Source organism: Gymnogyps californianus, chromosome 4, assembly GCF_018139145.2.
Source record: "Gymnogyps californianus isolate 813 chromosome 4, ASM1813914v2, whole genome shotgun sequence".
NCBI classification, from domain to species: domain Eukaryota; kingdom Metazoa; phylum Chordata; class Aves; order Accipitriformes; family Cathartidae; genus Gymnogyps; species Gymnogyps californianus.
The window spans coordinates 58,701,187-58,773,275 of record NC_059474.1 but is presented as its reverse complement, the minus strand read 5'-3'; positions in this window follow the sequence as shown (position 1 = coordinate 58,773,275).

The window sequence follows — 72,089 nt, the reverse complement described above, 5'->3', positions numbered from 1 at the left end:
TTTCATAATTTGGAATAAAACCTTCTAATCCAGACAGACATATTTAAATAATTCTGACTCATCTGGCAGCCAATACACCTCCATGGCAACTCCCTAAACCTAGCTAATGTAGAGAAACACCCAAGGAATATGTTTGGAAATGTTGTTAATTTAGCGGCATCCTGCTCAGTTCTTAATACACTGGAGCCCACTTAAACAAGGAAAGAGCTCTTGAAAAAAGCAACTTGTTCAAAGAATTGATTTTTTTTTGCTCTAGAAGATACATAGAAAATACAGTGGAACTGTGGAAAAAATAAAATCCCTTTTGAAGAAATAAACCAATTAATAGAAAGAGAAGACTGAAGTGATTCTGCTAGTATGATCTGATCAAGCAGGGGCTTTTATAAAAATAATGAGGGCCAGTTGTTCACTGCTTTATGTGAATCTACCACAAACAGCCGCTGGAGAAAAATATAATCATATAACAGCAAGACAGCACGCTTCTCACCCCTCATCCAGAGAATCCCAGTGAAACTCCTGCGCTCTGGGAAGTCATGCAAGGAGCAGCAGCATCTGCCACCCCCTAGAGCTCAACAGGCTAGGATGATCCTGAAGTGGGAGGGAAGGAGGCCACCATAAAAATCTTTCTACCATCAGCCTCTTTTAAACACTTTGAAAATGAAGTAGATCCTGCCCAAGTCTACTGCTGATCGACCCTGTGGCCATGCAACACGCCGCCGCTCTTAGCGTTCCCGCTGGGGTGGGATCTCCCCATCTCACTCACATTCAGCGGGACGTGGACACAGATCCTGTGGAGCGAACTGGCGATGTGCTTTCATCTCACAACCCCTGCTTTTTTTGTTATGCCTTTGCCCTGCTCGGTGCCTTGCCTGTTCAGGCTTCACAGGTGAAGGGTCCCTCTACGCTCCATGCTAGGGCAGAGCCTCGCCCAAGCCTGCCCTCCCCACCGACTGCAGGCACGAGCACGGCGTGCGTGCGCGATTAAGGTGCATTAACCTCTGCCTGCTGGGTGAGCTCCTGCTGCAGCCGCCACAAAACAAACACACAAACAAATGGGCACAACGGGTCGGAGAGACGCCTCCATATCACTGTGCTGCACTGACCAAAACCAGCTAAGTTTCAGAAAGAACATTTTAAGCAAATAAATCCTCCCTTTCAGACAGACGTGGCTAGGATATGACACAACATGGTGGGTTTTCTCATCACCCTCTGGTCTGTACTCTAACAGCCCAGAAAAAACTAGCCCTGTAAAACCAAAGCAGCTTCACTAAGAGTCAGTGGGTTTGGGTTGGGTTTGTAGTGCTATAATTCAAAGCAGTTGAAGTTTGTCTAGGTATTCGATACATCTTCACTCTCTAAACACTTACTCCCTGTATCTCATTGCATATCACATATAAATAGTGTCTTTCCCAAAAAGGCATGAAAAAAGCAAAGAAGCTCCTATCTCTTATACTTTTTTCCTGCAAAGCTAAATTGATAATGAGAATGAATTATGAATGCCTTTCAGTTCAGCTTCAAAAATACGAGGACCAAATTCCCTTCAGTGAGCGTCAATTAATATGGACATGCATGTGTTCATTAGAAAACATAGTTCATCAAGATAGAGAGATAATATTGTGATTTATGCATTTAAGTAATAAAATATCTTTTCCTTTGAAAACAGAATGGACCTCTACCAGGGTAGCTAACATGGGAGAGAATATGAAATATTGCGCAAAAGAAGAGAGGCACAAATATTGCACAACCCTTCTAGTTGTTTTTGGGCATGGTGATGGGTTGATGGGGTTTTTTAGTGGATTACACAGCTCATTGAATTTTTACATTGTCTGGAGCATGCTAAACATAGTAACACCATTTTTAATGCCAGCACCTTTGCCTATAAAGCTAATAAAACAGGGCCAGGGACCTTTTATGGCCTAACCACACGGGGTAGCACTTGCCAGAGTCTTTCATAGGCTCCACAGATGCCCTGCAGTCTAATACATAATTACTATTTTTCATGTGTTTATTTCAGTTCAAAGTGTGTGCAATAATGTGTTGCAACTTACCAGATTTCATAGCAAGATGCTGAGGTTATACCTTGCATGCCCTGGGGTAGGTAGGCATGAGGGGGCCTCCTGAGGGTGCAAAGCCTGGGAGGATGGTGTCGTGGATGGAGGTAAGCAAACCACAGAAGCTGGAAGGAGCCAAACGGCGCGGCGTTCCCCATACTTACAGTTGGGAATAGTCCTCGTGTACACTTTTCCTTGGCTTGTGTTAGGAGTGTGCTAATAATTAGGCAGCAAAGGCCTAATCTGTGGTCCAGCTTGCTCCCTGGCCCTATTTTATTTAGCCACCTAGATGTACATATGATTTCATTGATACAGCACTCACAGAGACAAGAATCAGACCCTGCCTGGGAAGATCCTGCTGATAAAGGCTGGAGACACATTCCCTCCTGGATCAAGATTAAAGAGACCCTTAGGGAGCTGGTTATAAATTCCTGACTCTTGGATTGCTGCTATTTCCTGAATTAAGCTAGAGGAGCACTATACTAGCTGGCTGTGGGTTATGGGATATTTAGCATCACATATGGATTGGTGAAACTGGTGATGAGCCTACCTTCTCACCACTCCCATGCATTCCTTGATCCCCTTATTTTGATGCTGGGTGAAATGGAGCTGAAATAGTTGTACTGGCCAAGGAGCTCCACCTTCCTCCAGAGTGTAAATATCAACTAAGGAGGTGTTGTTCCAGTTTCCATCTATTGTATTACGAAGGGGCGCAGAGCTGGGGCAAGGAAATACGATGTTTCTCTAGATATGGAGTATTTGATTCTTAATATAGTTTTTAGAATAGTCATAATCATGCAGTCTTCTGTGATTTTAGTGCTTTTGGGTATTAACATTTCTGAGGTCTCAGTGTGATTCTCAATTATTGAAATGGCCAAGATTCTGGCAAGAAACCACAGGGAGGAAATCAGTTCTGTGCGGAAGATGCCAGGAGGCAAATATTATTTACATAGAGTGCAGAACTACAGAAATATAACAGTATGTAAATTTCTTGACAGATGCCCTGTTTGGCGGCTGCTCAGATGCAAATTTCACCCTCAGCCAGATCTGCAAAAACACAGATCAGTAATCCAGGGTAGATGTGATTTGGTAGAAATTCTGGATGACAACTTACAACTCCCCAAACTACTACTGAATTTACAAAGAAATAACAGATCAGGGAACGGATAATGTCTGTGGGCCTGAATCAGGCAAGGTCCCTAAACATATGAGAAACCTCAGTGAAGTCAAGAGAGACTGCTGCCTCCATAATCTATCAAAAGATTATTTGCCTGACTCTCTAATCTAACACAAGACTATGCTGAAGAAGGTGTTGCCTACTGGGGTGCCCTGTTAAACCAGGGCACAAATCTGAGAGCTACTTGAGACCTAATCCAGTAGTGAAACTAAGATCAAACAACATTAATTTCTCACATCTGCTTGGTGCCCTCCAAAGCATGAATTTGGATAGGTGTGCATCTCACGTGGCAGCTGATGCCACCAGGTATGGTCACTGCCAACGCAGCAGACACCCAGCATGAAGCCTGCCTCAGATAGCAGGTGAGAGCTAAGGCATGTCTATGGGGAAGTTTGACTTGTTCACAACCGTATCTGTTCAGTGGTTAAACTTAAGCCCTTGTTTCTAGTAATACACACTGAAAACTGAAGTTTTATGAGACTTGGAAGAAAATTCTGAATTGTTGTTCCTTTCTTTAGGAGATGCAGGACAGAAAAGTGACAGAATTGCAGCTTAAGATGGTGGGTTTTTACAAGTTTTTAATCATATCCTGAGGGCTTTTGAGTATATTTTATATTTTTAATGCAGGACCCAGTTATGACCAGTCTATTAGAAGACATCTTCATGTTGTTCACAGGCTGACATGGTTCACTGGGAAGGTCTCTTTGAGGTATGACTAAAAATTCAACACACTAGTTGATTAGCAAGTGCTGCTTGCATTTAGGGGAAGGACATTTCTACTTTTGCTCGCCAGAAGGTCTCTGAGCTCTGCAAATAAACAGTGACTATGATTTTTCTTTGAAACCAGAAGCTTCCTGCAGTGGAACATCGGCGTGAATATTTTGTGCACTCCTATCATGGGATACTGGGCACACGGCCCATGTCAAACGTCCCCATGGAGGCTACAAGGCAGTCTTGCCTCCTGCCCAGAACAAGAAAAGCTAAAGCAACTTCAGCGTAAATCTGTCAGCTAGGTTTTATTCTACGAAGAATTTCAGGCATTATTGCACTTCAGTTTATGTAGGAGGAAATCCTGCTTCAGTTTTGAGATGATAGCTTCTGCTTTGAAGCACCTCTACTTCTGGAGTCATAGCCCTGGGCGTATTCCTAGCACCGCTGTCCTGTCCTGTCACAAGCCAGGTGAGCTGCTCCCTTGCATCTTTAAGCAACCTATCTACTCTGCTACAGAAGCATCCTGCCCCAATCTGTTTCCCTCATCTCCCCTTCCCACCCGCCAAATGTTACTTTTTAACTCTAAATAAACACGCTCTGCTCTGGCCAGGGCACATGCAGCACAGCTCCCGTGGGACGCAGGCACAGCCTTCTGCTTGGTGTGTGGTGAGCAGGCCAGTAAAGCCACACCAAAAGCTGAGAGCAATTCAGACGTTAAGTAGCAAAACTTTATCAGAAGATCTGAGTTCAGGATTTCTTGGTCATTTGCCTTTATTTAGGGATTATTTATGTCTCCTATTAACCTTACTCAACCATGGCACGTGTTACACAGATGGGAAAGCCAAAGCAAAAAATAAGCTCAGCGGTTTTCCCAGCTCGTGCAGAACAGCATTAAAAGCCGAGAGGAAGCGCTCGTGGGCCCCGGTACCTGGTGATATCCGCGATCAAGCAGAGCAGATACCAACGCAGACTGGAAAAATTACGACCGACGAGGAGGAACATATCCATGCTTCTCGGTAAGACGGCCGGTGCGTCCCCCGAAACCCCAAGCCCCCCCTGGGGCCGGCGGGGGGTCCCGCTAGGTGGTGCTGGAGAGACGGAGACACCGCGGCCGCGGAGCCGGCGGCGGGTGGGTGGGAGCCAGCGTCCCCCGCTCCCCCTCCGCTCCCCTCCCTTGGCTGCGGCTCTGAAAGTGTTTCCTCCGGAATGCCTGCCTGATGATAACAGAATCCCTTTCATATATGTTAGGCAAACACGAGCCCAAGGTGGGTAAACATCATGAGCAGACTCATCTTTCTGCTCGATGCCGAGACGGTAAAAGCCCGGTTGCGCGAAACACAAGCTGCTGAGCTTTTTTCCTGGCCATCTCTTCAACAACAAAGCAGCTTTTGAAACACATGGATTACACGTTTAAAAAAAAAAAAAAAAATTACGAACCAGGCATCTGACTTGCCCTTCTGCAATAAATGTACGACTTGGTATCACCCATAAAATCAATGTCCTCTGTGCGCTAACCTGAATATTTATAGATGCAAAAAAGCATGTCGCTTATGTAAGGCTAAGAAATCATGCACACACATGAATAGTCCGTTGTAAAAATAAATAATAAAAAAGGCTGTGCCAAGATACTAAATCAGTTTTCCTTTTCAGTTAAGATCCTTGTATTTAGTTCTGTAAAAGTCCTCTTGGCAGCCTGAAATGTATCCTGTTTAAACAGGAGCTTGTACTCAATCACACTTCTTTTTTTCTTCTTTTTTTTGGAATACTATTCCCACTTAAGCCCTGGACAAAAAATATTGAGAAAGCAGAAGACAGGAATAAAGTCATCTTTGTTTCAACTTTTCCTGTCCCTTTTTACTAGAAGGAAAAAATAGTATCTGATGAATGAGCAATCCTTATGTGTCAGGGGAGAAGAGCTAAGCGACCTACGGACTCGGGGACTATCGCCTGCTTTAGCACTCTTCTAAAGGCTGGGTGATGAAGTGATATAGAGTTACTGATATAGTTAGTGATATAGAGTAATTTTGTTGAAAAGGAAAATATTTTATATGCTTTCAGTAAAGATAATTATTTTGTTAAACCACTAATTTACGCAGAGGTTCACAACACTAAGCTCAAGTCCATTGGAAAAGTGTTTCTTTCTGAAAGCCCAAAACAATTTAGCGTTCAAGGGATGCTCTTCTTACCAATCCAGCCAGGAGAAGAACCCAGACACTGAGAAGTAAGTGCTGTGCTCTTTTTCCCGCAGTGGTAGTCACAGTGTCAGGACCTCAGTGTCAGGACACCAGTGCAGGAGGCATTAGGGAGAGGAGGGGTAAGAAGAGAGAATACACGGAGCAATTGTGAAGAAAAAGGAGCAAGCTGGAGATGGAGAAGATAGCTGGACATGCGGTGGGGGTTGTACGGCATCTCTCTGCATGGAAGTCTTGGGACTGAATTTATTTACGGGGGGCAAGAAAAGTGGACACGTATGCATAGCACATGGGAGAGTGGTGGGGTGAGAAGAGTGTAGAAGGGAGCATGCTGAGCTGTGTCTGGACTGTGAGCATTTCATCCAAACTGCTATATTGTTGAGACTCTTGAGCAATAAAGCAAATTTTCATTCTAATTAAAGATTCAAGGGTTTTAGAACAATCACCAGAAGAAAGAGAGGAAAAAAAGGCAAATCCTCAGAGGACTTGGTAATGAATAACAAAAATCGTTCTTGTGCATTGTCCAAAATGAATGCCATTCAGTATAATTGCAGAGAGAGGATTTAATGCTACAGTCCACTGTGGTTCTCTGTGAGTAGATGTGGGATGGCCCATGACCGACAACAATACCAGGACAACGTCTTCGGGCCAATGTGTACCATAGATCATGCTTAGTATGCCTTATTGCAGTCGCTGGGGTGGCAAACATTGGAAGGGGCAGAGCCTGAGGGCAATTACGAACTGCTTGAAGCTGTTAGAGTGGGTTCACTTGCGCAACGTGCATCATATCGGCCATATGCAGGATGCTTCTCTGCGGACATTTGTAGCAGTGTATCAGCCAAGCCTGCAAACCCACTGCAACAGTGCAAGGGAACTAAACCCTGGGGAGCAAAAGAGGATCAGGTTGGAAGCTCAATGATGAAGCACACATTGGAGGAGGAGGAGAAGAAGGTATGTACACTTTGTAACTTCACTGTAGTCATAGATGGGGTAAATCTGCCCAACATTCATGCGTAAGCTAAGTACAGGATGGAAAAAACGGTTCAGAGCAGTGTGGCAAAACTTACTGTGTTTACTAACTGCACACTAAACTCTTTTAGGGGCAGAGCTACAAGACACAAAGACTGTACCTAAACTCACCCCCAGCTCCTTTCTGGCCCACGGTCCTATGTCTCCTTTCTGTGGGTATCGCAGTTACCTTTCGCTGCGACCTGAGGTGAGAACACAGCTGGGGCACTAACCATGTCCCGGGTCCGTGGTTGAGACGATGCCATTCAACAGGGCAGCGGATGGGAAACCCTGGGCAAACTCTAAAGGCCAAATATGACGGCTCTGCACTTTCCACCACTTTACTACCGGGGGTGCAAAGAGGGCCGCCCCGGCGCTAGCTCACCTCACCCCACAGCTGGGAGCCGGCTCTGGCCAGCCTGTGCCAGCAGTGTGCTGCTGCCTTCACGTGCCAGCCCTGCTGAAAGCGCTCTCGTGCTGCATACAGTTCAAGAGCTCAGATGAGTTATCTTTGCTCTAGTAGAAAGGGCTCTGGATTAGGACTCAGGAGGCTTAAATTCATTTGTCAGGTTAAGTGCACATTCTGTGTGCAACCTTGAGAAAGGTCTTTAATCTGCCTGAGTGTCGGTATCCTTTGGAAAGGGCCAGTAATTCTTCCCTAATCCCTGAGGGTTTGGGGAATAAAATTGGTAAATAACAGAGCAGTGCTCCGCTACTGACAGGATGGCTGGCACAGCTCTCCTGGCTGTACCGAGTTCCCTTTCTGACTACCCGGCATACGTGTTGCAGATCTGGGGCACTTGCAGTCAGTATCTTCATGAAACAGAATATAAAATCAGAAGGAAGCAGCAGCTACAGGGGAATTTTATGTCCCCTAACTAACACACCTTTAAGCACCCTTCAGTGTTTTGAAGCATTCACTGGGGAACCATGGTCCCAAATTATATTAAAAGTCTAAACTCAGTCAGATAGCTTAGGCGCTGCCAGTGCTTGGGTACTATCGTTCACTCCACAGGCACATGTGGAAACTCTAATAACAATGTAGAAAATACCAATACCAGAGCAAGGCTGCTTTAGTGGCACTTCGCAGAAACAAAATAAAAACTGAAGAAGGCAGCGGGTCCCTCTTGCACCTAATCACATTTAGGTTGCCTTTTCCTTCTCTTTAACCTTTGCCTGCCCCCTTTTTAATATTTCCCTCTCACACGTTTTCTGCACACAGGTCTGCAGTTTTCCTTCCTGCTGAGCCACAAACCCGCTGCTGCTTTATTCCTCTGCTCAGCGCTTCCCTGCCCCGGCTCGGAGCACGTAGCCTTCATCCCCTTGATGATCAGCTGAGGAGCAGATGGAGGATCAGAGGAGCGGGATGGCTGCTTTACGAGGCACACCCGCAGCAGCGCTGATGGAGACAACCAAAGAATGACCACAAGCCGGGATTTCAAATGCTGCAATATTCAAATCTGGGATACAGGGGAAGGTCAAAGCCATAGGTCCCGGGGATCATTTAATTTTGGATTATTCTCAGCTTTCGTTTAAAGCAAAGTTTCTAGTGTTCATATTCTCAGACAAAAGCTTGGAAATGGGAACCACCAAGGGCTTGAACATCAAAGGGCAAATAAAAGAATCCAGAACTGATTTATTTTTTTTTTTAAATCTCATGATCTTGCCATCAACCTCACATTATGTTGGAGGGTAGCTCAGGATTTTTGAGCATGAAAGTCTGGCAGGACTACAGATGCCTCAAAATCATAACGAATTGAGGCCACAGTCGGCTTTTGAGAAGGCTGCTCCCTTGCAGCTAAGACAATACCAGGGTTTTGTAGAATGGTTTGGTCCTCCCCATGCAACCTCTCACTGGTGAGCAATGCTATCACTGGCAATCGCAGGCACAGATATTTTCCTTTTTTATCCCAATTAAAGAGGAAAGGCATATTTTAAGTCCAAAGTGGGTGCTGCATCACCACTCAAGGTGGTGAAGACTGTAGGCTCATGAAGATGCCCAGAGGAGATCTCCCAGGCTTGCCTTCAGGGCCAGCACAGCTTCTTAAAGGGACAGGAGTCCCTCATAGTTGCAACCATATGTTGAATGCAGTGAAGGCATATGGAGCTAATTATGTAAATAAACAACTCAGCCCATGATGATTCTAAATAATGCAAAACATAAAGAGGCAAAACACTAATGTTCTAACTAATGAAAATAGATTCTTAGGGTGATTAATTTACAATAAAGAGAAGCTGCATATGTCAAAAATGGTACGTCATCATACGATTTAATATAATCAGGCGCAGCTGCATTGCTCTTGATGTTCATGAACAATGATCTTGTTCACCTCCTCATGCATCTGTACCACAATATTAAAAGAGAAGAAAACTGCACAGCAGAGCCAGCAAACACTTGCAAGAAAAATATTTTTAAAGCACCTCAATAAATATTTACCAACCTTTGGGATTTTTGAATGCTTGAGGTTGTGTCAGGAAAGAAGCATATGCTGATATCCTCAAAAACAACACAAGTGGTCAACAGTATCAGTACAAAAGGGAATAGCTTAATACAATAGGCCACTGTTGCTGTGACTCTCAGCATTGTTTACCTCTCACAGAGCTTCCAAGTACAAACCACTTCAAACAAACTACGGTAAGACTTTAAACTGAATCCACCCAACAGGTTAATAAAACAAATATTGATTGGGTTTGAGAGTCATTGCAGTAAACAAACCCTTTTGGATTAAAAGAGTTCCTTTGTTCGAGCAATATTGTCCATAGCCTTCAAGCAACATATTACAAGCTCAGCCTAAATCCTCTGGCAGTATTTTACAGCATTTGCCCTCAAATCTGCTTTTATTTGTAGCATATGTATAAATACAGATACATGAAGAGATATGAGCAAGTATTTCATGCACACAAAGGAAAGAAATCATGCCAAACTCAAAAATATGCTGGCAATTCTAACAATTAAGAGCAAAAGTAAAATTTTTCAAGTGCATATAATGATTTATACACCTAAACCCTATTCCAAAAACTGCAACTTGTAGACACTTTTAGCTTCGCTTCTCTAGAATCACAACCTCCGCAATGCAGACAAAAATCACATGAACATGCCAATGCCCTTTCACAAGGTCTTCCACAATGGATCCGATGGACTAGGAAAGCATCTTGACACAGTCCAGCACAGAGACACAACCCAGACGCTTCAGAGCAAGGGCAAAAACAGCTAGGATGCAGTAAGAGAGGAAAGGTTTGCAGAGAATTATTGCCCCAGGTGCAGACTGATCTGGACCGCTCAGACCTTGTTGCCTGGTTACTTGGCAGGGAGTGAAGACATCTAAATGGCTTCAGATCCTCACCCCACTTTCAAAAGCAGCTTGGGTGCCTGGAAACCTTTGTCAAGAGATGACCTAGAATGAAAGGAGTGACCAGGAGCTCCAACTCTGCCACCTTTTGCAAATGCTTCAAGATGCGGATTGAGAACATCAAGCCAGTTGCACAGATTTAGGCATGTATCTTCCAAAAGTAATAGATCCACCACATAGTTTTGAAACTTTCACCCACAATTATACCAGATTTATTCCCGCAAGTAATGGAGCAGGCTACAAATTCAAACGTAACCACTGTATGCATTTTCTTTTTCTCCTGCAAACTTTACTTCCCTCTCTAAACACAAAACACACATCAGAAACATAAACACACAAAGAGTGACCAGTCAACAGGTTTCAGTAACATTATCCTAGCCTAGTAATGCCAAATTAAGGAATGGTTCATACTTGTCCCAGAAGTGTGGAAGTCCAGGGAACAGTAAAGAGTGAAAATACTGTCAGAAGTTAACAAAGATATTCAATATTCACATACAAATGGATAAGCTCAGTAGTGCTGACAATTCCTGCAAACCCGATTCAACCAGTGGACCAGGCTCACGGTATGTTTGGGTTAATAAGATACTGCAGAGAGAAACAGCAAAAAAGCAGGTAAATATCAGGAGAGGGTGATTCTCCAGACGTTTGAGCAAACCACGGTGCAAGAGCTTTAAGTGACATTCACTGCTTCTCATTATCTCCATACACACGTCACTTAAATAATCATTTATTCTCTGTTCCTGGCTATGTAAAGCAAGTTGTGCTAAGTACATCCGCCCAGAGCAGACAGCTGGCCACTGCATGACTGCAAGGTGGGTACAAACCTTTTTGCACCTTGGATTTCTTCTTGGACATCCAAACAGACCCTGTCTGGCTTTTTCTCACTAGTTCACAACATTCAGGTAATTCTTGACAGAGAATTCTCAACAGAGCCCAGTCAGCAGTGGAGACTGGTGTGGCACTACAGTGAGTCCCTCTAACACAAGGCACGGTTTCTAAGTGACAGTGTAAGGTATTAAGAAATTACACCATCACTGAATGAAAGTGCAACGCATACCCAGTGCTCAGCATCTGCCTTAGCTTAAGGGCATAGCATTCTGCAAATCTTGTAAAATCAGGTGGTTGATCTGATAAGGAACTCCGCATTGCTGGGGCTCTCCCTATCTGAGGACAGAATCAAACCCTGTGAGCTTTGCTCAGAGTATCTCACTCGCAGCTAGACTTCTTTGCTGGAAGAGTTGTGCAATCTTAGCTTACATCTTATCACCAGCAGCGCAACAGTCAGACTTCAGGGTTTGTTGTCTCGCAGGCACCCACTTTATTCTCATTACTGGGTAGCAGCATTAGACACACAGCTTCAGAGTGAAAGAACAACAGGGAGGGAATGAGTGATAAGGAGCAGAAAGAGCTTGCAGAGTTAGCACCTGCACAGCAGACTTATGCTGAAGCTCACTTCATTGATGTGGGGCATTTCTTGCATCTGTAGCGTAATGATTAAGAGAACAAAATACATGTTCTACCACACTGAATGCCAGAAGTAACTGTCGTGTTCACTCACGCTGCACTACCGAGAAGATAATCTAGACTATTATTTAGGTTTGGGTAGAACAAAACATATTTGAAGACATCACTCAAAGGACCAACGAAAGGCAGAGAGCAAACTTCTAAAATGGAGAATGATATTATATATCCTTACTGAGGATATATATCCTTAATGAGTGAGAGAATCAATTAAGTGCTCCATCTTTTTGCAGTCGAGACAGGAGCTTCTTTAACAAGTCTACATCTATGTCCAAACACTAACACATACACTGAGGCTTCTGCAGACTTTGGCACTCAAACTCCCTCATGTTGTGTTTTTTCTGTTTTTAACCTTCTCTGTCCTTCATCACAGTGCTGAACAAACTACTTTGAGCTTCTGAACCATTCACTGCATTCCTTGATGACCAGCAATAGCTGAAATGCCCTTAGGTGAGGAGAGGGACCCCCCTTGCCTTGCCCTGCACCGCTCCCACGTACCATTCCCAGATATGCGATCTGTCAAAGGTGGATCCTCAGCAATGCAGCGTTCTCCCCTGCTCTTACTCTAAATACTGCAAGTCCTTCATGCTGTCTCTGACTGCCTGTAGCTGAAACTGTGGGTGCAGCTATACCACAACTCATCTCCAAATTTTTAGAAAACATTAAGGTATTTTGAAAACAGAAATATATTTGCATAACCAGAAAATACTATGGGATCAGTTCTGTCTGCTGCTGTGCATATGCTTGTCCTTTGAGTTTCCAGGCACTGGTTTCAGTGGGGATTGCCAAGGGGCAATCTAAAACAGGGGTTCTCTAATAGAATTGAGCTTTATGGTCCCAATTTTTCCAAACCATGTCAAACCATCAAAAAACAATGCTAAATAAACACAAATCTAGACCCATGCATAGCCACAAGAAACTGATAGCCAGAGGAACCGAAAAGCTTCAGAATAAAATATGAGGTTGCATGTCAATAACAGAGAACAGTGCATTGCACATAAATTTGGGATTTTTTCTTTCCTTAGACGTAGGAAAGAAATAAATCTTTATTTTGATCAGATATGGAAGTAAAGGGATTAAAAGAATCAGACGAGTGATTTGTAATTGGTCTCCAGACTGTACCTCTTCCTTTAGTAAAGTGCATGCAAGTGAATAAAACTGCATGGATGGACTTTATTAGCTGCAGCTTTCCTTCCTGACTCCAGGATTAGAGGAATACTTTAACCTTGACACATTCATCTTATACTCACAAAGCTCCACTTTTAACAGTCCCTTCTCCTTTCCTCTTCACTTGTCTGGTTCTGGCACATAATTTTCTAAATTAGAAGAGGGTACTGTTCTGTCTTAAAAAGCAAAGGAATTCTCGCTTATCTTTGTTAGCAAAAGCATGGAGAAATTGAAGATGGTTTATTACTAATACATCCTAAAAGTCTATTGCAGATCGCAGAACTACAGCAAAAGCAGAGGTCTGTATAAATAAGGCTCTTGAAAGGATGCATTAGGCTGCCCTTTAAATATATTAAAGGAAAAACAGAAGGAGCGTGATTTTATTTATCAGATAGTAATGTAAAGCCAAGTATACAAATACATGTTACTCATATATTAGTGAGAAATTGTATTTCTTTGAAGCTTCCTTTATGCTAAAGAAGTTTGCGATGAGATTTTCAAAAGCACTCAGCACTGCTCCAGCTCTGCGCCAAGTGGCATGTACGAATACTGCTCCTGCTACCGCTCCGGAAGGCAGAACTGGGCCATTACAGCGTATCTGTGAGAAATCCATAGCTAGGGGGAAAACTGCCATGCACAGCTACTGGCACACCTATCATCCACAGACAGGAGGAAAAGTGTCTGTGGAAATAAATACTTATTCAGAGGGCTGGGGAAAATGAGAATGCAAGGAAGTTTTTGTGTGTGTGTGTGGAAGGGGGTGGTATTTAGCAAAACACTTGAAAGTTAATTGCAGAATAAAAGAATATACCTCAAAGGTACACACTTCCTCAGTACACCGATTTATTATAATTACAGAGCTTACCCTTACCTTTTTTCTTTATCCAGCCACATATTTGAGTTGCTTTAGATTAAAGTATACGTCTTGTTAATTATGGCATTTAGTTCTCAAATCGTAATTGGTGTCTGGTGCTAAGCTCCTATAACTCTTCTTGTCACTGTTTCAAGGGGGCCTGTTTAATTTGCCTGAGGTAAACTAAAATGGAAAGTACCGTCTTATTTGAGTAATGTGAGATATTTCTTGTGGCTTTAATGATCAAATATTGTACTTTTTATGGGGGGTACGACTGGGGGGTGGTGGGCGGTGACAATGGGCAGTCCTACCTGCCAAGAGCTAATCAAGGTAGATACTCCCATAATAATTTTAAGGGGGTTTATTACATCCTTTAAGCAGATGAGAGTAATACTGCTTAGAATAAACAAACACCACTAGACATTGGATAAAAATCATTACAGTGAGCTACTGGGAACTTTCCTGCCACATCTTCCTTTAAAAAAAAATCTTGCAGGAGTGTGGGAGATAGAAACTTTTACCCCACCTAATCACAATTTTCTCCTACCATTTGGGAAATACGTCAGGGACAAAAGCTGAAGAAACAACTTGGTGGGTATTTGGGAGCAGAGCATCTGACGGCTGTCAGGTGCAGACCAGAACTGGCTGTCGCATCCTGTTGTAAAACGGCACTACCCAAAACTAATGCACACAAGCTTCCCCAAGGCTTTTCTTCAGGTGCTTTAGGTATTGTCTGGTAACTCTTTTTTCAGGTCAAGATAAATGAGTATCTTCAAATTAGACTCCGAAGCTGTATTTCAGCATCAGCCAGATTTGCAAGGCACTTAAGTAAAGAAATTTCTAAATTTGTTCTCCCAGTGGCAATTTACCTCAGTAAGCATTTTCTCCCACAATTTCCCATTAAATTAAACAATTAGCCTGTTTTGTAGCTTTGAGGGCCTACTTTTTCTGCATAAATAGTGTGCTTTTTCTGCTCCTATTTCCTCTGTTGGCATCATCCCCCACATTTTTTCTGTACACCAGCTTATCAGTATGGAGAGAAGGTTAGACAGTATACATAGTCAGTAAGTAAAGTCACTCCTGTGCTTTTCCCTAAGAAACGCATACCCAGAAGTGGTTGTTGCACACCACCTGTGTTTTCACAGTAGTTCTTTCTTCTGTTTAATGGATTTTCTTTCACAGTTTGAAGACAACTAGATTGCTGGCCATATGTTTGCTGGATTGTTGTCCTGTGCCAGGCAGGAACCAAACCACTTCACCTCACATTTACATGCAGAGGTTTTCCTGCTTTTGCTCCATCCCAGTTTTGTGGCTGAAAGAAGGTGACAGAAGCCCACAGCTCTTTCATTCATGGAAATGCTGAACCTGGCAGTTCCCTCCTCTCCTTTGGGCTTCCCTTTGGAAGGTGAGAGGTTAAAATCTCTCTTTCTCTCCTTTGGCTCTTGATGGCAAAGATCAACATGACAAATTATCTCTAAATGTTTCTAGTCAGAAAGAGGTTTCCAACAGGCATTTCAAACAGGCTCACACTTGAATTGCTCTAGTTTGAAAAAGGCAATAATCAATTCTTTGGTGCACAGACTTTCCACATTCCCCTCAGGTGAAGATATATGCTTTGTATGCATTATAAGAGCACCTCAGTTTTATGTGGCATTAATGCCTATCTAAGGTGCTCTGTTTCTTGTTCATACCAAAGGAAAAAAAATAATCACATTGTATCCTGTTCCTTCCCTTCTTTCTTCATCCAGCAACAGCCAGGGGAATGCAGGACAGCCATTCATTCACTGCTGTAACTCATAGTACTGACAATGAAAAAGTTATGTTTGCTTGCTACTTCAAGTCTGTGCAATCTTTTCCATAAATATGCCATCAAATTTCTGATCATCAGGACTGGATCCTGCTGAGGAATAGGGACAAGCAGCAAGATTTCTGGAGCCACTGAGAGGTGAACCGAGCCTTCAACCAGCAAGCACTTCCAATAAAAGTTCTGCCACTGCAGGATACAAATGAACGTGCCCTCCTGCAATTTGAGATGACAACTCCAGGACAGACCGAGGAATTCAAGCTGTATCATGGGATTCTTATGCATGACTTTTATATCATCTTGAAGCCAACTAGATAGACAGTCCCAATCAGAAACAGACTATTCCCTTTGTAGTTCTGTGGGACTAAGACATTTGTCATCGTAACATTGCTCATAGTTCTCGCTTTGCCTCACATGGAGAAATATAGTGAAATTGTAGTCTTGCTGAAGGCACATTTCTTGAGTACTACATCATTAGTCATTGGCCACAGATTTCAATTTCACAAGCAAAATCAGCAAGCTAATGAGGCCGTTGTCACCTGTGTTGCCTATCGGACTGCATCATATATCTGAACAATGAAACTTCAGCAGGTTGTTGAGAAATTGCCTCCTCTGGAGCTGGCAAGATGAGAGAGAGATGGAGGGAGATTTTTGTATCTCCTTCCTTAGTGCAATTTACTTCGCAGTCACCCAGGAAAAGGCCTTTTGTGCTGAATGAACACAAATATGTATAAAGGAAATTCGTATTTTGGAAACCCCTACAAGCACATTTTGTCATCACAGTTGTCATTGAGAAACTCACTGGAACTTTGGGAGCTCAGTCACATCAGTATCATCAGCCAAGACCAATCACGTAAGTCTCTGTTGAGGCTGGGGAGGACATCAGTGATAGTCTTTATTTAGCAAGACACTCATTCCAAGACTGTGAGAATAATTTCTGGAAAGAAAAAGAACCATGGGAAACACAGAAGTTTGCTGATCCAAGGGCAACAATTATTCTTATTTTCTTCAGCAAGAAAATGAGGAGACTTTTACTACATGTCCATAGCAGCGACATGTACTGGCTGATGAAAAGAGCTGCAAAATGGAAGTCAGATCCAGCTGCGGGGTGATGATTGCCAGTGGAGACACCTTAAATCCTTCCTTTTTGCATCATCCTGTATAGTAGGGTCAATACCACCCTGTCCTATCTCTGAGACTAAGGGGTCATGACAGCGATATCTTTGGAAGTTGCAGGCTGAAGTTTTCACTATGGCTCTGTTCAAAGAGGAATTCCTCCAACAAGAACCTCCTTGCAGTCACGAGCCGCTAAGCAAGAACTTTAATTCGCTCAAGTACTTTCTGAAAATGGGGACTTTATCAAGGAGGACTAGCACTGTTCCACTACAGTATCTTGCCTGTGCTGGTCCCCACAGAACACATCTTCCCCTTCACCCAAAGACTGACAAAGAACTTGAACATCTCGTTGGCAAAGAAACCCCAGAGCAAGCCTCACAAAGAAACATGCTGCATCAGTTGTACCAAGTTATAAGCCAAATGGTGTCATGCAATGTGTGGTAATCATAAGTGCACTAATACCAATCTTAAGCGTACTTCATATCAGCATCTGTTGTAAATTGGCCATGCAGTGTTATTGCTGAGGGAAAATTTTTCATGAAATTAGACCTAACTTAAACATGTAAATAGCTGATCATTGGTAAGGACACCACAGGGCATCAAGTGATGCTATTGTCCTGGTTTCAGCTGGGATAGAGTTAATTTTCTTCTTAGTAGCTGCTACAGTGCTGTGTTTTGGATTTAGTGTGAAAATAATGTTGACAACACACTGATGTTTTAGTTGTTGCTAAGTAGCGCTTATCCTAAGTTAAGGATTTTTCAGTTTCCCATGCTCTGCCAGCAAGCAGGTGTGCAAGAAGCTGGGAGGGAGCAGAGCTGGGGCAGCTGACCTGAACTAGCCAAAGGGGTATTCCATACCATAGAACGTTATGCTTAGTATATAACCTGGGGGGAGATGGCCATGAGGGGCGGATCGCCGCTGGGGCATCAGTGAGCGGGTGGTGAGCAATTGCATTGTGCATCACTTGTCTTTTCTTGGGTTTTATTTCTCTCTTTTTTTTGTTATATTCCTCTTCATTACAATTATTATTATTATATTTTTATTATTATTAGTTAGTATTATATTTTATTTTACTTTAGTTACTAAACTGTTCTTATCTCAACCCACGAGTTTTACTTTTTTTTTTCCCTGATCTTCCTCCCCATCCCACTGGGAGGGGGAAGGGGTGAGCGTCTGCGTGGTGCTTAGTTGCTGGCTGGGGTTAAACCACAACAGCTATTTAGGGAGAGCAGGTAATGCTAACCACTTTCTGTGGTCCCTTTCCCTCTTACCCCTTCAGGAACTGCAGTGGTGTTAGTGCTAGAGGGTATATCCTTGCCTGTTCCTTTCAATATCTGTTTATAGACTTCTTGTCTGTGAATCTGTCTAATCACTTTTGAACCTGCTGACAATGTGCCTCCAAAACATCCTGGGTAAGAAAGTCCAAAAGTTCATTACCTGCCTCATCAAGGATTACTTTATGTCTTTTAAATGATCTCCTACTAGTTTCACAAAGTGCTTCTTAGTTCTAGTATTAGAGGATTTGCTGAGTAACAATTCATCATTTAGTTTATACATCACCTTCATGTGATACAGACCTCAATCATATCCCCCTTCAGCCTTTTTGTTTCCAAACGGAAGAGTGTCAGCATTTTTAATCTCTCCTTGTAAGATAATTGCTCCCTTGCCTCGATCATTTCAGTTATCCTTTTCTGGGCATTCTCTAACTCCACTATATGCTTCTTCAGATGCAGAGACCAGAACTGTGCCCAGCGCTCAAGATGTGGACACACCAATTTTACACAGGAGCAAAATGCATCTTCAGTCTTGTTCACAATATCGTTCCTGCTGATGCCCATGATTTTGTTGGCTTTTTATCTGCTTCAGGACATTAAGCCAAGAATTTCAGGGAATCACTGGTAATGACTTCAAGATTTCTTTTTGAAAGTGATAACTTACAGTTCAGAGTCCAGCACAGTGTAGGCCTGGTTAAGATCACTTTTTCCTAGACGAATTACCTCACATTTACCTAAAGTGAAGTGTATCCACCAAGTTTTTGTTCATTCAGTTTTATGAGGTTCTTTGGATGTTCTTCACCATTGGTGTAGCATTTGATTTCCCAAAACTGCTTATCCAAAAATTAGAGATTTCACTCGTCACTCCCTGTTCTGTCACTGATTAAGATTCAGAATCAAACTGGTCCCAGTAGTGATCCCAAAAGGATGCTACTGCTGACTTTTCTCCATCACGAAAAGTGGCCACTAAGTGACTCTTAGCTTCCTAACCCTTACTCAGCTTTCAGTTTGAAAATGAACCTTTCCTCTAACCCCACAGCAATTTTATGTCTTTAAAATGTTCTGGTGTGGAATGTCATCAAGGACCTTCTGAAAATCCTAGCATAACATGTCCGCTGGATCCCCTTTATCTACACGCTTACTGGCACTCTCACAGAATGCTATCAGACTTCTCTTTACAGAGGGCACACTGGTTCTTTTTCAGTGGACCATATTTATCCATGCACTCTTATCAATGTGACCTTATTCTTTAAGACTGACTCTACCATTTTGGTGGGGAGTCAGGCATCTCCAATTTGGAATTTCTGCTGCATGGATAATTTTGCAATGAATTCTGAAAATTCTGCTTTCCAGATATTCTTCAGCAATGCCTCTGTCCTGGGGGGGTGGAGGGTGGGGGTGGGGGTGTGTCTGTCTATCTGTTGTATATTTTCTGAACTTCAAGAAATTTGGAGATTATTAAGAAACCAAGTATCTAAGTTATAAAGGAAAAATGTAAAATTGGTGGGGCTAGTGCCATCCTTCTCGGACTGCTGCATCATTGCAGCATCTGGCATCAGATACTGATAGGGACAATCCATTAAGCCCCTGTGCCAAAACCCAGACAGGCATTCCTTGGATAGCTCAGCTTCCACCACAGCTTTCTACCACAGAAAAAGGAAACAAGTGCTGAACTTCACCACCTTTGCATCATGGGAGTTTCACGGCAATAGACTTGCCAGGACATAGAGGCCTCCAAAACTATTTGACAAGTTACACTCAACTCTGTGGTAGTTCACAGCAACAGACACCACTTCTGGTTATTTGTGAAAAGCTTACTGCCTTGATGTAATTCTATCATGCACAGGAATGAAGCCCCTAATGCCTCATTCAAGGGATTTAATAGCAACAGATAAAGGATGCATGAATTACAGAGAAGAGTTTCCTACTGTTGCAGGAATCGAAATTTTCCACTGTTAACATATACAGTTGTCCATTTGAGGTTTGTGTAGGCCACAAGTCACTCCTGTGATTCTCTTAAAATACTCCTTGTTAAATCTATGTGAACACAGAACTGAAATATTATCCTAAACCTTATCATTTTTGCAAGCCAGTAAGAACTCCTAACACAAGTGTTCTGAGCAAACTGCTGCTGCAGATGTAGTCCCAGTCTGTCCTACTTCATTGTCATTGTCATTGCCAGCTTTGCTGCTGGAATATTTCCTTGGTTTGTCTGTTCATGCTGACCAGGTCACAAGACTAACTGCCAAGGAGTCAACACTGCCCTGTGTTTCCAACTGACATTAGAGGACAGCCAGCCAAGAAATTGTCCAAGAAGTTCAATCCATTTTTAATGTGACAAAATGAGCTGCCTGCTCATAATGCATGGGGACAAAATCCCATTATTCTCAAGAAAACTGGCTGACACTTTTGCTATCTTAATATACCATGTCCAAGAAAACAATGGGCATGAAAGTGCTGGCCTGATGTTATATCTGATGGCCCTGAACAGACACCACCTGAGAAGGTCCTAAAGGAGTTAACCACTTGCCAAGATCCTTGACATAACCAAAAGCTACAATATTATTACTTTTAAAAATGTCCAAGAAATCCTGATCCAAATCCCACAGTGACTACACTGATCAATTTCTTGGAAATCACCTTTAAACTTTAACTAGACAAGGCTTGAAGGTGATTTTGCTCTCCTCACAAACAGCTAGCGCAACCGTCTCTGCTCTTTCTCAACTATGAAACTTAGCAGACTCTTGGATACTGCCACATCTGACCCTAGGATCTCCTTTTAACTCTGGTGATTTTAAGAGCTTCACCAAAAGCACACTAATTTGAGCTGTCACTATCACGCTGTGCTGTCTCCAAGCACATGGTCTGGTTAAACGTAAGGTGCAACCAGCCAAAGATTTAATCCTTTCAAGCCATTATTAAGGGAGACTGGCTGATGAGGCTTGCGGGGTTCCTCATTGTTCTGCGTGTCACTCCTCATCTGACTATTGCACACAGCTCCCTGAAGCTGTCCCATTGGACAAGTTATCAAACCATGCCTCACTCGTTGCAACCCCAATCTATCTGATGGATTGCAATACAAGCAGGAACAGGTTTTGGATTCATCTCTGACATCATCTACCTGGCATTCCTTTGCACTATGAGAGCGTATTTGCTCAAAGCTACGGAGCTGTGCCAAAGGCAGCCCCTGCTGTTATCAAGGCCACTGCACTTGACTCATTGAAAGTGCAGATTGCCAAAGGATAAGTTCCAACTGCTGTGCCAACAGGTTGACAAGACACTTGTCTTTCAGTTCTTCAGGGGCCTCTCTCCAGAGCCTGGGAGTGTTATTGCATTCACAACCAGATAGTCCAAGCTCAGCAAAGTCTTTACTCAAGCGTGTAATACTTCTTTCTTGCTCAGGGTTCATAATGAGTCACAGACCTCACCACACCTAAGAGGCCAGAGTGCAAACTGCAGAGGAGTTAAATTTGTTTCCTTCAGATGGATAATTATATCACCTTATGCACGCACAGAGGGCTTCATGGTTTCATGCAGCCTGAACACCTACTAGAGGTTGTTGTGTTATATGTGAGGGATGCTGTTCCTTGTTTGTGCAACCAGAATTCATGCCATGACCTGTTTCTCTACTTCTCCATTCAAGCAGAACACAGAAAGAGGCAGGGGGGGCTGTTTGTGGTGATGTTTTGCTCATATCGCTGAGAAGTTACATTCACATACCCCAGGCTGCTCCTAGCCTGTGTGTTCTGCTCCACAAACACAACAGTGTACATGCAGGAATCCACTGGCTCAAACACATGCAGAAAGCTGTTTTAGGGACAGCTTCTCTTTGCTTTACCCATGAATGACTTCTTAGCGGGATTATTCCACATGAATAAAGAAGGGTTATCTGGTCTGTAAGACCTGCTTTCTTTTGAGTCTTGCAAGGGAAACAGTGGAAACTCTATTGTTGGGTCACATAAAACTAGAACAGACAAGTTGCTATGGACAAGGCTGTGCCACTTAGACCCAACCTTCTGGTGGGAGTCATGTAGAAGGCCCTCTTGCTAGGGGCATTTTCCCTTCCAAGGCCTCACAGTTACTAATCCTGGTAAAGGATTGTCTCTGTCTCCCCGTGCAGCTGGCCAGCCTGGGAGAAGATAGCCTGCTGGCTGCTTCTCATACCCCTTAGAGTGCTGAGCTCACCGTGAGGAGCGGGCAGGGAATAGCCCCCCCACATAAGGAACGAGTAGCATTGCAAGGGGAAGAAGTTTTTGTTCGTTCATCCCTATCCCTTCCAGATAACCATGTATAGGAGAGGGAGAAGTGAACCCTAAGAAGACCATGGAAAAAAGCCCTGGGCTCCTGCAGAAGGGACGGAGGCTAAGTGACGTACAGGGCAATTGTTTTCCCAACTCTAATTCAAACAACATCGGCTTCAGTCGGCTGTCTAGCACTCTAACCCTCTCAGCTTTAGTTCTGCCTCCTTGCTCCTATCACAGGCCTTTGCGGTTTCAAAGAACAGCTTATCAGGCAGTATCTATTTTCTTTCTGAATGTGTCACAATCTCCTTCAACTAACCACCTCAGTTTCAAGGATCAGTCATACATTCACCACATATACAGGCTTTGCTTTTTTGATGACTAATCGCAGGCAGCATGCCCCCTAAATGCTGACACGGGTATAATTTATATAATAGACATACGCAGAATTGTGCGCTATACTTGTCCATACACCGCTGCAAACACTTTTCCCTGGGCTTACAGTAATTTGTGCTATGATGGTTTCAATGCCAATAAACAGGCCAGTTGTCCTCAGCAGCTTGGTGGGCCTGACAGCCAGCCTGGTGGGAATAGTTTAAAGCAGCAGCTACAGCAAGGAGTTAAAAATCATTAAGCTCATTCTAAAACCCTAGCTGAAGGGCTGGTGCACTGTTTGGGTTTGAATTAGTCACTTGACCTCTGTTTGTTTTATTCATCCCAGCTGGACAACTGGGCATAAAAACAGACCCTTGCCACAAATCTATAGCAGATTAAAGGAGGGAAAACAGAGCACTCTAAGAGGAGGAACAAAATCCATCCCACAATATTTTCATCAGTATAACAGCTGTGGGCTTCAGGTAGTTTTAAAAGTGTCTCTCTGACTTAGCATGCGGTTTCTCAAGCAACAGGGTTACTGCAGATACCTGAGCAGCATACACAAGGCAATGACATGCAGAGGTACTAAATATTTCACCCTAGCCTCCTGCCTTATGCTGCATTCAAACATGAATCCCAACCATGTTAATGCAGGTCCAGATGTACCATAGCCCAAGAAGTTGGAACAAGTGTAGCTCTGCTGGATACATCCACTTTTTTGATCCTGGAAATCTTGTCAAGGTAGAATTTGAGAACTTTGGAGATTTGCCTAGGATTTCTAGATCTACAGCCCCCTCAGAGCAACACACCTCCTCCAACACCTTTTAGATGCAGGTATTGTCACCACAGAGCCATTGTTGGAGCATACCAGCTGTTTCTGGACCTAACTGTGCCTACTGTGAATAAGCTGGACCCATGGCTTGCTTAGTAAATTCAGCTAAATCTGATTTACTGTGTGCGCGCTCCTCCACATACTTCAGCTGTGATATACATGGGCCACAGCCAGAGACTCCTCTCATGAGATCTCGAGGATCATTAGCTCAGGCTCAGTAGACATAACTGTGGTAAAATATGACCTACAGAGCCAGATGTGGTCTCACTCTACTGTGCACTGTCCTGCTTCCAGTTAGCTCATATCAAGTCAGCTGGTGTATTTCTGCACCTAAGATGCACGTGTATTCCTAAGGACAAATGGGCATTTGCAAAAGTTACTTCAAAGTTGTAGAAATTTCTCTCCTCTGCCTGTTGACCTTTGGATAACTAAAGTAAGATCCTGAATCCTTTCTAGACAGTCAGCTTCCTCTACAGCATGGTTTTAAGAGATTTGTTTTGAAATCTGGAAAGCTTTATCAGTTGATGAACGTGAACAGTGTAAGATCACAAGTGATATACAAATGTACTGAAGGACAGCTGGAAAAACTCCATTCAGAAGCAAGAATCAGTGATATAATGGAGGATTAATTTGTGCAATATAGTTTATATTCACTTTTCATCTTTTCAAGGAGGTGAGTTTACCCTTGGGTTTTTTGTTTTATTGCCATCTTCCAGTTTGCGAGCACATGCACCCACCTGTCTCTCTGCATATAGTATTGCTGTAGTACCCGGGCAGAGTTTGAAAGCTCCAGAAGCCCTATAGCCTTTTCAAGGTTTCCAAGTCCAGTCCTTCCAGAGCAAGGACATGCACGTCCCAACAGTCTGTTCTGGGGTTTTACTTTTGTTCAAAGAGGTGAGATGAATTCAAATAAATTAAAAAAAATTATTAAACAAATATTCTGTGCAACTGCTATTGGGACATACCATTATGCATAACTCTAAATAAACTTAGTTCTGACTGACCTCAGGATCTCTTTGAAGGCGATGACACACGGGCACTGCTTACAACTGAACACTTGTTAATGCCCAAGAAGTAAAATCTGTCTCCATGCAGTGGATCAGTGCATGGACCAAGTGTCATTCAGAGTCCTCCTGAAGCCTACCCAGAAGGCTGACGTGGAATTCAGCCGAAGCTGACCCCCTGCACAAGGGACAGTGCATCAACAACACTGCCTGTAACAAAGACAGATAAAAACAAACTGGCAGGCAGACATAAAGTAAGGCTGCAAATGGATTTTTCTACCTGTTTCTTTTGCACCAACGTACAATGCCCTGGTCCTGGCAAGCATCACATGGTGCTATGGCACTATAATACACATTACTAACAACATCAAAATCCTTTGTCTAAGAAAAAACAAGGATGGAATTCTTACACGCACGCAATAAAATTTTAAAGTTATAGCATAATAAAGTTATAGCAAGTCCTAACTGTTGAAAACCACCTTTTATATTTAATACAAAATAATTTTCTTGTTACGTATGATGAAATTCAGGTAATCTGAGAAACCCAGAAAGGGATTCTTGAATTTTTCTCCCTCAGGCTACTCATAAACAAAATGATGTACAACTTGGAAACTTTATTTCAGAATCATTATAGACCTTCATTTTTAAGAGCTGTTCAGAGGCAAATTCCAGCTGAAAACTTAGAAGCCTTCTTTTTGGCAAACTTTGTTTCAGAAGCTCTTTTCCTTCTACCGCAGCTTTACCTATCCAGATACATAGCAATCTGCCAGGAGTTGCCTTTACCTGGTTTATTCACTCCTTTTGACAACTTAACCTATGACAGGACAGAAATAGAGCAAGACTATTTTGGGTAGTATAAGAAGGACATGTCTTTCAAGGGATTTGCAGTTCTTGCACACAGGGGGCGATGACCACAGAGCAGCACACCAGTGCATGCAATTTGGGTGATTCTGCATTCAAGTATGTGCACTCTGTTACTGGGTTTACATGTGCAGAAGTAAGACATTTTCATAGATACACCCACTGAGCCCACATCAGAAAATTTAGCCTCAAAATGGCTAGGGAGGAAAACAAAAATCAACATTTTTCCAACTTTTGTTTTTAAAATTGTATGTTCTGAATAATGGATGATAATGCAACTCAAACATGGAAGCGACCTATTCCGCGATGCTTAACTGCACGTGAATTCTGTCAAATTACAATGGTATCATTAACCAGAGGTTAAACATGGCTACTTATTCAGAGCCACTGTTGCTTTGCCTTTGGAGACCCCATATTCAGCAAAGAAAGACTCCAGCGTGTATGCAAGTCTAGTCTTGAATCTCTCTGCTGAGTCAACCATGAAGGACCAATAAATGTTCATTGGGAGGCAGACTCCAGACCACTATAGCTGAGTTACAACTCAAAACAATAATTCTTTCTTCTCTTTCTCCCTTTATTACAGGTTCACTGACAAGTTAGCCTGGAGTGCCCATCCAGGTTACTACCCCCAGCTGCTGGCCCCATCCTGTCCACACAGGTAACTCAGCAGCTCAGGAACCAGTTTCCAAAATCCTACATCACAAGGGAACCAACATGATCTGAACAGGGTGATCACTGGGAATCCCTCATCAGAGCTCTTAATTTTAACAGTTCTTGGGCTGATTCAGGAGCAGCCCAAGACTGAGAAGGACCGATAGCTGGGGCCAGTAGCAACACCTACTCCCCAGTCTGAATTGTCCCCATCAGTCTATCACTCCCCTGGGATTTGTAAGCCATCCGTCTTTCCCTCAAGCCTACATACGTCTAATGCGATCCTGTTCTCACATCAGCTAAACTTCAAACAAGATCCATTGAGGCCACATAAAAACAAGACCTGATGACTAAGGGAACAAAACGCATTGCGTCTGTGTTGGTGTACATGACAGGAACCTCTTCCACCTCTTCTTCCATGGCAGCTTTACCAAAGTGCAACTCCTTAAAGCCAAGGCACAGAGCCTAACACATCTATTTCCAAAGCCGTGGCATTTTAAACATAATGATTTCCCTAAACTTCAATCAATCATGAAAAATTACAAGCAAATATAAACAAGATAAATATGGCCCTGGATTGCCTCCAGAGGCCTGTGGTACACTGCAGGCAGAGGATAATGTAATTAAATATGGGCAGCCTGCCGAATACTCACTGTCGGTTTTGTCCGGATGTGAGCTGAAGAAGTTTGCCCTATTGCAAACATTTGTTTTACAGTGGTACAACTTAATTGAGCTTGGAAAGCTTCCGCAGGCATTAACAATGGCTTACCTCGCTAATGAGTAGGGATAATACAACCATTTTGACTCGGTGGGCAAAATCCACCCTCGTATCCGTTTTGTACTCTTACAAGTGAAGTAGGCACTTATGGATATGTGTGCTCGGGGAAAACAGAGAGTGATAAAATAGGCTTAAAATGGTTCCTTGTGTTGAAAACATACTGCTATAAAGAAGAACTCAGCTGCATGTGAATTGCTACATGATACGTGAAATACACTGGCATAATTTTCCCCAAAATCAGTGGGGAACTTCCTCTACACTGCTGACACTCACCTCCTTTCTGAAGTTGCTTAGTCACCTATATCAGAGGACATTTAGCCCAGGGAATCACAAAAGGGCTACTGAAGTATCCTTTTGCAATAGGCCAGTTCGCACTCAGTGAAAGAAGCCGCCTCTCATTTCCTGACGTTTTTCTGGTTGCCATATTGACTTAGGCAAGCCAAGCACTCTGGCACCAACATATTCAATCAACTTCCGAAAGCAGAGCAGGAACATTTTCAGCAAAGGTTATTTGCTGGGTGGTGCTGTTTCTTTCTTTGATTGGGTTATGAGGCAGCATTTTGATTTGAATGGGAAAACAAATTAGTACATTGCCCAAGCCCCTCCTTCTCCCTGGGAATACAGACGCTCTGCCCACAAGGTTTATCCCAGACTAAGTCTGGAAGTCTCTTTTGAGGAAGGGCCTTGTTAAAAGTATTGGCAGTTACGGCAAAACCAGAATGATGGTACTCTGTCTTCCTGCATTTCATGTTGCAAGATCTAGTTTAAAATAAGCTGCATAGAACGGCTGCAAAATACAGGGCAGATATGAGCGGTCTGTGTGGCGCTGTAAGCCAAATCGGATGGAATAGTTGCTTATCTGCTCTACAAAATGGAATCAAAAGGCCTTCCTTAAAAAATCCCATGAAGGGTGGCAATTCTGGGTAGTGGCTCAAGCTCCCTGAAGTATGACATTTTGCAAGACTACGGCTGGGTTTTGAAAAAAAAAAAAACATGTTTGCCTCTCAGAAGGTCTTTTAACAATGCTCAGTCTTATACTCGAACACACACAATGAAGGCAGGCACAGGAAGGAGACTTGGCTTGAGCTCAAGATTCCCTAGCGGCTGGGACTTTGGGGTTATTTTCATTCTGTCTGACTTGTACACTGTAATTGCACTGGGACTGCAGATGACAAATTAACTTTTTTTTTGCCGCTGTTTACAGGTATTTGTTTGGATTTAGGGGGTGATTTTTTCGCACACAGGGATGTGTCAAGCATGTGTGAACATTGCATTTCATAAGATTAGCATTAAGCAATGCACCTGGGAGATGACATAGCCTGCAGCCCATTGCCTGTAAGAAGAGGCTTCTGGAAAGTCATGTCTGTGTTATGTACAGAATATGGCATAAGGTTCACACATAAAATGCATCCTTAACAATACTGCCAAGACATATTTGGAATGAACAGTCATGTTTTCTCCCAAATGGACAGGCAGTTCAAAGCTAATTTGCTCGCCAGCATCACTCAAGGAGAACCTCCTTCTGTTTATATTTGTACATAAGAGATATCAAGAACAGATAATGTCAGCACCTGGTTTGCTCCTGACTCTCCCAAGTGACTTCCCACATGACTCATTTGGGTGGAGGATGGCAAGCAAACCATCAGTAAGATCCCTATAGGTAGATGCAAAAACAAACAGCAGTCTTTCTACTCTTATGCGTAAAAGGCAACCCACGTACAACTTTTACCTTGAATAACTGAAACAGGAAGACGTCTGACTTTGTTTAACCTCTCACAGGCAAGGAAGCTTTGCCCCCAGCTAAGGCCAGGGCTGGGGCCCTCTTGAGACCTCCTTGAGGCAGTAGCATCATGGGCAAGTACCAAGGTAAGCCTATACATTGGGTCCCAGAGTAAAAACTGTACCTGGCAGAGGGCCTTGGAGCGTTTGTAGCAGGCAGCTCCAGGTCAGAATCCAGACACCATTCCTGGTTCTGTATCGGGTTTTAGAAAGAGCCTTTAGCAAGTTACCCTACCTGCATCTGCTAGTTACGCGCCTATATACACATAAGAACAGCCGTACCACATCTGACTAGTGGCCTGACTTTGACAGTAGCCAACATCATCAGATATTTAAAAAGACTATACCAGCATGGGCAGCTGACACTTTTCTGGAGTACTTACCTAACCTCTGACGTCTAGGATACACCCACGTTGCTGGCTAAACGCTGACTTCAGGAGCCTATCATACATTTCATTTGACACATTTCTTGGTCGCTCTCCCAGCGACATGTGACACAGAAGACCCAAAAGTTGCAGCAACCAGGAATACACAGACTACAAGCAAAAGGCATCCTTGGGGTTGCTGCAGCTAGGCACAAAGTAGCTTTGAGATTAGAAAGGGAAAAGAAGATGTGGCATAAGGCTCACTGTTTTCCATTGCCTTCCCAAACACACACGTCCTGCATTAAGTGTAACTGACTGAAATGAACATTGGTCTCTATTAAGTACCTCTTTCCCTATACTTCGAATACGAATTTAATTCAGTAGCTTAGGTACTCTTAGTAAATGAATGCTGCTGAGCTCCAGGACACCTGTATCTATCTAAGCAAACAAGAGTAGAGAGAGGAAAGAGAGAGACAAGGAAAAAAATGTTGTTTTCCAAATTGTCAAGAAACATTCTGTTCAAATTTTGGCAAAGGCTCAGTTCGGCTTTGTTGTTTGAACATGCTGGTGATAATGGACACTTCCTGCAACAGTGGGAACAACATTTCTTGTGAATTTAGACATGTATTTTTCCTTGTAAAGATGACTTCTTTCAAGTCCCACAAAACCAGGGACTGCCATGTTTACTGTCTTAGCAGGTGATGACAGTTCTGTATTACATACTCATGCTACAGCAGCATATTCTGACCTCAGCTGGGCCCTTTGAGCTCAATACCATAGAGAAAAAGAGTAAATGATAGTTCCTGTCTGCCACAAACATCTTAGTAAGATTCAGCCTCTCCAGTCATGCCTACTCCAGAGACAAGGAAAGGACACATATCATGGGGTCTCCTCTGCACATGCTTCTCACAAGTTGTTTTACATGCAATTTTCACAGATAAGTTGCAGTAACTCTTCCTGCAGGAGAGAGAGACCAGAGCGGGTTGCTAGAACGAGAACAGCTCCTGCAGTTTGTCCCTGGTGCTCCATTTCACAAGAGTCCCAGTATACAGTTGTGGTTGAATGAATTTTCATGGTCCGTTTCTCATGGCCCAAAGGCTGTAATTTGGGCACCCTAGTCTAAGGCATCAGGAGTGACAAGAACAAAAAGATTTGTGCCATGGCAGAGGGATGGAAGAACAATAAGCCACTTCAGTATAAACTGGCAGGATGCTTAGTCTACATGGATGAGTACAAATCCAGATAAGAGCAGCAGGGATCTTAACTCATCACCAAACCATTATGAAAGGGCAATCTCATTTCCTCTCGCCATCTTGTCTAATATTTCATTATTTGCTCACTTCAGGGATACTCACATGGTTTTCCAGGTTAGTAGACTAGGAGGAAAACAAAAGCTTCCCACATAATATTGTTGTTGTTGATAAATGAAGAAAGAGAAAAAACTAAGCACAGAAACAAAGTTATGAGTCACCTGAATACACTTAAGCCAGATGTAGAATTAAGGAACAGGCACTGACATGCACTCATGAGAAAATACAAAGTTGCTTTAGCCCCTTTCAAAAAGGAATGCTGCAGGGCAGTAGGACTACGGGGAGTTTAAAAAATAAAAAGAGAATGGGAGAGGGGGGAGGCTTCTTAACATATAAATCACAGTGTCAAAATCCTTTTATCTTTTGGCGCCCAAATCTCTCATCTGCCTTAGCGAATGCTAAACAAGTCACTAGCAATTCTTTGTGAATTTTTAATTGGTGTTTTCACAACCTTATTCTTGATATTTCTAAGAGAAATTAGCAGATGTTCACAAGAAGAGTTTTACAGAGAGAAATCTCTCAGATAGGGCAGGGGTGAGTCTGAGAAGGAGCTGGATGTCCTCTACCTTAGCACTGACTGCAACAAAAACTCCTAGCTTTTGTCAGCTTCAGAATATACTCTCCAGGACTGGAAAAGGTAGGCTGAAATTGCCTACATTTGTGCGAGCATTAGGTTTTACGTACAAAGTGTGCAAGACTGGATTAGCAGCATCTGGTCTCTAGTTTGCACACGGCAAGGTCACAGCAAGACAGAAGTTTAACCCTTTTCCCCGGTGACAACACAAAACTGTTTTATATTGCTACAATATGAAGGAAGAAGTGAAAACTTTAAGATGTGTAGTAAATAGTCTGTAACATGGTTCCAAAGACTACATTTTCTGATCTCGCCTAGTGATCTGCCAGAAAGCTCCTTGAAGAGGGAAGTGCTTAGGTCTGGTGTTGGAAATGGTTTATCAGATGGCTTATGAATAGATAGGCAACACTTCTGTTAGTAAGTCCTTCAAAAATTGGGTTTTGTTCAAAAGCCAGGGAATAAAACTTGACAAGTTTCACACTTTCATTTCAAAGATGCCACAAGTGTTTTTTTCAACATTTTTAAAATAAAATTTTCAAATGTCATTGTGCAATGCCATTTTCATTTAAAGGTTGCTCTATGTAAGACTAGGAAAGAAAGCTAAATAGTCCATAACTGAAATAAATCCTTTTGTTTGCAGCTGAATGAAATTGTCCAGGTTGACTCTAACACGAATTTTCTCATTTTGCTGTTTCACCAGAAGAAGGAAAATATATGGTTTTGTTTGACCTAACCCAATTTTAAATCAGCCACTGAAACAAAATATCCATTATTGACCCAACTCGGCTAATGACTAAACCTCCTGCTGCTTGAATATGTTGGGTGCAAGAGAAAGTTTTAAGAAAAAGGGATAGTGTGCAGTCAGTACATTTCTGAGGTTGATGCTTTTTCCAAATACCGTATGGCTCAGCAGAAGTGTGAAAGGAGCCATTAAGCCGTTCACCATGCTTGAGCCAGGGCTGGATTACAGCAGCTAGAAACTCGGCTCATCATCTTACTGTTTCTTCTTCCCTGTTTCCCACTTCTACATCACAGACTCAAACAGTAAATTCCTCAGGACGGCAAGCAACATTTAATTTTGTGTCTGGGCAGTATCTACCTGGTCCATAGCAAAGGTGCTTCAGTACAAATCCGTACCACCACAGGAAGAACGATCATTCTCAAATGCAATACTTGCTTTCTTGTTTTCCCAGAATAAATACCACAAGCTGGTTGAAACAATTTTATCCCCCTTCCCCCAATGAAAAGACAACTTTAAACAAAAGCAAAATCCTCATTTTCTACAAGCTGCAGCTTCTAGCTCTCTAAAATGGAAGAGGAAGCCCAAGTCTGCACTACTGAAGGGAGACACTATTGACCTGAAGCCTGGGCTTTTGCTGGACACACCTACTAGGTCTTAATGTGGACTCTGGTCTTACGAGAGGTGGAACTGTAGGTCGTCAGAAAAATAAGCTGTGGGGTTGAACAGGTATAAATCAGCTATACAATTGGACCTATCTCATTTGGATTTCTTAGTCCTAGCTGGAATCTCTGAAACCATCGATATTTGCAGAGACATTTTGGGCATGGTCAATGAAAATCTAACCAGATAGGCTGTGATTTTCAACAAGTACCTATCACAGCTGCACCATCAAACCTAACTGAGAAAAATCTGATTCTGAACAGTTTGTAATCCCTAAGTCAATCAGCTTTCCCTCTCCTCACCCCTTACTCTTATCCAAGCTGTGCCTTAAATGGGCTCAAGAGAATCAAAAATAAATGCATTTGTAAAGTTTTTCTTCATGCCAGATTGAGAGGAGGGGAAAAAATCATCCTGAAATATGAAAGAGGCTTTCTGTTTCTCACACATCTGTAGCTTATTAAGGAGACTATCATAACTGAAGACACTCTGACCAAGCAACTCCAGGTTTCCTCTGGTGGGGCATGAGTAGCCCATGGTATCAGAGGCTGACAGGATGCCAGGGATCACCAGCAAACTGGCAGCAAGGCTAGTAGTCAGCATGGTGTCAAGCGTGTTCTTTGGTGCAAACACTCCTGGAGGACTGAGAAATTGCCTAAGCAGTCTAAGTCATTTGAAGAGATTGTGGCATGTTAGAACCCACAGAAAAATGTTTCTCCTATGTATTATTTATTGCTTTTCTGTATTTATATAATATCCAGCTTCCTGAGAGTAATTTGTTTTGGATTGTGTAACACTGGGCAGAACATCAAACGTATGTTAATCAGTGGTAATAAAACACTAAGTTTTATGGTCACTGAGGTATTAAATATTGCTAATAAATTATAGGGCTAGCATTTTAAATGAGCTGTAGTTTGGAGAAGAGCAGTAACACCATGTCTGAAAGCATTAATTGCCATTGCCCGACTTCCTAATTATCAAGAGTTTCAAATATGTTTTTAAACCAATATATCACTCTCTGTTATGCATGCAATGAAATACAGCTGCATTTGAAAAGCTTCAATAGCACGAAGTATTTTACCCCTTCAAAGCACTCTACGGACATGAAAACACAGTACCTCTGTGAAACAGTTAATTATTACTATCCCCATTTTATACATGGGGGAAGCAGAAGTGCAGAGAGGTTAAAAGTCTCCACTGAGACCACCCAGCTTGTTAGAGTCAGGGTTTGCATCAACGGGGGACACATACTCTCCAGTCTTACAGCACAAGGAACAGGCAGTGCTCCCTTTCCACAGACGTAGCCCAACTGTGCAGCGACAGCAATCCAGTCATCACAATGGCATCCCGTCCTCACATTGTGTTTCTTCTTCTTGTGGACTGGCAGGAACTGGAAGAAGCAAGAGGCACTAATCTTCTCCTGGGATAACTCACAGAGAGGGAAACTGTGCTGTATATGACAGGCTCTCCTGCTTTCCGTGCACTAGGACACATTTTAAAAGCAACATTTTTGTGAACTGCTGTCCTATCCGTTTGCCATGGGATTGCATCGTCCCAACCTCCAGGGCAAGTCATGCCTGTCGCTTGAAATGACATCGCTGGTGCAGCACACAACGCATACGGTGCACGTGAACACCACAGCGTTTTCCGGTGCGCTGGTATAAGCATAAAGGCCAGATGGATCTGACAACTGTTCTGCTGCGGGCTTTTCTTAACTGAGGAGTGAGCACACACCATGAGTCATGCTGGCAGGTGTGCTGCTAGTGAAGTGATCCAGGTGCTCTGGAATGGGACTTTTACAGGGATCATAGGACATTACCCTTAAACCAGGTAAGAGCCTCACTAGTGGGATGGTCCTTACTGAGAATTGCACAAGGGTCAGGTTGCAAAGCAAGGGGCTTTAGGAAAGCAAGAGCTGGGGAAGCCTGCCACAAAAAACGGGGCTTACCCTCATCTTCAGAGGTCTGCTAGCCAAAACAGCCACAGACGGGCCACACACAGTAAGTTTGAGGAGCCTGGCAGCACTCAAGGATGAACATTGTTTGGCCTCTGCCTTCCATTCACCTTGTTTGAGCCCAGCTCCCACACAGTATGAAAAATATGAGCCATCTTTGTTCTATTACTGTCCACTACTTTCTCCCCAAGCACAGTCCCAACAAACAAGCCTCGTGCTTAAGTGCCCTCATCTGCACCCATGCCTCAAGCCTGCAGGGCATTTTCAGACAGCTCCAGGTGCTTCGTTGCTGCTCACCAGACCACATGTTTTGGTACAAGACAGAAGAACAGCTAGCCCTGACTCACCTGTAAGACACAGGGGCTACAAACAAACATGCAACATGACAGCAAGTCTGCAGGTGGGCTATGACTCAGATAATCCAGGAGGGGCTGTGGCTCGTCCAGCACGGCCACGTCTGGGTGAGGGTGGGAGGACAGCTCGTGCTTGCCAACGCAGCCCCCTGGGAGCCGCAGGAGGGGTTTGCTCTGCCGAGCTGCCTGCTGCACCCCTTCTGGCTGCTCTGCCAGCCGTGCTGCTCCTGCAGCTCTGCTACCTCCCTCCAAAACATGGAGGGGCACACAGCCTGGCTGTACATCCAGGTAGCTCCCTGCTCACCGCAGAGGGGGAGAGAAAGCCCTCACCTCACCCGGCGTTGGGCGTTGGGTCCCGGTGTGGCGTAGGAGGCTACCGGCCCTGGCAGAAAACCTCCTGCTGATGTGGCAGGGCAATGAAAAGGCTGAATGCCGAGCCTGTGCTGCAGGGTTTCCGACGAGGCACGCAGAGCATAAGGACATGATATTTGGCAGCGGGAGCCTGCTCCTCTGCTTTGTGGGCTCTTTGCTGGCTGCCTTGTGTCTCCTGACGCAGGCACTCTGCGTGTGGTGTGGCCCAGACTGCCTCGGGGGCGCCGAGGGGGCCCGCTGGCCCTGGCGTCCCCTCCCTGGCACTGCCATTAATAACAGCGCACCCGCTGCTCCCGAGCGGGCCCCGGTGCCATCACAGGGTGACCTGTCAGGGAGTCTGGCCTGGGGGAGGCAGCAAGAGGACACAGCTGAAAAAGACATCTTTACTCCAACAAGGCAGTCGCTCTCCTGCCAAAAAAGAAAATTATTTAATTTCTCAGGACAAAAGGGAGCTGAAAATTGGGATGCGAAGAAAGACGGAAAAGAAATAATGCAAATCAAAGCACATTCAGACATTTCACAATCTTATAGTAAGAAAGCATAAAGAGCATTCACAAACATGCAGGCACAGCCATCAGACGTGTCCCGGCCTCAAAATCAGAGATGACACAAAAATTGCATTTAAGGAAGAAACATTTATCAAATAAGGAGTTATGTGGAAACTTCTGTGAGGGAAGTTCCCTAAGATTCCTTCAGAAAATATATGCGAGCTCCTAAGATGTTTCCAATTTTTTTTTCCTAGCCCTTTTGTCTCCTGTTCCTTGCACGGACTTATTAAAGAAAATACAGCCTAGTACATTGGTTTGTAGTACACTGAGCACTTCTGACACTAATGATCAATGGGGCCATGTGTTGAAAGATCATATTTTTGCTTTTAAAACCCACTTAAAGTTACGAAGAAGTTGCAGTCCATCCTGCTCCATGTCTCCTTGATCTTTTAACTGCTGATGACCATTGCATACTCTGTTAAAACGCTGGCACCCACTTGGAAAAGCCATGCAGGTGTTTCTTGCAAAGTCCTGCTTGGATTGCTTGTGCAGTCAGGGCAGCGAACAGGATACAGCTTCAGGTCGTAGTAACTGGGCTGGGATTTATAATAACAACGGATTTGAATGCTTTCCCAGAAGGCTGCAGCCTCAGCTGCACTATGCAGCCAAACAGCGCTAGAGCACATCTGGTCACAAACAACTTAAAGCAGCGCATGAGCAATGCTTTGCTATCCATATATCCTGCCAGCATGGGCAAGACCTAAAATCTTTGGATAGCTTCTTCTGTCTGGTGGTCTGCTGCTTGCTCACTTGTGGCTGGATCTGCCGCTACTGAACTCAAAGAGACTTCAGAGGAACAGGGTCAGAGTGTGGTAGAGTAACAAGATAAAACCCGTGAATGCTCTGCCTGGATTTCTGCCCGCTGCCGTATTAACAGTGAGCCTAGTCACAGGCACAGAAACTACTCTAGCAACCCAAGTGCATTTGAAGAGTCCTCACAGGCATGTCTCTCCTTGAATGTTAAAATCCTGAAGATATTTTTCTCCGTAGGCCACCCCAAAACATATATTTATTAAAGCTGATTTTGGAAACTACAAAACACGTCAGTCCCACTACAGACCAGAACCACTTCCACATCAAAGCAACCTGATTCTTTCACCAGATTTATAAAGTCTCAATTCTTATCCCTCCTGAAAACCAAAACACCACAAATATTTACTTTTCTGTCCAACACACACCTCATTTCCTGCTCTAGCATTGCAGGCAATACCACTTCAGTCATGCAGCAAACAGACACGACTTCCTTTTTTCTCCCTCCTTCTTGCTCTCCCTTTGGTCCCTCTGGCTCCAGATTCAAGCACATCCAGCCATTCCACTTGCTCTCCTGCTGCCAAAAACTGCACATAAAATTCCTCTCTCATTCAGTCCAACCTGTTTCTCCTGAGTGGAACAGAAAGAGCCGAAGGGCCACTGATGCCAGGACTATAGTACCACTGCCGTTAGTCACCTTGCTTCTGATGTTAACTGTAGTGAACAGAAGAAAAGACATGTAAGTAGTAAAATCATTTTGTCATGCTACTATGCAAGTCCCCTACCAAAAACTGGCACTGCTGTTTTATAGCAAGCTCCATCACCATCCTACATCCCTCCCCAGCAGTTGGGGAACTGACATTGGGATCAAAATTTGAACTGTCCCATAATTCAAAATGTACTTCAAAATGTTCAAGTCCAGCTCCCTACTCTTCTGATATTGAAAGAAGAGGAGATGGATTTGGGCTTCTCTTCTCATAGCATTGTCTCTTGGCTTTGCACAGGTTCTTTCATTCATTTCTGGAATATTTATCTGGTCCCATTCTGGAAATACTTAAGACAGACTTTCTGTCCATCCATTTTGCTCTCTTCACTAGGTCTCCTCACTAGATAACTGAGTGTCCTCTGCTGGCTCAAACCCTCCTGAAGAACCACACGTGGAACTGCTTGAACCTTTCACTGTATAATCAAAGGAGATGTATACACCTGTATATTCCTGTAATACGCCTGTATTTCTTGCAGCCTAAGATGAGGCTTGCAACTAGAAAGGATTCAACCAGCAATGCTTAAAAGTGTACATGCATACTGCCAAATGGTGGCTATTAGAGATTTAATTGGAAGTAATTTGGGAAGGGGAATCCCACATTTGGATTACTTATCACAAGTTGGGAGTTGGACTCAATGATCCTTATGGGTCCCTTCCAAATCTAGATATTCTATGAAGTCATAAGAAAAGCAGACTGTCAAATGTAAGAAGAGAAAGTTCTGGGAGTTTTCCAATGATTATTGTTGCGAGGAAACCTTGTTGGTATCCACATGTTCAGCTTTTCTGTCGCATTTTATCCACAATTCTCAGACAGAGCTACTCTGTGCCACGCCCTAAAGGAGAAAAGTGCCAACACCAGCACTGTAAAGCACGTCAATGCCTGAATAAAAATACTATAAGGATAAGAAAGCTATATTAGATTAATTTTAGTCTAATTTGAAATGTAGAGAGGTGCAAGGAGGAAAGAGAAACAGCTTTATCTAAAGTATTTATATGATCCCCATTACTGGAGCGTCTTAATTCTTTACAATCTCTAACGTATTTATGCTAACAGTGCACTTGCGATGGAGGGAAGTATTATCTTCTACATTTTACAGATGAGGAACAGGGATTCAGATTCTTAAAAAGTATTTTGGAGTCAAACTCTCACTGATTTCAGCTGAAGTTGGGTCCCTAACTACTTCTGAGAATACAGCCCAAAGCAGGTACAATATGCACAAGTAACCATGAGGTTAGAGACCTAACACCCTTTGCACTCAGCTGCCCAGAGGCCATGCAAAGCATGAAGTGTGAGTCCCTCAGCACACTGCTCCCTACCCAGTTCTGCACTCCCTGTTCTTGCAGCCGATTATTCCTGGCGCTGTGCTCTTCTTCTTCCTTGCCCCTGCTGAAAAGCATCCTGCTTCCTCCAGACCATGTCGTCAGTTCGTCAAGATCGTTTGGACTCCAAAGCTCATCTCTGAAGTGCTTGCTCTCCCTCTCTGGCTTGCTGTCATTGCAGTAAGGACTCTCTCTACTCCATCGCCTTAACTGCCTGCTGTTAGTAATGAAAGCCATCAAGCAGAATGAGACTCATCTCAAATCTCAGCTATGCTTTACATATTCTTCCATTTGATGGGGGACTGATCTTCATTCCCTGAGAACAGTTTTGCCCCCATTAGTTCATAACATCATCATAAGGCAATGAAATTTATGCCCTCGAGAATGTCAAACACCTTACTAAAGTCAAAGTAAGGTCAAATGGTTGTTCCTGTTATGAGGTGTGTTATCCGGACTTAAGAGGAAATCAGATCAATTTGACACAATTTCGAGAGAGAGCGTGAGTAAACCTATGCTGTGCAGCCACTTATGGACCAGAAGAAGATAATATTGGAAGTCTACAGTAATAAGAACAGGAGTCAATGTCTGGGGACCCTAGATAGTCTCTGTCCTCTCCTAGAAATAAAAAAAATTTTCTGAAGAACATTCATGTTGCTGCTTTCACCCATAATTTGTTGAGCAATGGCCAAATATATATAGTTTCTCTTGTAATTCAGCCACAGACAAATAATTTATTTCTCCCAATACAGCTAATACCTACCTTTCAGGATTGCTATGTAAGGCTTTGTTATTCTCCATTTAGTGTTTACAATAACTTCATGAAAGAGATGCTGTGAAACTACTGGTTTTTTAATATCTGGGAGCAAAGTCACTCAAGTATAGATGCACCAATATCACTAAAACTACTCTTAAGAGAAGATTGGTAATCTGCCTACTAAGTTACTCTGTCTTCCTTCAGTAAGTGCCATTCCATTCAGTCTTTGGCATGCTCAATGCACATAGTGCAGACATGCTTGTGGAAATGGAATCTTTCCATTTTCAGTTCATTAGACCTAGGCAAACTGTTTTCTGCTTTGGTCTTAGATTTTTCCTTTCCTCCACTGTTTCTGATTGCTCTCACACAGACTGCAGTGGCAAAACTGTCAGCAGTTCATAAGGGGGCCAAATCCTTTCAGATGTTGCGTACAAGTTTCAGAGCTGTTTTCAGATTTACTTCCTTTCTTGTTTCCTTGCAGATATCCCTTTGATGCCACTGAGTAGATTTGGACATCAGATATACGATCAGCATGTGGGACAATTTCCCTACAAACTGGCCACATTCACAGTCATGACTAGTCTGTTGGATCTCCAGAGATCAAAATGAAATGCATCCAAAGTCTGTATTGTTCTTCTATGCCCTAGACTGTTACAGCAAAGTAGTCTTGGAGCCAAAATTCCTTAAAGTTGACAGGACACCAGAGTTAAGTCATCTGGGCACCAGACTGGATCCAACTCCAGTAGCTGGAGATGAAGACAACAAATCTTTTTAATTTATCATAGGAGAGATTAAAAGGTGCTGAGCAAAGTGTAAGCACTATCATCATTGTCTGGACTACGATGACTATTTCAGTTAAGCTGCCACTCACTGGCACCTGAATATAACTCCTTTTTTTTTTCTCTCTCCAAACATGCCTGCTCTATGCAATACACAAAAAGCAGAACTTCTACCAGGCCACAGGGTCTTTTGGTTTATTTCGTGTTTCCATTTTTTTGCAAGCATACTAATTCAGAGAGTGGAGAGTTACAGTCTGTGTTTCTTACAGCCAATGCACAGGGGCTTCCTCTTTGCTCCAGTGCACTTTTTGGTCTGTGCTTTTGCTTGTTGGTCTGTCCCAGGAGGGACTGGGAGGTGCTCTGCTTGCAGGGCAGTGAGGAGGCTTGGCTCACTCAAAGAGAAACCGCTACCGTCTGGGCCAGGACACATCCTACAGGAGGCTCTCACTGCCCTCCTGGCTGGAGGCAGTGGTGGCAGAGAGAAGGTCTACAGGGAGGAAAGGGAGGGGGAACCCTTTAATCACCCAAGCAAGAAGCAGCAAGGGCTACCGGGAATGGGATATCACATCTTTACTGACTGTAGCTCTTTTTCTTTAGTGATGTGAACATATTTATGGCAAATACCATAAAGCATAGAGCAGAGACCGGAACAGCAAAACGCTGTCTGAGGTACAGATAGGTGCAGTTCATGTAGGAGACAGGAGGCTCGAGCCTGCAGTCTTTGGTAGGACTCCAACAGGACCACAGAGTCACCTGCAAGGAAGGCCAGGCTGTTCAAGAAGCTTTCTTTATACCAGGCATAAAATGGAGAAGCAGAGATAGCCGAGATCTGGGTACGAAGGTGTCACGGTTTGACCCCAGCCAGCAATTAAGCACCACGCAGCCGCTTCCCCCTCCCCCTCCCAGTGGGCTGGGGAGGAGGATCGGGGAAAAAAAAAAGTAAAACTCATGGGTTAAGAACAGTTTAATAACTAAAGTAAAATAAAATATAATACTAACTAATAATAATAATAATATCATAATAATAATTGTAATGAAAAGGAATATAACAAAAAAAAAAGAAATAAAACCCAAGAAAAGACAAGTGATGCACGATGCAGTTGCTCACCACCCACTGACCGATGCCCAAGCAGCCATCCGCCCCACCCCAGCCAACTCCCCCCAGTTTATATACTGGGCATGGTGTTCTGTGGTATGGAATACCCCTTTGGCTAGTTCAGGTCAGCTGCCCCGGCTCTGCTCCCTCCCAGCTTCTTGCACACCTGCTTGCTGGCAGAGCATGGGAAACTGAAAAGTCCTTAACTTAGGATAAGCGCTACTTAGCAACAACTAAAACATCAGTGTGTTATCAACAGTATTCTCACACTAAATCCAAAACGCAGCACTGTACCAGCTACTAAGAACAACTTTAACTCTATCCCAGCCGAAACCAGGACAGAAGGCTTGACCTTTCCATGATCTTGTGTACTCTCATAGTTATTTCCAGCTCTTCAAGTTATTGCACATCAAGAAGAAAAGCAGGTGCAACGATACAACAGCCAGAGCCACAACTAGAACGAAGCCTCAAAGAGGGAAGTGCTGGACCAGCATCTTCATGAGGAGTGGCTTTGAAGGGAAATATTTAAGTCTCCTCATTTTGAAACTAGTTTCTCTGGGTTTGTTTGAAACATTTTACTAGTTTGAGAGATTCCTCAATCCCTGGGTTGAGACGTTAGCAAGATTTGCTCCAGCTTTCTTTTTTTATAATATAGGAGTGTGATATGAGAAACTGAGCACAAATCTTCTATAATTAAGACAGGGAACCTCCTGAAACTAGTCAGGTTTCAAAAGCAAATATATGTTTAAGCACAATCACAGTATTTCAGGAAAATTTTAAAAGCTTTAATCAGAAGGAAGGGGTAAAGGCACTTTTATTTCAGGCGTAGTTCAAGCATCATCCATCTTCCTTCCCTTCCATAAAGGCAAACATTCTCAAGTTACAAGTTTTGAAAGATTTTTCCAAGTCTCCATTTTCCTTGGAGCTTAACGTTGTCTTTAATCAAGACTTCCTCCTGGAGCTCTACAGCTTATTCTACAGTCCTTGCAATCAGCATTATTTCTAGCTGTTCACTTTTCCAGCCTCAGTAGTAGAAAGCAAGAATTATTTTCAAATTTATGATTGCATCAAAAATATCATTTAATTTAATATTATTTATTTTTTCATGCCAACTTAGCTAAATGTTCCTAGCAAATACTGTAACCAAAGTTCAGCTACTAAGACTCTTTCTAGGAGGAATGCTATTCCAGTCCCTTTGCTGTAAGGATTTGTGGACAGGTTTTTTTAGAAGGGAAAAAAGAATTAACTGCTGAAGCAGCTCCAGGTTGAAACTTAAAGATAGGTCTCTGGGAAACAGCAGTCAAAAAACTCAAGGTTCCAAATAAACCTAAAACGCATATAAATCCTACACACACTTGTTTAAGAGTAAATAAAGTGGAATTGGTATAAACCCCAGAAAAGGGAGCAAGAAATAGATACTTTGAGTGCCTGGTAGAAGTATTTGAGATGAAACTCATCCCAAATTAATAAATCAGAAGAGTTTCTACAGTAAGGAGTGAGGGAAGTTTAATCATGACAAATACAGCAGAATAAAAATAAATATAAGCAATGCTGAATACAAAAAACGAACAGCGAGAGAGTTTGAAGCTAGCTATGGTGAGGACAAGAGGTGGCTTCCCACGCTGCCGCTCCTGCACCTGCCCTGAGCAGGTTGCCCTGTTGCAGAGCTGCATCTCAGAGGGACAGGAGTGAAACACCCTCCTGCGCCTTGTACCTGTTGCCCCATCCTGCCTGGGCTGCAGCCACAGTTTTCCAAGGTAGACAAGCTGTCATTAACCCTTTCCAGGCTGCTGCTACACTTCTGAATAAACCTATTACGAGCCGAGAAAATTGCATGTGTTTCCTGGACTCACTGTTAAATACTGTTAGCAAATTTGGTAATGTCTCAAGGATATTAAAATAACAACCAATTGGAGGCATGATAGACAGCGATTCCCTACTGTGCCTTCCCTCTTCAGGAACCATCAGCTGCTGGCAGTATTAATTCACTTGCTAATGTGGAAAAGACAATATGAGCCTTTTAAACATATTTTTGAGCAAAACTGTGCAGAGCACAGAAGGTATTTATGGAAATTACACTTTGGGGTGAATTTAGAGGAAAATCAGTTTGCAATCCCCACCAACAGCAGCTATACATGGTCAGGCTGACAGACAAATTAGCAAACTGTGGAGACTGTGTTTTCTAGAAGGAGAGTAAAGTATAGCGTTTTCCTCCTTTTCAGACAGCAAGAAAAGCCAAAAAGAGTTCAGCTCTCCTGTCTGGATGTATCCATGCACTATTACTTTTTTGTGTTACAAGAAGAATATGTTACTCAAATATGAAGGAACGCACCAAAATAATTGACAGATAACAAAGGGCAAGGAAGAATAAAACATACAAAGATATTTAGAAGAACAGTGTACGTTTTCTATCCTAAACGTTGCTTGTATCAAAACACAAGGAGATTTCAGAAAAGGATCTGAAGGAGAGATGGGTGACAGAACAGTTCAAGGAAAGTGTTTTCTGAATTTAAGTGATGGCCAGGGTACGTATAGGGAGGAAGAAGCAAAACAAATAGGGAAGATGACAAGCACAATGTGGTGATAGCTGTTGTCGTGAAGCTGGGCTGAGTGGGTTCATGGGACAGATTTTCTGAGGAGACAGTGAAGAAAGAGCTGAGGATCAAGGAAAGACTGAAGTGGAGGGAAGCAATAGCTGAGGTCACTTAAGAGAGCAGACAGCAGGGAGAGGATGCTGAGTGACAAAAAAGTGATAGACATTAATGGATTGGAGGTCTCAAGAGGGCAGGGTGAGGCAAGGGGCAGAGGGTAAATATGCTTTGTTGAAAGAAATGGAGAAGTGAGAGAGAAAGCGGTGCTCAAATGGATCAGAGGAGGACCAGTGTTTTGGGAAAACAGGAGCAAGGGTCTTTCAGTGAGTGGGAGTGCTGCTTTGGGCTTGTAAGTCAAGTGAGGGGGCGAGGGAAAGGAGACAAGGGGCTAAGAGGTCGGGCAGGATGTCAGTGAAGAAGGCAAAGTCAGCCTCAGCTGAGATTATGAAGAAAAGCAGGTATCACTATAATTAGAGGGGCAGTGGGAGAGCAGCCACGAGTCAGAGAGGATGCCTTGCTAGTACCTCCCTGTCATGGAAGAGGCTGGCCAGGGCTGTTAGACTCACACTGCAGGAATAGTGCAGGGCCTTTACAAAATCTGGCAGGTCTTTTAGATCCCAGCCTCTCCCCACCCACACCCCACCAAATGAATAGCTCCATTCATTTGGGCTGGGGTGTTGATTTCAGATCTTCTCTAACATGGAAATTCATTGAGGCCTCTTTGCATTCGCTAAGCCATTTCCTGAGTGTTGCTCCGAGATCAGAGCATGCCTTCTCCTGACCCCAGGAAGAGGGAGAGCCCAGCCCAGAGTGCTGGCGAGGATGGTAAAAAAGTCACTAATCAGCAAATTATCCCCCAACCACACAGGCCAGCACCGCAGAGTCCCCCTCTTTCTTGTCAGCACAGCCAGCGCGTGAAGGAGCCACTATCATTCCCCTCTGCTCCGATGAGTTTGCAATTGGTTTAGACAGACCAAGATCTTCAAGCATAGCCTGTATTTTTAGGGTACAAACATTCACATTTAAAACTCCTAGAGAAAACTGCAGGACTTTGACATCAGTTTTTGATCTAACACTGCATGGCTTTGTGGAAGGAGCTGATACAACTGCCTTGAAATTATTATCACAGCACTATAAGCAGAGCAGTAACGGTTTCACAGCTACCGTACTAAGACCTCTGCCTGTCAGTTTTATTGCTTGTTTGCTTTCCCAACTATTCCTTTTTCTCAGCCTATTGTTTTTTGCTCTTTACTTATACTGAAAGTGCTTTTTGAGCACAGACTATGTTTTTGCTCTCATTTGGGGCACATCTAGTACAATACAGTCTGTCCAGCATGGAGGAGGACAACAGTAACATAACATAAATGACAGCCGTTCTGCTGAGATGCTAACTACTTTTTATAGCCTGCATGCAAAAAATGCACTTTGAATGTGTAGTTTTTAACTTAAGACACCACAGGATTAAACGCACTAAAATAGACACTTCATACTACAGACAGCTGTTGCCAGCTGTGCCCTTTGTACAGAATGTCTAACAAAACTGGCCTCATGAAAATAAAAGAGGGTTATTGGTACCATCCCAGAGAGCAAACAGAAAATCATTTTCCATTCTGTCATCCTTTCACCTCCTCTTAGTTTTTAGAGTAATTGCATATAGTATCCAGTGGTTCTAACAACCCCCTAAATCTTACACAATCTACATCTTCCTCCAACAGATTAATGGTTCACTGGATGTTATTTCCATGGGGTGTTTTGAGTCTGAGTGTTTGGCAGTTCAATCCAGTAACAGCATCAGCTCTAGAACTGAAAGCAAAGGGTCAAATGACCCTGGCAAAGCAATCAGCTTAATGAATTAATGTTTGTACAAAGCTTCTGAAGAAATAATATGTTATAGAAGTGCCAAGAATACTATACGTAGATTTTCTTCCTCCTAGGCCTTTCGCTTGCAGGGAAGTACAGATGATACGTGACTCATTTTGAACTTTTGAATGAAATAGGTGTGACTCCTTTCTGGAAGGAGCAGGTAGCAGCTTTGTCCTCCAAAACCCAACAAACAAGTTCACATACAGAACTGACTCTCAGCATTCCTTGTACTCTGAGCTTTTCTCTACTACCCATACATTTACTTTCTACTGTACATAAAAATTCTATACATTTGTGCCATTCATAAAACTACTTTTCATCAATTTTAAGCAAAGTAAAATGCCAAATGACAGACAGACACAAGAATAAAGAACAACCCAGGAGCCTAAGCATGAATGCAGAATGATTTAATAAAAATTCCTGCTGTTTTTTGGGGGGGGTGTTGATCAGACTTTCAACTAATCCCGAAGAAGTTTTAAGTCTTGTCTTAATGAGGCTCACAAGAGGTCTCTTGGTAGTTTTCAGCGGATACATTACCAGCTTTACACAGTTACAAGCAATGAAAAAAGAAGAAGAAAAAGACACTGCAGGAAGGTAGATAGTAAGAGCTCAAGGATCTTCCATTCAAGCAGTCAGTATGAAGGTTCCTGTAGACAACAGTCATATTTGTACTGGGCACTAATCCCATCCAGGCTTTAATGTGTCCAAAGAGGCTAACAACTAGGAGAATTAGACTCCAACCCATCTTAAACTGAGCTAGAGTGAGCACACAAATGCATGAGTCACAGTATCTTTGGGGGATTGCACAGAGCTGACCTGATTAGCGCTGAGGATAAAAAAGCAACCTGCAATAACATGTTCCATGTTACAGATCCTGCAGAAAACCACCAGCAGAGTACACATGCATTCTCTGACAAAGGCTGGCATGTTTCCTCTTTTAAAAGACAAACTTGCCCTGGTATCAAACATACTGAATGAGGGCTATCTCACCGGGCTACAACAAAGATCTCACTGCATATCACCCAGCCTTGTTACATTTCATTACTCATTACCCAGCACAGGAGTGAGGTATACATGACCTCGCAAGGGCCTCGTGCCCTTCTCTTCACATCATGGAGACAAGGCTTGCAACCTGCTCTGCTGATGTCTTGTTCAGATCAGCGGTGAGTCGATTCACACTGTATGTGGATAACTCCTGAAACTCTGATCTCTGTCATGCAACATAAACACAGTGTGTGCTCCTTAGATTTTTAGCTAGCTCACATTTCTGGTAATTATTACCAGGTAGAAATGTATTTTATAAATGAAGGCAGGATTAACTTTTACAGATATTTGAACATCAGAATTTAATAGAGAATGCTATTCCCTATTTCAGACCACAGTTTAATTCCACAAACATGGAGTTATATTTAAAGAACCCACTTCAAAGGAGTCCTTTCCCAACAGTGGAGGACTTTTCAGTAAGTCTTTACTGGAATAACAATAGGATTGGACAATAGGACCCCTAGGTGGTACTATATCATCCAGACTAGCACTATATGACAACGCAAACCAAATGTTCAGAAGACCTGACTGGCCAGATCATTAGCTCGTACCTTTCACAGCCCTTCTGAGTTATGTTATGAAAATAAAATTACTGAAATAAGTAGAAAGGAGATGAGAGAAGATGTAAGCAGGGCTGGCAATGACCAATCATTAGTTGAAGTGAAATAAACCTTATTTTTAGAAACTTCCACATCAATAGGATCCCTAAAGGAACACAATTTCCTGTCTTCCAACTTTATTCTCCAAGAGAGCAAGAGCTAAACACCATTTTCAAAATAGACCAGAGAGCTGTGTGGCGGACAAGAATCACAACAGCAAGAATTAAAAATGAAATATCATTATTACAATAAACAGGCCGTTGGAGGGAGTACAAATCTTCCAAGTTTTAAGGCATAAGCCAATTTCTAAATTGTGGGGTTAGGGAAAAAAAAAAAATCTCTGCTGTCTACTTATCCTGTAAATGTCTCTGTAAAGGTGTTTGCCAAAGCTTTCTGGAGGCAGTTCAGTACAGTTGAGAAGAACTGGCTGTTAAAATCACAGGTGGTTCCCACAGCAGTTGTTAAAACCTCTGTTAGTCAGAGGAGCGCCCCTCTAGTTGTGCCCATTCTCCTCCTCCTTTCCTCTTTCTTCCATCAGGCTCAGACCCAGAAGACCTTGGCTCTACCTTCATCCTACACTCCTCATCCCACTTCTGGGACTAGCTGATGGTGTGGCAGAAACACCCTCAGAATTTGAAACCTCTTCTGAATTTCACATCCCAGTTGATGTCAGAGAGAGGATACAGGAACAGGAGGTGGCTGAGCACCACACGTCTTGTGCTGCAGGGACGTGGTCATGCTAGGAAAGCTGCAGACAAGCACATAATTTACAGCTGGTGTGAAGGCTACCAGAGCAGGGCATACCAAAGCCATCTCATTAACTCCTCCCACCCTCTAATCCAAAGCATCACACTTCAGGTAAGAGCACAAATTAAATAATTAAAAAAAAAAAACCAAACCAAAACCAAAACAAACAAACAAAAAACCAGCAACTGAAAAACCCATAGATCTCTACCACATAAAAGCTGGGAATAGAGAGAAAATTAGGCAGAACGCCAGCTTCCTGCCACTTTGCAGACAAAGCATGTCACACCTTTAGTTTGGACGTTCATAAATAGATTCAAACTGTTGATACTTCAGAGGCCAGTGAGCAGGAACAAGGAAATTTCTTTTTAAACTCTAATGACTGTATTCAACAGCAAGACTGTCATGTTGGCGGTAGGCGAATAGTAGACTTTGGGGGACCACTTCTGGCCTCCCACAATATTAGTGTCTGCTGTAAGAAGCAGCAGCACATACTGAAAAAGCCATCTCTTTTTATATCTGCATGGCTACTGAGGCAAGCTATTAACAATTCTTTCTTAAATCAGCTAACAAATTAGCTACGCCCTTATTTCACAATTGCCATGGAAATATACCCTACTACCTAAGCATGAGGGACATCGGCATACAAGTTTGGGGATATGGAGGGCTAGTGGAAAATATTTAACACAGTCTTCTCCAGTGACTGTGTCTTTCACAAAAACAAGCGCAGACTTTACTGAGGACAGAAGATTAGACAAACCACACTTATCAAAAGATGCTTCCCAACCCTTAGTGGCTTCATATTCATGTTTCTTCCTCTTCAGTTTGTATTCTCTGTGACCAAGAAGAATCAGAGATGGGAAGAAAAGTGAGCATAGACATTTTTCAAGTGATCCCCAAAAGATGGTATATGAGAATGGAATATTTTATTAAACCATCATCACAATTCCTAGTTAGTTCGAGTATTCCTCCTGCCTGCCACATCCAGCGTTGGTAAGCATATCAGTTTGCACACACACATCCAGCTGGCTCGGCTCACAAGTGGTCTGCATCACCGTGTATTGGCAGGCTCGTCTTTCACAGCCCAAGCTCTGCACAAGCCAGAACAGCTGCTGCCTAAAGGAGAGAGCAGGGTCTAGTACTTGAGATACAGGTTCAATTCCCTCTCCCTAACAAGTTACTTCATTATTCTATCCTGCCATTCTCCCTCTGAGAAGTAATCCTCTTCTACTACACGGAAGTGTTGTAAGCATAAATAGAGACTGGTAGGCACTCGGATATTAGACGAGCAGGAGGCATGTAAATCTCTAAGCTGTAGTTGGAGGAGCAGAAGCAAACCTATAATGACTCTGCGAAGCACTCTTGGGTCCTACAGCTTAGGCTTAACTGCAGCAATTGCCCTTTGTGTATCTTCCAGAACATGGTTTTCTGAATTCACTTAAGACTTCAGGGAAGAATTTGGGTTTAATTCAAAGAACACGCCTGCTTAAACCTTGCTTCTGGGTGGAGTAATCAGAGGGGGTTCAGTTATTTTATTTCTCCCATAACATAAATTATGTGAGGCTAATGTGTCAGTCTTAGAAGTTCCTCCATCTGGAGATGGGACTTCTGCCAATTATGTCATAATTTTTCTTGCCTGAAGTGCCTCATATTCATTGTATAGGAATCAAAATCCTAAGCAGTTCAGGTGGTGAGTAGATTTCCCTGTGACAATGAAGCATATTTTATTTTAGACTTTTAGGCCAGCTTCCTGCCACTTCATAACAAAAATATGATTAATGATACGTAAAATCCATATTTTAGAATAGAAATAAATTGGGCCATTGCAGCATTTCTGTCTATCTGGGGAAATTTTATTCTGTCATTGCTTGACAACATAATTTTACAGAATAAAATAACACTACTACTTAGGGAATTTCACTTCTGTGTTAAAATATATTTTTACTGCAAAATGGTGTAGGAAAGGCTTGAATTTAGGAAAAGATTAATAGTTTAGATAAGCTCTTTCTAAAAGGATACGCCAAGGCACTTTTTACAGATGGAATTGTAGTAGGCATAATCTTATTTTAAATAAAAAAATAAATAAATGGATGAATAGAGTTTATTTTTTACACAGGACTATGAAGAACAGATTTTTTTGGTGAATAGGAGAATACAGAGTTTTAGCAATTACAATGAATTCACAGAAATCTGCAGTAAAGGAAATCATTAAAACATTATATCAGCCAAATACGTTTGGCAAGTGTGCATACATATAATACAAAATACTTAAGACTTGATGTAGAGATTTTTACCCAGACATCTCAAAGAGCTTTCTGAAGATGGGAAATATCATCTTGCAGGGGAGCAAGGGAGACAGAAACCAGTGAAGTGACTGTTCAAGGGATCTGCTTGGTCAAAGAGCAGAGGATGGAAAAGAGTTGTCCTCACCTACAGTCTGGTCTTACACATTGAACTTATCATACAGCTTACACTGAATACACAGTATTCAGTGTGTGGAACTTTTTTGGCCATGAAACACTGATAGATTGCAATATAGCGACTCTTACCCTGGTTTCCAACTAATATTGCCTTTTCTGGGATTTGAAGCTGCTTCATTTTGCTGGAGGAAGACTTCACATTCACAGGGAAAAGGGAGTGACTAATGAATGGTGATGACAGGACAACAAATGAGCTTCTTTGGGGACCTTACTTTTGCCAACCTTTGGACAGCCCCCCTTCCAACTCTATTTCACACGATTTGATGGGATCACAGCAAGATTGACAGTGCCTGTTAGAATCAAACTCTGAAAGTGATAGCTCTGTGGACAGACTGCAATGCAGATGAATGATGCATGAAAACTATGAGCTGTCGCAAGGCTTCGCAATTTATCACGTGACATATCCATTGCATTTCTCTTTTGTTTCTCATGTTTCTCTTTCCTTGCTTCTCCCCTTCCCCTTTTGTCATCCCACTCTGTTATTTCCTTCCCTTTCTCACCAGAAGATGCCCAGAGCCTAACCCCAAAGGCAGCAGCCACACTGTGCTTTATCAATCGGCAGCAATAGAAACCCACGGCCATTACCAGACTCAGCTGCAAGTCAGTAGCTTCTTCCTTCAAACTGTAGCCCAGCAACTGAGCCACCCAGGGCGGGTGGGTGCAGCATCCTCATGTGAGATGAGGAAGTTTGGATATGATTAGCAATGGTAGCATTGCTTCTGGAGCTGACTAAGCTACAAACAGAGAACTTAACACACGTCTCCTAAATCGCAAGGCAGTGGTCTAACTACTGCAGTAGTTCTTCCAGATGTAATCAGAAGCCAAACTACACATTCATGTTAAGACCAGGTGATTTTTGCACTTAATTTTGAACCTGATTGTGAACATACTGCCTCTCTTGTCATTCACTATTAAGTAGGTCATCCTCATCCACAGGTAATTTTGAGGTACCCTCCTGAACTATGACAAAGACTTTCAGTGCAGCAGAGACAAAGAAGTAAAGCTGAAAATGCCACTGGAACATTCAAGAAAGAATCTTGACTATCACATTTACGTTCTACCTTTTGGGGCTTCGCTTTTTTAGATGCCAATATTGCAAAGCATTTCTACTCATATGTGCATTAGAAGAACACAAATAACTCTATAAAAACAAAACAAAAAAAAATCCTTGGCTATTTCAGGCTGAGAGTGTCCTTAAATCTTTTACTGGATCGAGAACTTAACAGGATATTGTTGGAGACACCTACCGTCCTGCCATCTCTTGACTCTGCTCATATGCTGCTATACAGTGTCCTGGAAACCCTGCAGCACCTCCACAGTGAGGAGCGAACTTTGTAAACCTTATTGCTGCATTTTAATTCTCATACTATAGTAAAACAACTACATGAGATCAAGAGTTTTCTAATACAGGCAATGCAAGCTGATCCCTTATGAAGGTACAAAAAGCCTTGTGGTGAAGTGGGCTGGGCAAAATATCAGGAGTAAAACATGGCCTCAGGTGTCATTACACATTTCAGAGTCAGCACTAACAAAAGGGACTACTGATCCTATTTCATATCCAAATTCAACCTTCTGGTGGGAAACAGGATGAAATTCTGTTGCCTGAGTTATGTTTTAATCAGTTTGGGGTGAATTTGGCAATACCATGCAAACCGAAACCAAGCTGAACACTGGGATGCTTTGCTGCCAACACAGGCTTCTCACATAGCTCCAAATGGTCTGGTATCATGAATGTAAATCACAGTTTTAATTGTAAATGGGATAAAACCAAAATGTAATAGGACAGTCTTTTTGAATGAGTGTGCATGGGTAATAGCCTTGTAAAACTGAAAGGCAGCATACTAAGATTTCCATTTAAAAATATGCAACTAGTTTTCACTGACTCCAGTTGGTCGATCAGATTGTGGAGTGGAACGGATGTCTGCCGAGCTCCTGGTCCCTGGCATTTCTGGGTTGCCAAACAAAACCAAGAAAAAGCAGTTGGAAGAGAGCAAAAGTTACTCAGTAACATTTCTGCAGGGATTTCCACCTGGCAGTGGAACAGGGGAACCTGAGCTTACGCACAGGGTTCAAGTTCGGAAACAGCTCCAAAACCACAAAGTGATTATTTACCAAGTTTGGCTGAAAAAAAGCCAGATGAAATCTGATGGCTTAGCTACACTTACAAAATTCTTTTCCAGGTACCAAAACAGTTATGTGAGTAGTTGGTGTTGGAAGACTTCTACCCTTCACATTAGCAGACCATCTTCTGTCATTTTCTGACTGTATCCAAGAACCTGGCTCTAGCCGATGGGCACAAGAACAATTAAACATTTCACTTGTATTGTAGCTAAACTCAAGTCCTAACTTGGCCTTGAATCTTAGAATAGGCTGATGTATATCCCAACCTCTTAATTATCACCTGCCATGTTCTATACTACTCTTTTTCATTTTTCTGAGTAGGGGAGGGAGACAAGAAGTCAGGATAAGGGTTGTTTATAAAGAAACAGGAAAAAAATATTTTTTTATAACCTAGGATGTGTACGGAACCCAGCAACTTTAATAAATTATACTCCTTACATGCCAGGCTTAATGAGCAAATGAGAAGGCAGAACGGCATTTTGTGTTTATCTATTTCCTCCTACTTTTGGATTGTACGATAAAGCCCTATGTCAGGCCAAAGCTATTGCACCCATCACAACATGTCAGCAACAGTGACTCAGTCAGAACACATTACATGCAGGAAGAGAAAGATGCAAAGATAAGATATTAGGACTGAAATCAATACAGGATTCTCTTTTACATATCCCAACAGTCTCATTAACTTCAAAGTAGCTGATATGAATGTAATTAAAGAGCAGAACAAACAGCAAAAGGGGAAAAAAAACCACAGGGCCCTGTTTCAAGATCCTCACTAAAATGGCATAGCACAGGGCTGTACCATAAATCACAGGATGCACTCTGTCAAGCCTAACAGAAATTTTTAAAAACAAATAACAGTGACATTTTAAACAATGTAAATTGTATAAATGCAGGCATCTGCAGTTCAAACACAAATAAGCGCTGCCACCAGGGAATAACTTTAAACAACAACAAACAAGTTCTTGGTGCTCTAATGTGCTAAACCCAAATCACAGCCGGCTGGTAGAACTAAACCTGTATGCTACTCACACAAGATAATCCTGTAAAAAAGGAGAACCAAGTGCACCATGACGGAGCTGGATACTGGAGGCTTTGCAAGTCGTCTTTGCGTGGTAACAACTAGAAAACATACCACATTGCAGTGTGAAACGCACACCGTTGCTATTAACGCTATTAACCTGTTGGGCTGTTGCCAGGTTCACAGGCTAATGCGCAAAATGAAATGAGAATGCTTCGGTGTCCCGGGGGTCGTCCCAGTCATGCTTAGAGAATACAGGTGTCCATGGGACAAAATCTAACCTCAAGGGCAGTAAATGGCAGCAACTGCAAAGAGGATGCTGGGCAGGTTGTAGGTGCTTTCCACTTGCAGTGGATAACGGGCTTGGCTGGGCAGCGTAAGGAAGCCTGCACTGCTGCTGGCTGCGACGTCCCAGCCTACGCAGAAACAGGACAGCTCAGTCCCCAGGCGCCTCGAAGGTGACAGTGACACGCTGATAACAGGCAAAGTGCAGCTACAGAAAAAGGTGCAGAAGACTTTGGGGGAAAAAAGTCTTCTGGCATTTTTCATGAGCTCTAAATTCCTAAATCCCCCCCCTCCTATTCACCCCACAAATATGAATCAAGGGATCAATGGGATAATCGTACGGAATGTCTTTCATGGAGCATCAGCCCCTATTTCCTACATACATTGCTGAATGCTCCTACCAAGTGCTAAATTAAAATTTACGGTAGTGCTAATTGAAGTCACATTTGTGTGTGTGCTGCGTGCTGTTAGGCAGGAGGAGATTTCTTTTGCTGGAGATTAAAACTTCAGTAATGTCTTTTTGTGCTTATACCAGTTTAATGCAAAAGCAAAACATAATTATAGGAGGCTGTTAATGGATTAGATGGCCAGTGTTACTGTCTAGCTGTGTTCCAGTTTTTCCTCTGTTGGCTTTGTGCTGTCTGTTGTCATCTCCTAATTATCTGTTCCTTTTTCAGTTGGCAGCTTTAATAGTTTGGGGGTATTATTCAAACCCAAATTAATTTGTGTTTTTCAGGAATTGCTTAAAGAGTAGGAGTTCTATTTGGAGCTTGATATGGCAATAAAATTTTTATCAGATGCAAAAGAGAAATATTTTTTTTGGCTGACTTTCACTGCCATGAAACTATTCACATTGATCAGGAAGAGCAGAGAAAGCTCTGGTAGTGCAAAATAAAACAAGAACTTCTGAAAATGCTTGGCAGCTGATTTGTTTCCACATGGCCTATCATCACTAGCTAGCAGCTACTGTAGTTTCTGAGGGTAGAAAGCTATGGCACTTTCCAAAAAATTGGAGAAGGCATCTGCTCAGATCTTAACTGACATTTGAACTGTTGATAATTGTAAGTAAGTTCAAGAATATAAGGAAAGAAATCTGGCGTTAGAATCTCAGGATCTTCGTTCATGCAGGCAATGAATTAATAAATAAGAATACTGCATAGCATTTATATAGTGACAAATCCTGCTAGGTGCTGCAAACCTGCAAGTCCCTTTAGAGCACTGGAGCACTAAATGCCTTGTAGCCATTCTTCTTAATTTGTGCACTGTGTTGTCACCATCCACAAAAATATACAATGAAAAATAATTACTCATAGAAATCCATTGCAAGCATTCTAAGGAGAAAATAATCAATGAATGCATTTCCTAATAGATACTGAGAAAACATGGTGTTTCCAGAATCTAATGTTCCAGATGTGCTTCCAGTGTGCTCTGTGTTTACAGGGAAGCAATGCACTGGAGAGTTTATTGCAACAGCCCAGTACCAGCTTTTAAAGATGAAAACATCCCCTGTATTCTTTCTTGAAAACTATCTCTTGGGGAAAAGGGAGTGAGAAAGGGGGAAAGACACGGAGATGAAGACAAAACAAACACAAAAAGAGTTAATTTGAAACTAATCAAACCCCATTTTCTTCCCCTGCATCAGAAATCTCTTTTATTTCAGTGCTGAATTCATTTTCAAAGACATGCCGATCCGTTTGAGGGGAATTCCGCATCTTACAGCTGTGCAATCTGCCCTGCAGTGTACGCCTTGCTCGCCCACCTGCTTACTACAAACTGCAAAACACCCTGAACTTCCCAGTGCTGAGCCTTGCCAGCAGAGCTGTGCTTTAGACTTGTCGCTGATCTCCGGCAAAGACGATGCCTAGCCCGTTATATTTTAAAGTAAAAGCGGTAAAGTTGAAAACCACGTAAGAATGACCCAGCAGAACTATTGTTACCTTGCAGAGTGTTATATTGTACTATGTATCGTCATCTGTTAATAATGCATCATTTTATACAGCCGTTAAAAAGCAGTTTCATTAAACAGTTTCATTTTAAGAATAATTTGTTAAGAATGCAGCTTCTGAAAAAGGCTAAATTCTTGTTCTGTATTCAAAATCTAACCCACATGCTGAGAATAAAGGAACAGTCATATTTTAAACACATATGACAGTTCATGCTTTGAAACATTGTAGAAGTCTAGTCTTAAGTAGCTCCCATTTGATAGTTATTTTATTTTTGCCTGCTTTTGTTTTCTTCTTCATTCATGTTGATTCAACAGTATATATTAAAATTTTAATTTCATCTCTTGCTGTGCATTCAGGTGCCAACAGTGAGTTGAACTCTACCTGTTTAAAAGCTGATTTACTGGGGCAAAATTATGTCCCTTTGTTCTCATCAGGGCAAACGTAGTTTTATTATCATGGAAGATTAAAAGACCTGACCTTTAGCACCGAAAAGTACTGTGGTAACTCCTACAACTCCTGACTTGAATACTCTAAAGTATGGTCCCTTGGTAGCTGGCAGAGCACTAAAACGTATACTGTATCTGGCAGAGATATTTATTTTCAGCTTTCATCTTACGCGTGCATTAGCTACTGAATTGACTATATTGTTGGTAGAACAATGGGTCAAGTCCAGACCTGGTGGATCCTATCTGATGGGCAGGAATATCAATGGGAAAGCATGCATTCATTTCAACAAAAACACTGAGCTGAAGTCAGAGGCACGCTATCCCCTCTCCCTTGTTTGTGGAATTAAGCCATTCCCTCCTTCGTGACGACGGCTAATGCACAACTAGCTCCAGGAGCACAAACCTTGTCACTGAGGAGCAAAACACGCTCAGCAACCTGCCAAAATGGAGGGAGCAAAAATGCCGATATACAACACAATCACCCACATACACAGACAAAAGACGGCAAGTGGAAAGAAATATCATTTTTGTCTCAGCCTGAGAAAGGCTGAGCCGCCTTTTTCTTTTTTTCTTTTTTTTTTTAGCAGAAATCACAGTTGTTCCCAGATTCAGCCAATCGCTACAGTGAGAGCCAAAAGCACGGTCAACCTGCATCATTTTGTTATGAATGTTGTGATATTTGATGTCTTTGACTCTAGAACAACTGCAACAACTTTCTAACCCTCGTGGTCGCAGAAGTGACCTCGAGAACAGCTCCCAGGGTGACAGTAAGGTTCCTACTATGGATGCTCACCCCACAGCCCTCTGGACCAGAGAGTCTCCCAATGCACATTCCCTTTACAATGCTGGAAAATAATACAGTCTGAGAAAATGGAAGATGAAAGCAGACTGTCAATAGCAACAGTTCACCAGGCAAAAAATGCTGATAACTGCCAGCTGCACCAGCAGGGGATGCCCACATCTAATATCAGCCATTATCACCAGTGAGTTTTGGGTAATCCATGCCAGGGATCACAGAATCTAAAGTCAGCCCAACCTTTCTACTGCAAATGTATGGAAAAGTACAGCTGATTTTTCTACGTGACAATTGGTTTTACTTAGAAGAACTTTTAATTACTTCAGAAGAAATTTTAAAAATCAACCTTTTTACCTCTACCATTTTGACAAAAGAGCAACAGGAGAATAAGGCAGGGCCAAAAAAGAAAAGACTGTTCAAATTTCTGATCCAGACTGAATTTTCAAGGCCAGCATACTAGGAAAAGCATTTGTTTGCTTATAAACTCTGAAAGTGCAATAGATTAAAGCACAGAAAACATGGTTCTTCCTTATGTTCACAGCCCCTTTCCAACACATTTTTATAGTCACCTAAAAGACAATGTACAATTTCTGTTCCTATGTGCAGACCACTGAAGTAGTCGTTATGACTGAGCATTAGGAAAAGCTATGGTTTAAAATGCCCATTTCAATTCAATTTAGAGGTGATAACTTTTAAAGAGAGAGATTTTTGAGAAGTTTCTTCACAAAATGAGATTTTAACCTTCTATCAGATTATTCTAAATTCTCTATTTCTTTATTTTGGCATCTCTATCATGTAAACCATGTTAACTGCACTAAAAAAAAAAATCTCATTTCTTCTAAATTTTGCTTCCCATGTGTCTAGATTACCCCTTCTTGACCTCATAAAACAAAATTATGAATGTGCCCCTACTAAACATCTCCCATAAATACAGCTACTTTGGATTACAAAGAAGTACTCCCAGAATAATGTAGGGTAGGATTTTTCAGTTCACTTTTTTTCTCTTTTCTAAATGTCAGAATCTCATAATGGCCGGCCAACAAAAGACGCCAGCAATAATCTTTCCTCCTGGCTGAAGATCCAGTGGGCAATGTTGGCCACAGAGACATACAGGACACACCTGAACCAAACTTCGTACTAGGGTTCTCATTGAAACCCTATCATAGTTCAATACTTCAAGGTGGTAAGGCACAAAATACTCACAGATACCAAACAACATGAATTAATTAAATAGTTACAGGAATTTTTTAAGACAGTAGAAAACTTAGAAAAATTGCTAGAACAAAATCCTCTTATTTTATATAATTTTGATCAAACCAAAGTAGCTCAGCTGAATAAGCATTCTTGTAAAACTAAAATGGGTCCCCTTTCTCATGCAAAAATACTCCCCTTAGTTTTGCTTCCAAGGGAATGGTGCAAATTTTTTTTTTTAAAGAAATTGCATAGCCTGTAGATGTTTCTCAATTAAGAATACATGTTCCAATGCTTAATTACTCTCTCTTTTAGAAATACACACCTTTTCCCTAGTTAAAATGTGATTTGCTTCCATTTCCAGCAATTAGATCCTTTACCAAACAGAAAAGTCTATTTCCAAACTTTGTACTAGACCAGGTCCTGGCAGACTCTAACCAAGATAATTTGTAATGTTTTCCTTTAGGTTAACTAGAGAGAGTGAGTTTCAGAGTTCCTACACACCCTACAGGACTTTTTCTCCTTGAGCAATCACATCTCTTCCCTGAGTTGTCTCCAACTTATCATCAGTTTCTTTGAATTGCTGATGGCAGAATGTGACACTCAGTCCTTACGACAGAGAATTCCCAATTATATTTGCTATGACATTCTCTGTTTGTATGTTAAGTTTCCTTGCTTGTATCTCCAACAATGGTTAACATCATAAAAGAATGTCATTAAGTCAAACAGATGGTGTTACACGAGGAATTTGTTTTCTGCTGTCTATTTAGAAAGTTTCCACCACGTTCTATACTCACTGCTTCTCAGGCACAGCCTCCCATTCTGTCATCATAGCTTTAATATTTGTCCCCTCATGTTCCATCCTATCCTGATTGTATAAACATTCAAATAATTAAATTTCTCTTACCTTATCAATTCATGCAGAAAGGTCTATATCACTGGCCTCTTCATAACCCTTAGTTCTTCCAGTCCTGTGTCCCCTGCAAAGGTAATCAGTGAGGATCTCCTGTGTTCCTTTGGGTCATCACTAAATATCTTAACTAGTGTAGAGCAGAAAGGAAATGGACAGAGTAACTACTCCAGTTACCATAGGCCTCAAAATGCAAAGTTGCAGAACTTCATTAGGCAGATAACTACAAAAAAAGTACAGAAGGGCAGCTTCAAATCATCCTTTGTAAATAGCACGTAGATACGATGCCATACCCTTAGCGTCTGATCTAAAAATTTCTCCTAGGAAAAGCAGCCTTGGAAAAAAATCCAGAGACTCATCTCTGGTGTTTGGGTGTGATAGATTTTCTCAGTATGTTCAACCTGATATAAATGAGTGGACACAGGATTCATAAGACAAAATTTATGTCTCCAAAAGTACAAGGAATGCTATGGTGTCAAGGCAGCAGCTGAATTTGAAACATACACAAAAAAATTAAAAACATCACAGAACATATCATGTAAATACAAGTACACACACTTGCTGAATATTTGTTATTGCATGTTGGTAGAATAATAGCATTGATATAAGAAATGTGAAAATGAAGGTCTGCAAGACACACAAAGAACTGAAGTTCTAGTTTAGTTGCCTTTGTTAATAACTTGTGCTTTTCTTTCCTGGTCCTCTTTGCACAGGAAGACATTTTACATGCACACTACGTTAATTAGACATGTAAAAGACATTTCAAGCCTGCCAACTCAATTGCTTTGGGCAGTATTCCACCAGATTTCCAGACAATTAGCAGCTGGAACATCTGGAAATCTCAGACAAATGGCCACCAACCATGCAAAAATCGACTCCATATCACACAAGCCTCTGATGCATCCCAGGAGTTCAGAGGCACAGACATCACAGGAGGCACTCGAGTCTCCTGGAGTGCATGCACAGCGAATCCGGACACACTGGAGAAGCTGCACAGGCATGGGTCATGTACATGTGCACATGCTCACACAGAGATGTCAGCTTTGCTGTTCTGGGGCTTGAGGAGGCTGGAAGTTATGATATGGCGACCGTTTCATTGCTGAGCTTTACAACATCATTCAGACCATATCTTCCTATCCTCTGGGACCTCCAGCAACACTCACCACAGCGGGAGGAGGAGAGCTGAACTTTTGTTGTGGTGTCAAAGATCAAGTCTAAGGGACTCAAAACCAAAAACTGAATCTGTTTCTTTCCTTTCTTCCATTGGCATAGAGGTCTTGTATCCTCTAAGACATCAGGAACCAAGCAAATACAATTTGTATCCAGCTGCTTTAACCATTGAAAAGGTAAGTCTGAAGGATGATACAAAATCCCGGTATTTTCTCAGGTCTTTTCAGTATCCTGGCGGAGGTTTTCAAACCCTGATGGCCAGAGTTGGGCCCCTAAAATTCCTATGCACACTGCCTCATCTAAGTGCTGAAGACCCAAATGTTGTTGCATGATGATGCCTTTCCCAGTCAGACAGCCTGCTGTGTAAATAATAAGAGTCTCCGCAGTACAGAGCTTACAGAGCTGGCTACTGGCTCTTGCGCTATAGCATTGCCTTACCCCTGTGCCTTTGTCTCCAGCTTGTTCCTGATACTGTATTCCGGCACGAGAACAATGCACAAGCCCTCAGCAACTTGCCATCTCAAAAGGAACGGCATTCCTACAACCGATTAATCTGCCAAAAAAAGCCAAAAGTCACATCTCTTCACTAAAAGGGCTTTTCACTTCAAGGCTTGTTCCACAATTCAGTTCAGCTGACAAATGCAGAGATGAGGATTTCTCAACTGCGCAGTTTCCAATAAGGGATGACCCGCCCCATCGTTAGGAGAACTGGGAAAAGAGAAGGAAACCCCTGAAAAGGATACGACTCAGAGGCCACCATTGGGACGTAGCACTGTGAAAAAGCTACCACTTGCCTACAAGAAGAGAGTCAGCATCACACAGGATCAGTTGCCCATATTCCCAGAGTCAGTGTGCAGGCGCTGAGCATGACACGAAACGCTGGTGATACAGAGAAAAGGTACAGCCCCTCTGCCCTTACAGCCCCACGGGAACATTTCCTTGTACCACACCTGAAATGGTAGCTAATGAAATAGGGAGAAAGGAGAGTCTGTGGTGCCAAAGTTGTGGCGCATTTACACCGCAGGATGTGATGCAGTTGAGTGGTCTCAGAGAGGACACGAAGGCTGCAGGAGATGCTATAAATATAAAGAGAAAAACATAGGTAAGTGCTGAGTTTTGTCCATATCCAAACCCAAACATTTACCACCCTGTTTATCCAATTACCATCCCATTTAGCTGAGCAGTGCTTAACTGAAATTCTTCAAGGTTAGGGCCCCAGGAAGAGTCGTTTTCCCGGTCAATTCTTTGATTGCCTTTACCTCCATCTCTCCAAATACCCTGGATGCCCCCAAACCATTTGGGATAAGCAAACTTGTGCTGAATTTTCTGTCTGTCTAGTTCATTCACTGCTTAAGCAGGGAAAAAAAAAAAAAACACCTTTGCTTGTTCAGCTAGCTTAATATTGAGGGTAGGCAGTGATGTCCTTCTTCCATGAATATGCTAAAATTAATCCAATTTGCATTGGAACGTGTAAGTAGCAAATATTTATTCATGATTGGGAGGGAACTGATCCAAGTATGTAAACTAAAGTTAGACATTAAAAAAACCCAGCATAAACATTGATCACCATAACTTTCCTACAATTAGCTGCCAGGTATAATTAATTTGTGCTTCCAGTCATATTAAATCACTAACAAGCATAACATGTTTGAAATAAAGAAATAATTAAAACAAAATGCAATTAGGGAGATCCAGTTATTTCAGTCTGGGCAAAGTGACCCTCACTCTAATAGCCCGATAGTTAATGAAGCTGACTTTAAAAGAACTCCTTTTTCTCCCCATGAACATTATCTTTATTTTTTCCTAAACTTCATACTGAAGTTTCAAAATTTAATTAAATATGCTACACAGTCTGGAGGAGTAAAAAGCAGGAGATATGTCAGCAATAGAAATGGCAGACTTCTTGTAAGCAGTCGGCCAACTAAGGGAGTCATATGCTGGGTTATTGTTAAACTGAAGCAGAAGGAGATAAAAACCATATTTTTACACACTTTCAGTAGAGTATTGTGAAAGGTTGTGTTCCTTAGCTGAAACCATTCCTACTCTGACTAAGGATAAGATTTCAAGGGAGAGGTAAAATTGATGGAATGTATTTTTTTACTAGAAGACAGATCTCTAGTTTAGTACAGAGTATCTTTACTTCTAAGAGATCTCTGTTTTTTGAAAAAGACTCCTGGCTGTGGGCTTAAGATTGTGTTTGATCAAAAACAGCTCAGAAGGATCAGTCAAAGTCAGCATCTCACTGTCTTGATGCTTTTCTGCTCAAGGCTCCTAAGAAGAGGACTGCCATGAACAGGGAGCACAGGAACATTGCTGTGAAAGCCTGTGTTACTTCCACAACAGCTCAGCATTTGTGTGTAGATGAACCATAAGCATTTCAGCAGTGACTGAGGACATGGACAAATGCATGCATCATTAATTAGCCCTGCTTTACTTTGTTACTCTTCCTCTGCTGGGGATTTACAGCCTCTCCATCAGAGCCATGAGAGTGGACTCTATGAATGTTCCTCACCTACGTCTCAAGCAAAGCCAGTTTTTTGATGGACATTGAAGTTGGTTTGAGCTAAGCTCAGAAACTTGTCACCAAAGTAGATAATAAGCATTCATCTGATCTGATAGGGCCTCATTTTCATTGATCACCACTTCAGGTTTAGGCAGCCCATAGGCACACAAATCTTGGTGCATGAGTTGTAACAAAGATAAAAAAATGAGAGCTTAAGAAAGAAGAGACAAAGAAAATAATCTCACTAGCTTTTATGCTCATCTGGTGCCCTGTTATCAAAATATTTAAGCACCTAGTAATTTATGCATCTATCATCTTGTGGAGAAAATACACGCTGTTATTCATTCTGTCTGTGCAGAGCTAAAAAGAGGGCAGGATTTCAGCATGGCTGCACTCTTGAATCAGCAACTAAGATATTGGTAATTTGGTTCTGAGAAAGAAGAAAGAAAAAAAAAGAAAAAGAACTCCTGGAACAGGTGCAGTTAAAGGACACAGCAACTCTTTTCTTATTACTTCCACCCTGTTTTAGCAGAGGGGAACCTTGCATATTGTTTGTAAATAAGCAAGACTCATGCAACAGAGAGATGATGCCTTTTGCAATCTCAGAAAAAACCAGCTTCAGAACCAACCAAGGCAGAAACAGCTGTATAAATACACATGGAAGGCAGGCAAAACCAGACTCTACTCAAGCACCTCTGCTCTCCACTATCCCCCAGTCCTGACATGAGCAGTTGAGCTCCATCTTTCAAACCCGCCCAGGCATTTCTGAACATAAGCTAGGGAAACAAGCACAAAAAGAAACTCCTTCAGCCTGTAGGAGAAATGGCATAAGTAGCCAAGGCATGGGATATTCAGAAGATTTTCTCAAGCTGTGACAGGACTTTCCCTATTAGCTGCTGACCAGGGACTTACTCTAATCCTTACACGAGCTTCACTCTTTCCATTAGCCCCATTTCTATCTGCTTCACCGCTATGCTTTTGTTCCTCCTCTTAATGGTTTCTTCCATGCACACCACCTCTTCATAGCCAAATCCACCTACAAAAATACTTTTATTAAATTACATGAATTCAATAGAGATCTAAGCAAAATTATCTGTCAAAAAATAATTTATTTATTAAAGAACAGGCATTCATTTGCTCCATTAGGTTGCAATGGGTTATGCTCTATCCTATTGCCCACACTGGGTGTAGTTTTTTTCTGCTTGGGTTGCAAATACTGTGGACTGCCTTTCCTAAACATCAGTTCAGCACTCAGGAACAGTTAAAAAAAAAACAAAACCCAAACAGAATATTAGGAATTTCCACAGTTCCTAGCAAAGATTACCATTATGTCATTATGTAGACCATCTGTAAATCCATGGTTTGCTCACACTTTATGTGCCCTGTGCTGTGCTATCCCCTCATTGCAAAAACAACAGGTTCAACAGCTCAGACAAGGGTAACAAGGATGAGCCCAAGTGAGGAATCCAGGTGGCTTCTACCTTGGGGTCAGTGGGAAAGAAACCAGACCTTCAGAGCCTCTCTAACTTTTTTCTGAGTTTTGCTTGCCTTTGACGCGGAGCACGAACATGCAGGTACTAGCACCAAGTCCAGCATCACAAGTTTACTGTGTCTTGCACAGAAGTCTTCAGTAGGCATTTTCCCAGCTATCCCCAAAGTCATAGACATGGACATGATGCGCTCAGGCTGAGTGCACAAGCAGCATGCAGGAGAAAGTTAGTTAGAAGGTCCTGACACCCCACCTGACCTGTGATTTCACTTGTGAGGTGAATGGTGAGAAGTTATTGCGCAGCAGTGAGATTCAGCCTTCCTTTTCCTCAACAAGACTGAACAAAGCAGACTGTCTATGTTGAAAGGCAAGTTCAATAAATGCATTACAGAGTTGTGGGGCATTTGTTTGGTTGTGCAGTCGCCATCAGTGGGCATTTTGCCGGAGCTCCAACTTCCACAGAAATGGGCATATAGCCGCTCAGGTAAAAAAGGGGGCCCACAGGACAAAATTACAAGGTCGTTTACAAGGTGATGGTTACTTTTTTCCTGTTTTCCAATGAATAACAATTAAATAGTTTCATCTTGTTAATACTAGCTTCAGAATAAATATCCAATACTATTCTTGTTTTGTACAGTACTGCTCTCTTAAACCTTCATTGTATTTTATATATAAAATATATAAAAATATATACTTCATATATAAACATGTATATCTGCACATGCACACACAAAGACACAAGTTTGCTGCAAAATCTTCCGTCAAGATCCTCACAGTGCTAGTGAAAAAGCATTAGAGCCACACTGTATGCAATTGAAGGAGCAGCTGAGCAGGCTGAGACTTGTCAGCCTGGCAAAGAGACAACCTGGACAGGTGATACATGACAGAGGTCAGCAAATTAAAGACTGTCTTTGAAAAGACAGATAAAAATTGACTGCATGCTGCATCTTCCAGCATAAGAGCTAAGGGACACCAAGTGAAACTCGCAAGAGCAAGGCTCAGGAAAAATAAAAGATGACAGTTCTGTTTGTTACAGAACTCCCTGCAAAAGGATATTGTGGATCAAAAAAGTTTGCATGGGCTGAAAGGGAACCTGCACAAGAACCTTGAAGAGACAGACATTTAGGGTTATTAAACAGAAAAACCCCACACATCAGGTTTATGAGATGTTCGAATTGGGAGAGTACTTGGAGGCAGTATATTTCTTTCCTTATTTTTAGTCTTCCCTGTGCATCTGCTTATAACCACCTGGATAGAGGGCTCAATGAACCCTTAGACTGAGCCAGGACAGGTGTTCTTAAACTCTTGAATTTTGTGTCTAACACAAGAGGACCTGTTTTGGGTTTGTGTTTATGTAGTGCCCTAACAACTAGTCACACAGCAGTCAGTAGATGAGCATAAATTTTAACTCAGACCTCTCCAGCCTAGAACTAATGTTTCAACCAAACCAGAGCTTTCCTCTCTGATACAGAGCATACTGCTGCATCAAGTCTTTTTCCGGAGGACAAGGTATCCCGAGATGTGGCTCACAGATCCAACAGTTCACAAATTTACAGTACATTAACTATGGTCATGGGAAAATGTTGGGTTTTTTCTTCTATAAAGAGGGTCTTGTGTAATATGTAAATGCCACGAAGGATTAACACAAGAAATTATTTTTGCAGCGTGTGAAAGTGTGCTGTGCCAATTCTCAGAAGGTCCAGCTCCAGCCAAGCCTCATGACAGACCCAGAGGCAAGTGCACAGCTCTCAATGCCTTTGGCCATTAGAGATGGGCAGGACCAGCTGAGAAGTCAGAGAGAAACGTATGCAAAAATAGTAATTTACAATAGATAGTTTCATTGCCCAATCTATCTGAACTAGCTCTGACAGAAAACAGTTCAAGCTGAAAATCCCCTTTTTTGGTAACATAATATTTTACAAACATTCTGTCCTTATAGAAAAGTCCAACAAAATTCAAATGAGATGAAAGATCATACACTTTGTAAAAATCACTTTCATCACCTATAAAGCAGGGAGACTTTTTGTGTGTACTTTTATTTTTCTGGTGCAGAGGTCTATGGGAAGAAAATAACTTTTTAATTCAAGTGGTTCAAAAAAACAGAACTCTAAATATTTCCTTGATCATGAGATTCTATATCAAGACAGTAGCATTTTTCAGACTGTGAAATAATTAAAGTAAGAGGAAGTAAGCTGCTTATGAATAGCTTTTAAATGTATATGCAACACTATCACAGAGTACATGAAATTGTGTAGGCTCTCTGAGACTGAGTGTAATGGGATAATAATTTTACCATGTTTGTCAAAATACATGAGCTAATACTTTTTGCTAAAAGTACAAGCTTACCTGATGCACCCATTATGTAAATAACTTTCTCTTATTATCTTTCGATGAGTTAGTTCTTATTGTTAGTTGTGGGAAGAACCATCTAATATACAGTCACGTAAAGACCATGAGGCCTTTACGAATATATTTTTGAGCCTGGTATGTGTTCTGCATGTTATATAGCAAAGCAATATAAAGGGACTAGAAGATGCAGCCAGGTTAGGAATGAGCTTTTCATTATCTATGCACAAATATGCCAGGGTAAGCTAAGTACACTTGCAAAGTTTGAACTCCTTTTGGTAAAAATATGGAAAAGAATGGCTGAGAGTAGACCGAGAAGTTATTTGAAGCAGGATCACCCTTTTTTATTTGCTAGAACAAAGGCTTTTAAGGACTGGCTTAAATGAGTCCCAGGCTGCCTATTAATTCCCCAAAAAATGATGTAGCAGTTCTCCAAATTTAATCACCTGCTATCTGTTCATATTTATAAGCTGGGTTTGGGGGCTATAAAATGGTGTACTATGGATCAGACATCTCCCAAATGAAAAAATTCTAACTAGGAGAGTGAACCTTTTTGCACGTTTGAAGTTACCAATGCATGTTAAAGGCTCCAAATAATTATGAAAGGGATGGGAAAGTCCAGCAGACCACAAATGGCACAAAAGAAACTTGCAGGATTAGACACGGTTTAAATAATATTGTTGAAAACATACAGTAGAGCTTAAATAAAAAGCAAAATGTAGTGTGCATAAGAACTTGAACAGGAAGTGGACTGAAAAATGACTACAAGCAAAGAGGGAGATAAACAAGCCTATTTGATCTTTCCAGCTGACTTAAATGTGAACACTAAAAAAAATAAAAGTAGTGACAACTGATTTGTGATGTAAAATTATTCCTGTTTTAATTAAATTAAAATAAATGAATGTAATTAATTATCTAGGTTGGGAGACGTGTCTACCCAGACAGAATTCCTCACTCAGACCCATTGAGGGAAAGCAGGCTGGATCAGGCTGACCTAAATCTGGTTCACTGTTGGAAACTAAGGGTAAGATTTTCAAAGCTGTTCAAGAGGTTTCAACTACATCCCACATTCCTGGCTTCTTGGCTACAACCTCTGGAGCACTGCAATGACTTTTCTTCTACCTGTACTATTTTTTCCTGCTGCGATACAGCAGGTAAAGTCCATACGATGTGATTTTATTTGGGTTGTCTACTTTTCTTGTAAACATTAATGACTTTTTACAGAGTAAGGTGTGGGTCAGAAGTTAGTCTGATAGGAGCAGGACAGCTTTCATTTCTCCTGGGTATATTCACTACCCTGTATTAAAAATTCTAATACAGAGCTGCTGCTCTGGTTATGGAAGAATAGCATTTCTGATATATTAGACAAAGACAGCAGACTTCCCAAGATTTTTTTTTACGTAATCTCCTGGCCTGCCAAGTGGCCCAGCACATGGTGTATACAGATGCACTAGAAGACAGACAACTTTCATACCATAAATTCCTTTGCTGCTCTTCTGCTGTGAATGACAACAACATTTTCCACTCATTTCAGTGGCAATGATTCCAGCCTTATCAAAGATTACCAGTCTAGTTACTCAGGCTTAGCAGCAGTTTGCATTTTAAAATAACTTTTTCTGACCCTCTTTTCCTTTTTGCTTCTTCACTCCCTCCCTCTCTTTTTTTTTTTTTTAAGAAGCAATTTGCTTTCTGCCATTTGCTTTCTCAGCAGGGCTGTTATCAGCACTAGTCACTAAGGGAGGACAGCTGGTAAGGGAGAGAAAAAGTCAGATCCTTAAGAACATAACCATGGATTTAAACATGTGAGCCTGCACTGTAAATTGTTTTGTTATGCAATTTGTATCAACCTCACTCCGTAAGTCAGGGGCATACCCTGCAGCATGTAAAGTTCATAGAAACAGTCAAATAAGACCAAGAAGCACACACTTGTACAGATAAAGCAAACGAAGAGACCATTTGTTGCAGAGCAGCATTTGTAATTCTGAGAACTGGCCCCGCATTCTGAAGCGGATAAAGCAGTTTGCAGAAAAAAGATGAGACTCACAGCTGGAGGAAACACAGGTGTCAAAGTCTGTTGTTACTGCTTTTGTTGTGGCTTAAAACAGGCAGGCATACTTGATATGCAAGAAAGACAAAAAAGAGATACTTGAGCAAATTCGGCCCAGGACTAAATGGGTACAGCAGCCAGGTGGTTCGTATTTTCCTTTTGCTTATGTTTTGCATGATGAAGTCTTTACTGGTGAAGACAACCCAGATAGTGCGATGCAAGATGAAGATCTGGACTGCTGGTTTTGACCTGTCTTCAGCAGCAGTTTCAGAACTGTCTTTAGTAGGAATTGCAGTTACACTGGAGCTGAATATGGCTCACTGCAAGGAAATACTTTAAAACCCTTCTGTTGGTTTAGCTGCCTGGGTATTATCTTGTTGGCTTCCTCTAACATATTCAACAGCAAAGTTTCAAACCGAAAACAGCATTCTAAAGGGGAGCTGGAGCTTACTGAAATCACTACCTAAAAATCAGCTTGTCCCACTTACAAACCATTTGACACCATTACTGATTTTTCCCTTTGGTTCAAACCCGTACTAACTAGCAGACCTTGGCAGCTGCCTCTGTTCTTTCCTATTAAAAAGCTCGGACATGACACTGGTTTTAGAGGAGAAAGTGGCAGGGAATCAGACTCTGCACTGGCATTCCAACGGTTTAATTGAAGATGAACACTTTGTTCAACTTTTGCCCCTTTCCCTGGGGTGGCCAGCATTGCTTCAAATGCCTGCTGACTTAAATGGTGACAGCTGCAGGACACAGACTCATGTATCACAAGCTGCTTGCAACAGGACATAGCTGATGGGCAGAACTTCAAAGCCGCTGGTTGTAACCACCCCGACGGCACAGGGCTGCTGCCACTGCCAGCTGGTAGCTCCAAGCTCAAATGTGGGGATGTGGCCTCGCAGGCAACTGGACATTTGCCATATCTTGGAGGGGCTGTATATCCATCCCAGAGAGAGGCCAGAAGACAGAGGTGAGGAGAGTGCTGACTGCTTTAACATTTCTGTTGGGCTTGTTCAGCTCCTCCAAAAGCTGATAGCAGTACTTCAATGTGTGGGTTTTGCTTCTCTTTCAAGGAAAGGACTGCAATTAAGGTGAGGAAGAATTGAGTTGATTTTAGCTTGCTTCCTCCAGCACACCAGCTTCAAACAATGTTTTAAAACTTCTGTGGAATAAGAACAACCACAGTTTAAATATTATTTCTTGGTACTTGAAGAGTATCTCACAATTCTTCCACCTTCACAGGAAATTATCCACATCCTGATCAGCGTCAAAAGCCTGAGGCAGTATTGGCTGGGAAAGACACAGTGGCCTCTAACACTAATTTGGATGCATAATTTATTTTCAGACTCATGCAGGAGAATCTAGTGTAGAAGACAATTCAGTGAATTCAAGTGAGAATGGTCTTTTAACCAACGGATGTGTGAGCATAAAAGCCTTATGCCTTATTTCTGCTGCCAATATCTGACACGGCATTAGCTGAGCCACTCAATGTGACTGCAGTCTGCACTCAATGGTCAATTTTAGACATGCTAAATGGGTCAATTTTAGACATGCCAAAACTTAGACCCATGCACTAACCACTTCAGACAGCAACAGAGCCAGTGGCAACAATTCACCGTTTCAACCAAGCTCTGCTAAATGCAGAAATGGAGGAAAAGAGGAAAAGATTAAGCAAACTTCATGCCCTTTTCTCACCCCTTTCACATTAGAACAGCCTCACTAACATAAATTAGATTCAAAGAGGGACTCTGGCAACCAGAAAAAAATAGTGCAAGGCGCCGTAGATTACTGGTTGTATGGTGGCAGTGCTGAAAGGGCACATTGGACTGGCTGACCATGCTCAGAAAATGCCTTCATGGGGCTTGCAAGATCACTTTCCATGTTTCAGTTGTTGCATATGAGATTTAGATCTCCTAACCCATATGCATTTGATGTTTCTACAAGTTGATACCAAGCTTCTCTCTTGCTCTGTGACCTCTCGTGCCAGCTTCACCTGGCAAAAAGGGCCTCAGGAAAGGAGGCAATAATGCTCTGCAGCTACAAGTAGTTGGGCCCTACCTCAAAGGAGCTGGATTGGAAGGTGCACATTCCCCAACTGCAGCCTCATGCTCAAGTCCTTCCACCCCAAAACCAAACCCACGGAGACAAACGTTAAGCAGCCTTCATCCTCACTGCTGGAGCACAAAGGGGCTACAGCAGGACAGAGAACTGACATCAAGAACGCATTTTAACTGGAGAGCCACAATCCTATGTTCTTATTTCTTTCCCAACTTCTGTTTCTGGGCTCGCATCATTAACAATCATCCAGTGTTCCAAATTAAGAGCAAATGAAAGGTACAACCACCAGAACTGATGGCCTAGTGTCGTTGGATGTTCTGCTTAATTTACTAATCCCCTTTTTTTTCTTCCCCTGCTGAAAACAATAGGCTAATTCACTCAACCACATTGGGCCTGTAGTGTTGTGGTCCAGATGGAAGAGGTTCTCAGGAGTCTTTCACAGGTCCTTCACTTTGCAAACTATTTAGACCCAATTTCTTCAGGAAACCACACAGTTTTATGTCAGAGATACTATATAACAATGGACCTGCACTGATGCCACTTTTTTCTGTGATCTAAACAGGGATGCTCCGGATATGCACTCCTATATTGTAATTTCTGTCACACTTAACTACTTCTCATCCATCCAACATACTGGGCAATTCTGTTTACTTATGATGTTTAAACTCAGTAAAATACTCTTCAGCAGGTGTAGCTGTCGTAACTCATTAATAGATGGTTTATAGCAGATCTGTCGATAGAAAATGAAATCTTTTCACTATTTCTGTCTACTTAGGAACACTTCTTTATTCAGATAGTAAAGAACTATGATTGGAGCACAGGCACCAAGAGTCCTCATTACAAAATCAGCATAAGTGATTTGGGTGAATGACACATTACTAGTGGAGCTTGAAGAACAAGGATCTGCTGCACAGCACAAGGCACATTGGACTAAGTTTGTTTATCTCTTGCAGGATGAAATTTTGCCTCCAGTTACATCCATACAATGCTATTAATTTAGACAGCAGCTGGCCCACTAGCCTCAAGTTAACTGTTCAGGAGCCTGTAGTGTGAAAAATCTCATAAAGTGTTGAGAGCACCACACACCTCGAGCCACAGAAGGGCACTACATAGCAATAGGAGAGACAGAGAAAGTCATGCAAAGATTTCTCATGACAAGGCAAGATATGAGGGAAGAAAACATCCCTGTGCTGCTTCTTTTGTCTTTCCAAAGAAATTTCCAACTGTCAGCTGTCTGCCAAATGCTGCAAGGCTGGAAGCAAGCTGGTAACTATACCACTACCACAACACTTGAGGGAAGACCTTACTTAAAACCTTACTATCATGAAGAAAATCCATCTACTAGTATTGATC